Genomic DNA, 72089 nt, shown 5'->3' with positions numbered 1-72089 from the left:
TACAGCGGGTAGGGCATTTGCCTTGCATGCAGCGAATCCAGGTTTGATTCCTCCACCCCTCTCAGGGAGCCCGGCAAGCTACTGAGAGTATCTCGCCCACATGACAGAGCCTGGCAAGCTACCCATGGCATATTCAATATGACAAAAACAGTAACAACAAGTCTCACATGGAGACGTTACTGGTGCCTGCTCTAGCAAATCGATGAGCAACGGGATGACAGTGACAGTGACAGCTATTGTATTGAGTTCAACCATGAATTAATGTGCATATATCCTTTTGTGTTTTTATATCTTAGAGATAGATACCCCAAAGTGGAATTTCTGGTTCATATGGGAATTCAATTCTAAGTTTACTAAGAACTCTCTCACAGGGGAGGTAAGACAACATTCCCATCAGCAGTGGATGGGAGTTCCTTTTTCACCACATCCCCAACAACAAAGATTGTTCCTACTACATTTGGCAGGTGCCTTTCTCATTGGTGTGAGATGATATCTTTTTGTCTTCTTGATTTGGATCTCTATGATGATAAATGATGCTGAGGATTTTTTTCCATGTGCCTACTGGCTATCTGCCTGTCTTCCTTTGTGAAGTGTCTTTTCATTTCCTCTCCCTATTTGTTGGTAGAGTTTTTGAATTTTTTTGGTTATCTTTGTGTCAATATCTCATTATTTCTACAAATCATTACTACTAAAAGGGTAAAGTACATATTTATGCATGATTTATTGGTTTAATAAACATTTTATATATAAATAAATGGGCTGGAGAGATAGCTCAGTGGGTAGGGTGTTTGCCTACATGTGGCCAACCCAGGTTCGATTCCTCTGTCCATCTTGGAGAGCCTGGCAAGCTACCGAGGGTATCTCGACTGCACGGCAAAGCCTGGCAAGCTACCCATGGTGTACTACATATGCCAAAAACAGTAACAAGTCTCACAATGGAGACGTTACTGGTGCCTACTCGAGCAAATCAATGAGCAATGGGATGACAGTGATATAGTGATATAAATAAAATTATTAACTTCACTTAATAATTAATCATGTATTTATTCACAAATACACCAGTGCTTTGAGAGATAATATACCCACCTCATATTTCTTATTAAACAGTTGCATCTATTGCCAATCCTGATTAATATAACATGCTAAATAAATGTATAAAAATTAAGTGCTTTATATTTTTATTACCATTTTGTTCCTACAAACTTACCTAAGAGTACTTTTTGTAAAATTTATTTTGTAATTTGAATTTGCACCTTCTTCACATCTAGTAAGGCAAATAATCACAATAAAAGTCCCCAAATATGAATAATTATTTCTATTGGTGTTTTACATGTTATGGATTTAGACAAAAGTATAATGACACATATCCATCATTATATACCAGAGAGGGTATTTTCACTTGCCTCAAATTCCTCTATTCTTTGTCCATCTCTCTCCTCACCTCCCTACAGCTGACAATTGCCAATAAGCTTTGCCTTTTCCAGAATGTCTTACAATTGGAATCATATGACATGTACCCCATTCATAAAAGTTTCATTTATTTAGCAAAAATCACCTAAGTTTCCCTCAAGTCTTCCATGTTTAGATATCTCTTCCATTTTGAGCTGAATAATATTACATTACTAGGCATACCAGTTTTCCATTTGTTTAATGAGGAAGAGCTTGGTTGCTTTCAAATGTTTGAAGAATAAAACTGATCATTGATTACAATAGCCAGAATCTGGAAACAACCTATGTGCCCGAGAATAGACGACTGGTTAAAGAAACTTTGAAAAGTTTACACAATGGAATACTATGCAGCTGATAGGAACGATGAAGTCATGAAATTTGCCTATAAATGGATGGTCATGGAGAGTATCATGCTAAGTGAAATGAGTCAGAAAGAGACAGACATAGAATGACTGAACTCATTTGTGGAATATAAAATAACATGAGACTGAAACCCAAGGACAGTAGAGACAAGGACCAGGAATATTGCTCAATGGTTGGAAGCCTGATTCATAAGCTGGGGAAGAAGGCAGCTGGAATAGAGAATGGATCACTAAGTCAATGATGGTTGGAGGGATTGTTTGGGACGGGAGATGTGTGCTGAAAGTAGATAAAAGACCAAATGTGATAGCCTCTCATTATCTGTTCATTATCTGTATTGCAAACCGTAATGTCCCAAAGTAGAAAGAGAATGTGGGGGAAATTGTCTGCCATAGAGTCAGGGGAAGGAGTAGGATGGGGATGGATACTGAGGACATTGGTGGTGGAAAATGTGCACTGGTGGAGGGATGGGTGTTCGATCATTGTATGACTGAAAGTAAAACATGAAAGCTTCGTAACTGTATATCAGGTAATTCAATAAAAATGAATAAATAAACTCACAGGCAAAATAAAATGGATAAAGTAGTTATAAATATCCACATATAGGCTCTATATCTACAACACATCTTTCTGCTCCTTGGGGTAACTGCCATTGAAAATAAGTGCTAAATCATATATTAAAAGTAAACAAAATCTTGGGATTGAGGAGACAGCATAGGGGGTCAGGTAAATGATTTGTATGAAGTCAACCCTATTTTGTATGCATGGTTCAATCTCTGAAACCATATAGTCTTCCAGCATTGCCAGATCCAGCCCTGGGGGCCCCTGAAGACTTCCAGGGTACGATCTTGGAGGCACCCAATCACTACCAAGGTGGCCCAGAAGATCTCCAGTGCAGCAGAACTTAGAGTCATCTCAACCTCATGCCCTGGCATTGAACCTCTGACTTAGTTGGCTGAAAATTTCTAGAAGACTCCTGGCCTTTTGAACACTACCAGAGAGGCTCCCTGGAAAATGAGTGAAATACTATTGCGGGGGGTGGGGGAGGCATGTAAAACTGGCTTTGCTCAGGGCTTGCTCCTTGCTCTGTGCCTAGAGGGACTTGGCAGGGCTTGGCAGAAATTGCAGGACCATATGTAGTACAAGGGATCAAATCCAGTGTGGCTCTGTGTAAGTCAAGCACCATGCCTGCTGTACTGTCTGAAATACACTGCACTACTCAAAGCAAAAGCCCCTTAAAGGATGCCCAACTTAAGTCCCAACCTGCAGGCTGAGACCCTCATTGTTAAGATAATCAGCTATTCCCAAGAGTCTCTAGAGGCCCCATTAGTGCTCTATACTGTCCTCACAGTTCCTAGAACTGGCCTTGTCACTGCTGCCTTGCCAATTTTTTCCAGCAAGGCAGACACTCTATGCCTTTGCCACTCAAATTCCTAGAATTGACCACATTGCTATTTTCCTGCGATAGACTCAAATTGTTCTATTATATTTGTATGATTGACTCAGAGCATTCCATAGTTGATCCAAATTAAATTATGTATTGCTTGTCTTTTTATGTGATTGCTTTGAATATTTTATATATGATTAATATTTTTCCCAAATTGGGTCCATATCTCCTGCTCGCCCCTTCCCAGGACTATCTATCTATATCTATAGAAGGCAGAAGTTACCGCCTGAAGCCGTCCAGATAAATTATGTCCCTTAAGAATGCAATTCTTTGTAATGCGCCTGTTAAGATGACAGGTGGGGATGGGGCGGAGGGTGAGGGTACGGAGGGAATATGAGAACACTGGTGGAGGGAAGTTGACACTGGTGCTGGGACTGGTGTTGAAATATAATATGCCTCAAACTCAACTATCAATAACTTTTAAAATCACAATTCTTTAATAAAAATAAAATCAAAAAGAAAATTTGATATCATATTGCTAAATTTCTGTCTAAATTTGTTCATGACTTTTTCAGGGATTCAAGGAGTCCCTTACACTTAGTTAAGATTGTATTAAGTTTCCTTTTTTTTTCCAAAAAAAGCAGTGTACAAAACACATTAAGAATGCATTGTAGCACTGCTGTTCCGTTGTTCACGGATTTGCTCGAGCAGACACCAGTAATGTCTCCATTGTGAGACTTGTTACTGTTTTTGACATACCGAATATGCCACAGATAGCTTTCCAGGCTCTGCCGTTCGGGCAGAATACTCTCGGGAGCTTGCTGAGCTCTCCAAGAGGGACGGAGGATTAAGAATGCAGCAAGTCAAAAATAAACAAAAAGATTTGAATTATTCCCCAAAAGCTGATACCTAAATGGGCAATGTGTAAAAATCCTCAATATTGGGGTCCCAGAGAGATAATAAAGGAGACTAATAGGGCGCTTGACTTACATGCTGCTGATACCACATACCAGAGCACTCCTACGTTAACTCCGCAGCAAAGAGGGAGGGAAAGCCCCTGATCACTCACAGATGTGGCCCCCAATAAAATCTCAACATTATTACTCTTTGGAGAGAAACAAATTAAAACTTCCATAAGAAATCATTAGGCGTCTACCTAAAGTTCACGACAATAGCAACCTGCAAATATTGAAGATATAGAACAACTGAAACTCGAAAACATTGGTGCCAGGAGTTTAAATTGGCACATCACTTCATTAAAAATATCTTTCACTATCTTTTTTTTTAATTTTTGGGTCACACCTGGCGATGCACAGGGGTTACTCCTGGCTCTGCACTCAGGAATTACTCCTGGCGGTGCTCAGGGGACCATATGGGATGCTGGGATTTGAACCCGGGTCGGCCGTGTGCAAGGCAAACGCCCTACCCGCTGTGCTATCGCTCCAGCCCCATATCTTTCACTATCTTTTGAAGCAAAATGCAATGCTTGTCCTCTGACATAGCACTTGCACTCTTAGATTGATACTTAAGAATAACAGGGCATATAAAGTTCCATTACACATCCTGCAACCCAACTACAGATAACTTTGTAACTCATGGTGCTTTAATAAGATACAATTTGAAAACAAAAAAGGAAGAAAAGGAAAAGTGACTGCCATAGAGGCAGGCGGGAAACTGGGGACATTGGTGAAAAAATTGGTGTTAGAACAGTATATACCTGAAACTCGATCATGCATAATGTTGTAACTCATGAAGATTCAATAAAAAATTTTATGTAAAGAATATTAGTGTAAAAGTCAGGTATGAGAATTTTTGTAGCAGCTTTATTCCTAATATCTAATTCAAACAACTCAAACATCTAGCAAGAGTAAAATGAATGAAACATTGTGGTATATTGATTCAACAGAACATTATAGCTAAGTGAATGAATTACTGCTATACTCAACAATATGAACTTCTGTTACAGACATAATGATGGACTAAAAATTTCACATTCATTAGAATAGATTCTAATCATAAGAGTTTCAATTAGCGGCAAACAGCATGTTTATAAAAGTCAGAAGAGTAGTTACTCTGAGAGAATAGTACATATAGTACAAATAGCAAGTTCATTAATGGAACCTTCCAGATAATTGAAAATGTTCTGAGGGGTAGATACTCAGATGTATGTGCTAGTGCACAAAATTTTATGAGTAATAAATGTAAGATTTTTGTGCCTTACTGTATAAACCTTTTAGTTCAATAAAAAACTTAGAAGGCCAAACTTAAAACCAGACATTTAAAGGAAAAAAAGATAATTTCTGACAAGGCAAAAATTATTAACTGAAAACTGAAATTTCTAGCAATATCTTTGAATGACACTAAAACATATCTAAAGCAAAACTAAAAGTGATTAGGCAGTACAGTTGTTAAAAACTCTGCCGTTATGACTTGCGTCTTGAAGTGAATTTCTCCCCTCAAAACTTTCATTTAAATCAGCTTGCCAGTTGATCTGATATCCTTAAAACATTTCCGTTCCCACTCAACGTAATAAAAAAATCTTCATGCATTTTATTAGTGAGTACACTGGTTCTCCATATTTTGCTATGTGAGGGTGAAAGTCAGTATGTAAAATTATCTGACTACAGCGTTGTTTGGAAAAAAAGAGCTGAAAACAAATCTGCAAGGTGGGTAATTCTTTGTACACTGGAGTCCTGAAGCAATCAGAACACTGAGTTCTATAAAATCTAGTGAATACCCAAATGTCCAATGGTGGTTTCATTCTCTCACATTGTTATCATCTTACCACTGTCTCTCCTTACCAACAAGTCTAACTTTAAACCTCCTCCTTCTGTCACAATTTGGGAGATTTTCAACATTCAAGTAGATACCTTATCCAACTTAATGACCTTGCAATTCCTTTAACTATTCAAATATGCATGCCCTGAAATTTTGTCCTAACAGCTTCGCTTGAGTTTATCACTGTCTGTCCTTTGTTTCTTTTTCCCCTTCTTATTCCTGCCAAGGAACTCCTGTTAAAGACCCTTGAAACTTACTTACATACACATTGGGTCTCCACACATCTTGATAGTCTCTACATTTGGTGGGCCTCCCAGCATCCCCTCCTAACCCTTTAACTTGGTCTCGGTCAATTTGCTTTACCACTCCAAACAACTGTTAGAAATCTTTCAAACTTACCACAGTCCTTTCTCTAAACAAGTGCTGATTTCATTCTCAGATGACCTTGCCTTTACATCAGTGGAAAAATTGAGGTCACCAGGAGGTCTCACGCAATTTCTCTCTAAACATATCGGTATTCATTGGTTTTTGCTATCTTTCCTTCCCTGTAGAAACCTGCTATGTCCTTTACCAGTTCAAGGCCAACCCCCAACCTTGGCCCAACTCAATCTCCCTCTGTATCTGCCCTGCCCTTGCTCTGTCATTCATCGCCTGCTCAGCTCTTTATTGGATCCTCCCCTTTCTCTATAAACACCTGAAGACCTTTTCATGCGAAAAGGGCGTCACACCTGCATCCTATTTAACCACATTCCCGCTGCTCTCCTCCACTTGCAGAGCTTTTGAAAATGGAGAGAAACTGGCTTTCTTGGGGGTTTCACCTCTCTTTGACCCCCATCCCCACCTCTTGAGCTCAGAAATTTCCCTTCCTTGTTCTTCCGCTGACACTCTGTGTATAATGACCAGATTTCCACAGCTAATGTACATTTCCCCAGTCTTAAGGAGACTTCGCATCACCTTTGACAATGCTAATTGCTTTTCCTTTCAACACGGACTCTTTCCCCGGGATTAGAATAAGCAGTGCATATCCATTGCTGCTGTTTGTCCACTTGGACTATGCTAACAAAATGCTTATCCAACTTAATGGCCTGGCATTAAGGCCTGGAGAATTTATATACAACAGGAATTATTTCTTATGGTTCTGGAGGTGGGACATCAAGGTGCCTGCAAGGTTGGGTGAATGCTCTTTTCCCAGACGTAGGTTTCTCATTAGATTCACATGTGTTAGGAAGGGCCCGTGAGCTCTCAGATGCCCTGTTTTTCTTTTTTAATTGAATCACCGTGAAATACAGTTGCAAAGCTTTAATGATTGAGTTTCAGTCATATAATGATCAGACACCCACCCCATCCCAGCAGCAATGTCCCCATATCCCTCCCACCACCCCACCCCACCCCATCCACTGCCTTTCTGGAAGGCACTTTATTGTTTACTCTCTCTGCTGGTAGGCGTTATGATTTGCAATACAGATACTGAGAGGCCTACGTTTGGTCCTTTGTCTACTTTCAGCTCCACTCCATCTGGAAGAATAGCACAGTGGGTAGGGCGTTTGCCTTGTACATGGCTGACCTGGGTTCGATTCCTCCGTCCCTCAAGGAGAGCCCGGCAAGCTACTGAGAGTATCCTGCCTGCAAGGCAGAGACTGACAAGCTACCCGTGGTGTATTCGATATGCTAAAAACAGTAACAACAAGTCTCACAATGGAGACATTACTGGTGCCCGCTCGAACAAATCGATGAGCAGCTGGACGACAGTGCTACAGTGCTACAGTCTACTTTCAGCACACATCTCCCTCCAACTGATCTCTCTAACCATCACTGACTTAGTGGTCCTTTCTCTTTCCCAACTGCCTTCTTCTCCAGCACACGAGGAAATCTTCCAACTGTGGAGCATTCCTTCTAGCCCTTGCCGATACTGTCCTTGTGTGTTAGTCTCATACTATGTTATTTTATATTCCACAAATGAGTGCAGTCATCCTATGTCCGTCCCTCTCTTTCTAACTCAACTCACTTAACATTATCCTCTCCATATCCATCCACTTATAGGCAAATTTTATGACTTCATTTTTCTAACAGTTGCATAGTGTTCCATTGTGTAGATATACCAAAGTTTCTTTAAACAGTTGTCTATCCTCGGACACTCAGGTTGTTTCCAGATTCTGGCTATTGTGCACAATGCTGCAGTGAACATACAGGTGTAGATGGCATTTCTACTGTGATTTTTTTTGCACCCCTGGGATATATTCCCAGGAGTGGTATTTCTGGGTCATCTAGAAGCTCAATATCTAGTTTTTTTAAGGAGTTCTCATATTGCTTTCCAAAATCGCTGGACAAGTAGGCATTCCCACCAAAATGAGTGAGAGTCTCTTTCTCCTTGCATCAGTGCCAGTACTGTTTTTTTCTTGTTCATTTTTGTATGCCAGTGTCTGTGGTGCAAGATGATATCTCATTGTTGTTTTGATTTGCATCTCCTTAATGATTAGCAACGTGGAACATATTTTCATGTACCTTTTGGCAATTTGTATTTCTTTTTTGTGGAGGTTACTATTCATTTCTCTCCCCATTTTTGATGGGTTTGAAGATTTTTTTTTGTAAAGTTCTACCAGTGTCTTACATATCCTGTATAAGCCCCTTACCTGATGGATATTGGGAAAATAATTTTTTCCATTCCATGGGCTCTCTCTGTATTTTGGTCACTTTTTCTTTTGAGACACAGAAGCTTCTTAGTTTAATGTAGTGCCATTTATTTATGTTTCCAATTGCTTGGAAAGTGGTGTTTCATCCTTAGAGATGCACTTAGCTTCAATGTCATGGGGGTTCTGCCTATATTTTCTTCCATGTACCTTATGGATTGAGATCTGATATTGAGGTCTTTAATCCATTTTGATCTGACTTTCGTGCCTGGCATTACACAGAGGTCTGAGTTCAGAAGCCTCTTTTGAACAATATTCCCAGTCCTAAGGGTCCCACACCAGGTTAAAGGCTTTTGAAAGGCTACACCTTCAATAACCCTCTGTTCTACCAGCAGAACTATTGTCAAAGGGAGCATGACCACACTTTCTTTCAAAGCCAGCTTAAAGTCTGAATACCAACAGGTGTGACCCCCCGAAACACAGACAATCAGTAAACAGCCATGCATTGAAAGAGATAGCATAATCACAACTTTTGCTGGGAGTTAATTCGAAAAATGCAGAGGGGCTGAAGTGATAGCACGGCGGGTCGGGTGTTTGCCTTGCACGTGGCCGACCCGCGTCTGATTCCCAGCATCCCATATGGTCACCTGAGCACGGCCAGTGGTAATTCCTGAGTGCAGAGCCAGGAGTAACCCCTGTGCATTGCCTGGTGTGACCAAAAAAGCAAAAAAGTAAATAAATAAATAAATAAAAATTAATGAAAGAATGCAGAAAAATACTAATAAATATTTACATCTTTGGGTCCAATCATTATTTTTTAAAAAATTTATTGAATCACTGTGAGATAGTTACAAGCTTTCATGTTTGGGTTACAATTACACAATGATCAAACACCCATCCCTCCACCAGTGCACATTCCCCACCACCAATATCCCCGGTATACCCCCCCTTCTTCATCCTCCCCTGCCTCCATGGCAGACAATATTCCCCAATAATTCTTTTAAAAATAGGAGAGGGGGGAGTTTGGGCCACACAGAGCTGTGCTCAGGGTTTATTCCTGGTTATGTTCTCAGGGATCACTCAGGGCAATGCTCTAGAGAGCATATGGGGTGCTGGGGTTGAGCACCTGTGGGCCATTTGTAGGACAAGTGCCCTACTTGCTATATTTTCTCTCCTGCCCACCTTCTAATGCCAACGTTTTGAGCAAAAGTTAGAGTTTCAAACTATTACTTGGAGAGGGGTAGTTCAAAAATTCAGAATTGCATATTATTTGGATAATGTAGGAGTACAAAGAAAAAAATAATACCACCTGTAATTCTTAATAAGTGATAATTACTGTTAACCTTCTGAAGTATAAACATATCCATACATGGGTATGTCTTTATCTATATACATGTAAGCACAGTTCTATACTATAGCTTTTATTTGCTTTCTATTTAACATTATATTGTAAATATATTCCTATATCTTGAAGCATCATTTGAAGATGTCAAAAAATGTTACATGATATTCTATAAAATAAATTTTCTTCCACTTTGAATTACTTGCTATTTGTCAAAGATTAAGTGGCCATATATTTGGGTGTCTGTGACAGGATATTCAACTCTGTTCCATTGGTCTGCAGGTCTGTTTTTATTCCAAATACCATGCTGTTTTAGCCTCTTCGACACGTGGTGCTGGGAAAACTGGGTAGCTAAGTGCAAAAAAATGAACTCTGACCTCTGTCTAATGCCAGGCACAAAAGTCAGATCAAAGTAGATTAAAGACCTCAATATCAGACATGAATCTATAAGGTTCATAGAAGAAAATGTAGGCAGAACTCTTCATAACATTGAAGCTAAAAGCATCTTTAAGGATGAAACAGCACTGACCATGAAAGTGGAAGCAAACATAAACAAATTGGACTACATCAAACTAAGAAGCTTCTGCACTTCAAAAGAAACCGTGACCAAAATACAGAAAGAGCCCACAGAATGGGAAAGAATATTTACCCAATACCCATCTGATAAGGGATTAATATCAAAGATATACAAGACATTAATAGAATTGTATAAGATAAATACCTCCAACCCCATCAAAAATGTGGAGAAGAAATTAACAGAAGTTTCCTCAAAAAAATACAAATGGCCAAAAGGCACATGAAAAAATGCTCCCCATTGCTAATCATCAGGGAGATGCAAATCAAAACAATGAGATATCATTTCACACCACAGAGACTGGCACACATTCAACAGAACAAAAGCAACCAGTGCTGGCATGGATGTGGGGGGGAAATGGACGTTACTTCACTGTTGGTGGGAATGCCGACTGGTCCAGCCTTTCTGGAAAACAATATGGACAGTCCTTCAAAAACTAGAAATTGAGCTTCCATATGACCCCACAATACCACTTCTGGGAATATATCCCTAGGATGCAAAAAAGCACAGTAGAAATGACATCTGTACCTATATATTCATTGCAGCACTGTTCACAATAGCCAAAATATGGAAACAACCCGAGTGCCCTAAAACAGATGACTGGTTAAAGAAACTTTGGCTCATCCACACAATGGAATATTATGCAGCTGTTAGGAGAGATGAAGTCATGAAATTTGCTTATAAATTGATAAAAATGGAGAGTATTATGCTAAGTGAAATGAGTCAGAAAGAGAGAGATAGACATAGAGAGACTGCACTCATTTGTGGAGTATAGAATAACATCACATGAGGCTGACACCCAAGGACAGTAGATACAAGGGCCAGGGGGATTGCCCCATAGCTGGAAGACTGCTTCATGAGCGAAGGGGAGAAGGCAGATGGAATAGAGAAAGGATCACTAAGAAAATGGTGTCTGGAGGAACCAGCTGGGATGGGAGATGCATGCCAAAAGTAGATAATGGACCAAACATGATGACCTATCAGTGTCTGTGTTGCAAGCCATGATGCCCAAAAGTAGAGAGAGAGAGTATGGGGAATATTGTCTGCCATAGAGGCAGGGGGAGGGTGAGAAAGGGGGGGTATACCGGAGATATTGGTGGTGGTGAATGTGCACTGGTGGAAGGATGGGTGTTTGATCATTGTGAGATTGTAACCCAAACATGAAAGCTTGTAACTATCTCACAGTGATTCAATAACATAAATAAATAAATAAATAAATTGTCACACCCCCTCACTTACTTTTGGATAAACAGCCTATATTTTACCTCTGTCTATGATAAATAAATATGCTATAGACATTCTTGTATATAAATCTTTGATAATTTTCCTTGGGATTATTTCTTTATATAGAATAAATTATTTTAAAGGGACCAGAGAGACAGTACAGTAGATAGAGCTCTTGCTTTGCATGCGTCCAACCCAGGTTCAATTCCTAGCACCCTTTATGGTCCTCTAGGTCCACCGGGAATGATGCCTGAGTACAGATCCAGGAGTAAGCCCTGTGTACTGCCAGGTATGACCCCCCAAACACAAAGCAAAACAAAAAAGAGTCAATTATTTGTGAAATAATGATTGGACCAAAGGGTATAAAATGCTTATTAGCTTTTGGTGCATACTTTGTAATAACTTCCAGCAAAAGTTGTGATTATGCTATCTTTTGCAAAGCATAACTGTTTTCTGTTTGTGTGTACGTGTGTGACTAAGCTGTCTTTGATCAGGGCAAATGATTTAACCCTTTTACAACCACTCCTTATTTGAGTGATATTTTTGGCCTAAAATGTTCTACTCTTTCCATTTATAATATTTTCTCTTCTATTTCCATGATGATACCCACTTCTAGCTTTTATTAGCAATTCTCTGACCTTTTTATTTTGCCTTCTTTGGGGAGTTTTTCTTCCAATAGCTACCCCCTTAGAGTCACTAGTCCCTTTATTGGGGGGTTGGACTTGGGGACTTGAGGGTTCTCCCCAGTGCTGCGGTGCCCAGGGCCTACTCCAAACTCAGTGCTTGGGAGTTGCTCTCAGCAGTGCTCAGGGAACCAGGCACTTCGAGGATTGAACTGAGGCCTCTTGCTTGCAAAACGTGTGCTCTAGTCCATTGAGCTATCTTTCTGGTCCCAGTAGTTCCTATATTTACATGCTAAATCCCACTAGACATCTCACTCTATTCTTCCCCATTATGTTTTAAACCAATAGTTTGAACTCTTTTCACTAGGCTGGAGATACCCAAATATAAAAAAGCAGACACTTTCCCTCTCCTTAATTTTAGACTTCTGTATAAAACACACATAAAGCTTCTCCTTTTTGTTATCCTACAAAAGCCCCAGCCTCAATCTGTCAAAAAGATGAGTACAGTCAACTAAGAAATTACATAATCTTAAAACCTGTTATATGTACTTACTTTTCCTCTCTTGGTCAATCCACCAAAAATAGCTTCCTATCATGAATATAACAAATTATAGTTTGTCATTATTCAAGTAAAGAATGTATTAAAGACTGGAATATCATCTCATATTTCATGTTTTTAAAGGAAGAGCATTTTATGGATTTTTGTTATTAGTAGAAGTTAGTTAAATCTAAAACTGGAGCTAAAATTTTCTGAGTTTTAGTTCACAGTACTATTATTTCCTTTGGAATTTTTGTTCTAACATATGTCCATAAACTTGAAAAAATCAGTACACCATATAAATACCATCAGGATATGAAGTAATATTGCCTGTAATATGAGAGGCATAGTAGAAATCCATTCTTTTATTTCTTAACAGTTTAGGAGACAGGCAAAGATGTTGCATGATCTGCTCAAAGATGTATAGTTAGTGGAAGAGATCACTAATATCCTATTCTTATCTTTGCTATTTCAACATATATTATACATCGTGGATGCTTCACCATGTTCTTAACCTTGTCTTACAAAAAACACTACAAAAAGGTAGTCATGCATTATAAAAATTCCTGAATATTATACTTTTTAGAGAATCGTAACCAGGACTACATTAAGATATTTGTGGATTCCATCATAAGAAACTCCTTACCCATTCTCCATAAGTACCACACCACATTTGATGAGGTTAAATAGTAGACAACAAATCATAGAGGGAAATATATGTCTATATATCTGCGTATATACATAGTTTCAGCCCGCAAGCTACTGAGTATCCCACCCCCACGGCAGAGAATGGCAAACTACCCGTGGCACATCCCATATGCCAAAACAGTAACAACAAGTCTCACAATGGAGACATTACTGGTGTTCACTGGAACAAATCAATGAACAATGGGACGACAGTGCTACAGTGCTACATAGTTTCAGATATATATAGGAAAGAAAGCTCAAACCCTTTAACAACATGTTAGTCATATTCTAAAGAATGTCTTAATGGCTCCTGCCGAAAAGAATAATCTTCACACTGTTTCCTCTATGGATACTTTTGTGTAGCATTTTCAGCAGTTTTCAATAACAGACAATACAAGATATATTATTTCAGTTGTGCTTTGGGACAGGGATTGGGGTTTGGGATGGAAACATCCCAAATTTGGTGGTGGGATGGTGTTAATGGTGGTGGGATTGGTACTTGAATATTAAATGTAATCAAATATTGTGAACCACCTTATAAAATAAACAAAATTAAAAAATGGTATTTGTGGATTCTAGACGTTTCTGTCTTTGTTGACCACTTTCCCACTTTCCCCATATAAAACTATTAAAGTATACGACATATCTTCATTTGTATAAAATCACTATAATCCAGGCTGTATTCATTATTTTATATTTTTTTTCTTTTTGGGTCACACCCGGCAATGCACAGAGGTCACTCCTGGCTTTGCACTCAGGAATTATTCCTGGCGGTGTTCAGGGGACCATATGGGATGCTGGGATTTGAACCCGGGTCGGCCGCGTGCAAGGCAAATGCCCTACCCGCTGTGCTATTAATTGTTATGTTTCCTGTTTTTCTTATTTTAAAAGAAAATATTAAGACCATTTTGGTTCTCAAAATTATTGTGAGCTCTGGACCCTGGGACTATTATACTGTGCCTAATCAGTCCTATTCACAATACATGACAAAGAGTTGAAGAAGTCTTATAAAAAGGAAAGCTATTTACTTTTGTTTTATCTAGTTCTTCTAAATTATTTGCTCACAGGACCCTATTCACATCTCAAAGCTCACATTAAACATAGTTTAGAGAAAAATGTTCTTTACTCCCAAACAGCAGTGGCTATCACTTTGTAAAAAGGTATGCAGTAATGTAAAATCAAATTACTTCAACTTGGACATCCTGAGATCTCCAAATTAGCTGTAAAATACCCATAAAAACCTCTTCAAGATGTTTTATAGAGCAGGCAAGCATATCAAATTCTCACATATAGTTCATATTAATGTATAGAATAGTTGATAATTATAACCCATTAACATATATTTCTAGTACATGGAAATGGTAATACACCATTAATTTGTACATTTTCTTCTTAACTGAATCAAATAAAATTAGTATGTCTATAAAACTCTATTCAAATCTCATTTTCAAGGGCCAGAATGATAGTCCAGCAGGTAGGGCACTTGTCTTGCATGAAGCTGACCCAGGTTTGTTTCCCATTTTGGTTCTCAAAATTATTGTGAGCACCGCATATAGTCCCCTGAGCCTGCCAGGAATAGTCACTGAGCACAGAGCTAGGAGTAATCCATGATAATTGCCACATGGGGCTCAATAATTCATTTCAATAAGATGAATATTAGAAATCTCATAAATTAAAGATCAGCCAGTAATCAATCAGAAGAATGTAAGTACTAGATACAAGGCAAAAATGAGATACAGAACTGTGGATAAAAAGCCCAAGTCTAATATGTAAACACTAAATTTTATTATCAAGTGGTGAGAGATAGGAACAGGATGTTATGTAAGTAAATAGGAGTATCCAAGATAGATTTTCGGTGGGCAATTCATGAAATCTTTGTTTTAAAAGAAAGTGAAAATGACCTGAATTTGCAAAAGCAATCTTTGGGGAAAATAGAGGTACCACACTCCCAGATTTCAAACTATACTATGGAGCAACAGTAATTAAAACAGCCTGGTATTGAAACACAGAAAATACACTAGTCAATGGAACAGAATTGAGAGGCTAGAAATTAACCTACATGTATATGACTGACAAATCTATGACAGGAACCAAGACCACGTTATGAAGGAAGACACTCTCTTCAGTAAAAGGTGATGAGAGAACTGGATAGCTACTGTGAAAGAAATGAAGCTGGACCATTGTCTTGTTCCACATACAAAAATTATTCAAAATAAATTTTAATGTTTAGAAATTTATTTTAATATAGAAAAATCCTCAATGGTTGATCCAATTCTAGAATTAAAATTAATTAGATAACAAATTCACAATATTAAAATCAATGGCTATGGAAAATCAATTTATGTGAACATTGTTATATCTGATTGCAGGGTTGTAAATCCTTGTCTAAGAATTTATCACACAGTTTGTTGCTTTAGGAGGTGTCACACAGATGTGGATTGTGGCTATGCAGTCCAGAGACTTCAAGAAATTTATAGACTCTTTGGTCTGGGCCAATGAGTCGGCATAGCAGTGAATGTGGGAAGTGCACATGGCTACTGGGGCTTCTGGAAGTACAGGGGTTGGACAGAGGCTACCTACTTGACTCCGCGAAAAAAAAAAAAACAGAGTTCTCAGTCTGGGCACCAGTTATTTGAAATTAATTCACACATTGATATCTTTGCAGAGAATATTCCTGATGATGTGGGGTTGAGCCCTTGGCCTAGCTGTAGTGGTGGGGTGAGGGTGCTTGAAGCTGTGTAACATTTTTAAATAATGGGACGACCATTTCAATATGTTGAATAAAGCCTAGAGATCATAGTTTAAAGCTTACAAGAATCAAATATCTTCTAGATCTAAACTTTTGCTGAGATCCTGTGATATATTGACAAGTGATGAGTAAGGAAAGAATAGGCATATTTCATGACAACAAACACGTAAAAATTTCAGTGTTTTAACACACTTTGGTTTTATTCACACTTTCTGTGGGTCCAGAGACTCTTCAATACAATATAAGCTTCTTTCGTCTTTCGTCTCTATCAGTTCAAAATTGCTGAGGAAAGGAAGGAAATACTGAAAGGCCAAAGATTGTCTATGAAATACTTTGGTTTGGAAGTGACACTTCATGTTTTCACTTACAGTTACAGGCCTGAGTAAATCAACCTCTCCTTTCAAGATCTGTATCCGGGAGGAGATGAGAACTAGATATGGGCAAACATAAGTGAATCAGCCACATGAATCTTGAGATATAAGTGCTTTTAGTGTGCTTCAATTTTTAAATTTTTACTTTTCCAGAAATATTTAAAAACTGTAGTCAGGGCCTGAGAGATAAAACAGCAAGTAGAGCACAGTGCCTTGCAGGCTGCTGACCCCAGCATTCCATTTGGTCCCCTGAGTACCACCAGGAGTAAGTCCTGAATACAGATTTTGGCGTAACTCCTGCTCATTTCCATGTGTGGCCCTCCAAAAAATTGTAGTGTATAATTGCTTTATTTTTATATGAATTTTCAAGCAATTCATTAACTGGCTATGTATAACTTTAAGCCTACCTTTGACAGTTTTTTGAACTACATTAAGACAATACCATTATGAATAAACTTATATTTCTATAGTGATATAATATGAGGAATTTGTATGGTGACCTAAATGTGTATTTCTTGGTTTAGGTCTCTCAAAGTGGACCACCCTCATCAAGATCAATTTGGGTTTTTGCTAAGAGTATTCTAGGCCACTTGAAGAACGAGAATCCATGGGTTGCTTACCAGGGTTTCCAGGAAAACACTATAGACAATGATTCTTGAGAACCTTTGACACTCCCCTTAAAAGCACATGGTCATTGCTAGCAGGAAAAAATTGGTTTTACTGAAACCAAATTGTAGAGAAGACTTTCCTTTGAGGTCTGTCTGGCTAAAGGCAAAAGGAAAATCTAATTTGACTGATGTGGCCAGATCAGAAAACCTCTTAACAGAATCTTTCTAAGAGCCCCCCAATTGTGTAATGCAGCAAGAAGGGTCTATCAGGTTTCTAATCACTGGACCCAAGTTGATCCCAGGATGGATTAAAGAAAGGTGTATTTCAGAGACGTGTCTAGTGTGAGCCCAAACCGGCTTCAATTTCCTGCACCAAAATCCCCCTGAGAATTATCAGGTGCAGCTCTGGAACCCACGCGCACCATTGTGTGAGGCTCTGGAGGCCTCCTCATCTGTAAGGGTGGCCCAGATATCCCTAGCATTGTAGGCCCCAAGCAGCATGACATCCTTTGCATTGACTCTATGGTTTGCTTGGCAGAGGGTGGGTCCCTGGGCAGAACATTATAGAGGTAAAAGGAAGAGCAAATGCAAAGTTGGGAATAATAATAGTGTATTTTGATGATAGGTGTTGAATCATACTATGTGTTTGGACTTTTAAGGTAGTAGCAGGCCTTTAGAGAGTTTAAACAGGGAGCTGAACTCTATTTGAAGTGTTTAGATGATAATTCTAGCATCTTTATTAAAAATATTGTAGTGAATAGATTAGAGAGAACTGAACAGGAGATAAGAGGTTAGTCTGCTCACCCGGGCTTAATTATATAACCTAGTTACTTCTATTTGCAATGGAATCCTGATTCACTAAGTTTTTGCAAGAAGGGAGACTATGAGCTCCTGGCAGATTTACAAGTGTGTCTTAATTCCCTGTCAGTATAATCTGAATGATTGGCAAATTGGTCTTGCATGGGGTGATGTTAGGGGAATACAAAGAAGCCACATTTCCTGTCAACTCATTTGTTCTTGGGATAGTGTCAAGTTTAGTTCTTCTATTAATCAAAGAAACATTGGAGTTTACCAAGTGGGATGGGGGATGGGAAGGGACCTCAGGGACATCGGTAGAGGGAACCAGACACTCTGGTGAGGGTGTGTGATGTTGGAATAGTGTATGCAGAAACTTGTATGATCAACAGTATTATAAATCACAGTGCCTCAATAAAACTGAAGAAAATAAAAAGTAAAGATATATTTGATTTTGTGGTTTCTGAAAGAAAAGAGCTCTTCATTGCATAAGAAATGCAATGCTGATGATTTTAGAACAGCTGTTGGCATTTTCTTTTTGTGTTTATGAGTAAGATTTTTATGACCTTGAAGACTAACTTCACAGTACTACAAACCAATTAAATGAATGTTAAGCATAGTGTCTCTTAACCTTGGTAATAAGTATTCCACATAGAAATGACTTTTCAACTCCCTTTATGCTAATTAGAATTCTAAGTAAAAAACAAATTACAAGAATAGATAGACTGTGTTTATTGACTTTATCAACTGTAATGAAAAAGAAAGAAAATAATGAAATGTGTCATAGGATGAGAAAGCTGAAACTCTTACAGCTGTTACTTTCACAAACTGCTAGTTTGATACTGTTTGTAAAGGAAAATTGGGGTGGAAAGTGGCAAACTACAAAGTGGGCATATAGAAAGTGATTTCTAAAACAAAAAAATACAACAATAAAAATTATTTGAAAGTTTAGTACTCAACTGGGGTGCAGTAAGAATAAAATAGATCATTACTACAAGCGCACCTTGTAATATGTATATAAGGATGGATAGTGTCAGGACTATATCATTTTCCTGAGGTTGCTGCAATAAATTAGCAAAAAACTTCATGAATTAAAGCAGCAAAAATTATTTTACTTTTAGTGCTAGAGGCCAGAAGTTTGCAATCAAAGTGTCAAAAGGATTGGTTTCTTCCTGAAAGCTCTGAAGAATTTCTTCTATGCTTTTACTCATAGCTTCTTGTGCCAATCTTTGGTATTCTTGACCCTGTAGAAAAAAATTCCCTCAGTCTCTGTCTGACTCTGTCTTCGCATGCTCCAGCCCACACCAATGTATCTTCAAATCTCAGCTTTCTCTCTATTTCTCTCCCATCCCCCTTTTAATAAATTCAAGAACCCATTGGAGGTAGTGGTCGTTATAAATTCAGTGTGATCTCATCTGGAAATCCTTTACTGAATTACACGTACAAATATCCTATTTTCAGATAAGCTCACATTCACAGTTACTAAGGTTAGGACTTGGTTAGGACTTATCTTTTGGGCAATATAATTCAACTTATCACAAATGCATATAAAAACTATTTGAGAGGTATGATGTAACTCCTATTTTGAGGTGAAAGCAAATTCACAAAATACATTTCCATGAACAAAAAATAAATTATTTTTATTTCATAAAAGTAAAAAACATAAGCACATAAAAATATTTTAGCCTACTAAAAAATGGCTGTTTTTATTTGAATCCTAAAAGAAGTGTTTTTTTTTTTTTTTTGCTTTTTGGGTCACACCCGGCAATGATCAGGGATTAATCCTGGCTCTGCACTCAGGAATTACTCCTGGTGGTGCTCGGGGGACCATATGGGATGCAGGGGATCGAACCCAGGTCGGCTGCGTGCAAGGCAAATGCCCTACTCACTGTGCTATCACTCCAACCCCTATAAGAACTTTTTCTTAAAAAGATTACATGTCACATTTCAAGTTTTAAACTGAAATATAACAGACATAACAAAAGTATATAACTTGTCACTACACTTCTTTATTTTCCCCGTATTTCTCTTTATTGACATGGAACGAAAGAAGATTTTAGTGGAATTTGCACAATCTCTGTGATGATGCTGTGACATGTCACCATAGATTTAATAATTTGGTGTGTAAATAAAATGCCATTTAAAACATGCACATGTAGCTATTATTCAAATTACATGAAGAATAATTATACATATTTTAACAAAGTGAATAGCATGAGGTGTTTATATAACTCTTGTGAAAATTCACTTTCGATGTTTTGTTATATTTACTATTATATTTGAGAAAATAGGTGGATGTGACCAGTGAACTTGATGCAAGTCATGTAACAGAGTTATGATTTTGGATGGCTCTTGACTCTCCAGTCTATCATTCATGTTTCATTTGAAGTAATAAATGGTTTCAAAACACCATTTACAAAACTACTTTTTAGCGAGCAAAGAGATTTACTCTGGGTAACTAGTAAAAGCTTTAGAAAAATATGAGCCAACTTTTCTGCAGTGAATTGCTTGACCATACGGACAAATTCTTTCATTAATTAGTGTCTAAAAGAATACATCATCTAAATATCACTTTACATTTTTAAATTATTTTTTATTAATGAATCACAGTGAGAGCACAGATACAGATTTACATATTTTCATGCTTGTGTTTCAGTCATACAATGCTTGAATACCCATCCCTCCACCAGTGCCCACTCTCCATTGATGACCCCAGCCTCTCTCCCACCCACCCCCATCCCACCCCTCCCCTGACCCACCTCTGTGGCTGGTCACTCCCTTTTGTTCTCACTCTCCTTTTGGGTGTTGTGGTTTGCAATGGAGGTATTGGGTGGCCATTGTGTTCAATCTATAGTCTGCTTTCAGCACGCCGCTCCCATCCTGAGCGGGTCCTCCCACCACACTTTACTTGGTGTTCCCTTCTCTATCTGAGCTGCCTTTTCCCCCAGCATGTGAGGCCGGCTTCCAAACCATGGAGCAAACCTGGTACTTATTTCTACTATTCTTGGGTGTTAGTCTCCCATTCTGTTGTTTTATATTCCACAGACGAAAGAGCTTTCTAGCTGGCCCTCCGCCCATCTGGGGCTTCTGAAGCCCCCCAAACCCTGTGTTTCTGCTGTCTGCCTCCTCCATGTAGCCCTAACTCTTGCCTCCCCTCCAGGTATCTGAACTGCTCTGCCCTGGTTTCTGCCCTGCTTCTCCACTAGGTTGTGGGGGTGTGTCCTTACGACAGGGGGCATGGCCTCAAAGGGGGCGTGGCCTCCTGTTGGTCGGGCAGCAATTGTTTTTCCCCTTCCCTGTACTGTGCACTTAGGTCACAATCTGTATAACCTATTTCTTTGAAGAGCACACTGGCCATCTCAATCACTATATGCCAATAGTCCATTAGCCTATCCTAATTTCACAAAAATTGTCAGTGAACACAAGAAGCTGCCCAAAGCCCTTTATGAAGAGATCATAGCCTCAAGTCTTCACTAGAGGCCCTACATAAGCTAGGAAGAGCTCCTGAGACTAAGGAACTATTCTAGAAGGGGGAAAAGGCTACTATAATCGATTTAGCACATCCAGAATCCCCTCTTGCAGCAAGAGGGACTAGGGATAGAGAACTGGAAGATTCCACTTCTATAGGCCCATAAAATCATGAAGAAATAGCAGAAATCCCCACCACCAGGAGAGAATGAAGAAAAGATCTCAGAAGTCTCAACAGGGGCTACCCACAAATACGACCTCCTCTTAGATAAAGAATTCAGAGAGGAAATCTTGAAGATGGTTGACAAAGTCAAAGCAACCATGGAACAGACATTCAATAAATTAAGGGAGGATATGAATGCAGCATTGGAATGGACCACCAAGAAAATACAGGAAGAAATGAGAGCAGAAATTTCAAAGCTATGAACATAAGTCACACAAATAAATGAATCAGTAGATGAAATAATAAAAGTTAGTAGGAGCCCTCAACAGTAGAATGGTTACAACCAAAGACAGAATCAGTGAGCTTGAAGATGAGCTGCAGAAAGCTTACAGGCAACAGCAAATAATGCAAAAGACTCCAAACTATACTTCTTAATAACTTTTCACAAAGTAAATACATCCAATATAAATCATATCCATGTCCAGAAATTGAGTACTATTTGCATTGCATTTTATATTCTTCTGTGATTTAAGTCACTACATGCAACAATGAGTATGTAAACCACAACCGCAATTACTAATATTCTATAGAAAACATCTTTCTGCATTTTACTTCCATATAAATTAATTATATAGTATGTTTTTCTAATGGGGAACCTGAGGCCATAGCCTGTGGTCCTCAAAGCACTCCTGGTAGTTCTTGGGGGGATCATGTGTGGTACCAGGGATCGAACCAGGGTCTGCTAGTTGCAGGGAATTACCTTAGACCTTATATCATCGCTTCAGTCCCCTTTTCTTTGGTATTTTCCTTCTTTTATTCAATATTGTACTAAAAATACACACAGAAAACTGGTATAGTTGCTTGTTTGTATATTCCTATATGAAAATTCCATGATGTATTAGTCCATTCTACTATTAATAGCTACTTGAATGCCCCTGTATATGGATACAACAGTGCTGTTACAGATATTCTTGTGTCTGTGAAAAGTATGTGCTAATATTTACTTCGAGTATATAATGAACTAGATCATAGGGTATTCAGATGTTCAGCTTTAGGAGTTACTGCTAAAGTGTTTTTCTAAAGTGATTGTCCTAATTAACCTTATAACTAGCAATGTTTGAAAATTTTAGTTGTTCCACATCCTTAACAACCCATAGAATAATTAGTAAATATTAAAGCAAAGTAAGGGAAAATTATATGCCTTATAGCAATTTATATGTTGTAAGAAATGTGACTGTAAGCTAAAATCTCTGATAGGAACATTCCTTTCTAAGGGGTTCAAGTGTGATGACATTCAGCCATAGAAAAGTAAATATTTTAACAATCATTATAATATCCCGTATTTATCTTTTATAATCTTTAAATAAACCATTAATAATATTTAAGATATAGAAATCACTTACAAAGCTTGACAATAAGAAAAAACAATAATACATCCAAAAATGAGGAGAGGAGATGAACAGATACTTCCTGAAGAGGACATATAGATGGATAGTAGGCATATGAAAAAGTGTCCATCATCACTTATTATCTTGGAAATTCAAATTAAAATATGAACGAAACTCATCTCACACCAGTGAGAATAGGATATTTGAAAAAGACTGAAAATAACCAATTTTGGTGGGAACATGGTAAAATAGAGCCTCTAGTTCACTGTTACTGGGAATATCAGCTGATTTAGCCTCTATTAAGAACAGTATGGAGGGGGCTGGAGCGATAGCACAGCAGGTAGGGCATTTGCCTTGCACGTGGCCGACCCGGGTTCGGTTCCCAGCATCCCATATGGTACCCTGAGCACCGCCAGGAGTAATTCCTGAGTGCAGAGCTAGGAGTAACCCCTGTGCATCGCCGTGTGTGAACCAAAAGAAAAAACAAACAAACAAAACAGTATGGAGATTTCTCTAAACGTTAAAAGAAAATCTTCCACATAATTTCATGATTCCACTTATTGGAATATACATTCAAAAACACAAAGAAATGAATTTTAAAATATATATGCACAAAATACATATGCACAAAATATGTCTATTGTGCTGCTGAGTACAATAGGGAGGGTATGGAAACAACCCAAATATCCAATAACATATGAATAAAGGAACTCTCACTTGCATACATATCCAAATATTATGCAGCTACGAACAATGGTAGCTTGCAATTTACTGCAACTTGAATGGAACTAGATGATATCATGTTAAATATGTCAGAGGACAAATGCAAGAAAATCTCCATTTCTGTTACACAGAAAAACAAGTGAATAGATGGAAATAAATGATAATAAACCATTGACCTTAGGTTACAATACAAATTACCAAGAAGTGTGGGGAGGAATGGGGGTGGATAAAAAGGTGAGCTATAAGTAATAAGGACAATGGTGGAGATTCTTGGACACTTTAGTGGTGCAGTACATTTGTACATCCAGACCATAAATGTTGACACTATTGTAAATATGTTACCTTAACTGTAGCAACAATAATAAATAAAGCATGACATATTTATATGTACCATCATATAAAATGTAAATTTTACCAGCCTCATTAATGCAAACTAAATGAATACTGATAAAAGTTTAGAGGTTATAAGAAGAGATGGAGGAAACAAGATGTTTTATATACACAAGTAAGTGTTAAAAGTTGAAGTGCTGAGGATTTGGAACAAGTGTTAAAATGGCTGCCTGTTATGCATGAGATCTGGGTTCAATCCATGGCACAACAGAAATAAAACCAAAATAAAATAAAACTGAATGGTACTGTTGGTAAACTTATAAATTGCTTCGGCATTTTTAGATGGACATCTCAAGAATTAAAACAACTACCATATGATACAGGAATCCCACTCTCAAGTTTCTATCCTAAAACAAAAACACTTCAAGGATGTATACACAATTATGTTCATTGCACCACTATTTACAGTAGCAAATATAAGAAGATAATTGAAGTATGTAACAAAGATGCATGGATAAAAAATGATACATGTTTAGTTGACACTGGTGATGGGATTGGTATTGAAATATTATATGCCCAAAACATAACTATCAATAACTTTGTAAAGCACAGTTTTTTTAAATTTATTCTTTTATTGAATCACCATGTGGAAAGAAAGTTACAAAGCTTTCAGGTTTAAGTCTCAGTTATACAATGCTTGAACACCCATCCCTTCACCAGTGTACATATTCCACCACCAAGAATCACAGTATACCTCCCCCTCTGTCCCCCACCCCGCATGTGTAACTGGTAAATTTCACTTTACTTTCACTTTACTTTGACTACATTCAATATTTCAACAAAAAACTCACTATTATTGATTTGGAGTTTCTCCCCCCTAAAGTCGACCTGCTGAAAAGAAAGCATTTGATAATTTGTTTTCCATTGCTGAGAATGAAGAGATATGAGGTTGAGAGGCCACACTCGCAGCCGCATGGGTTTGGATTTCAAGCACAGTTTTTTAAATAAAAAATTATTTAAAAAGAAGAAATTGTGCATATTTACACGCAAGTTATACATATATGCATATATAATGGAATACGACACAGCTAGAAGAAAAGGTGAAATATTGCCATTTGTTACAGCCTTGATAGAGCTAGAGGGTTTCATGCTAAACAAATTAGTGGGAGGGCAAAGGCTAGATGATCTCACCTGTATTGTAATATATAAAGAAACAAATCAAAGGAATAGACTAAGTCCAGGGGAAATGAACCTTTAGACTCTGGTGACAGTACTGGGGGTGGGAGGGAGGTGAATGGTGGAGAGGTGGGGGTGGGAGAGAGGTGAGTAGTGGAAAGGAGGAAGTGGATAAGACAGACCTAGAGACAGTGGGAGAGAGATGTTGGTGGGGGCATGGTACAGTAACATTGTATGCCTGAAACATAAACACTAATATTGTATGTTATACAATATTATGTGTAACATAGGTAATAATGATAATAGGTAATAATGATGTTACCTCAACAATAAAAAATAGAGTTTAATGTATATCATTTAAATAAATTATAATAATTTAGATAAATTATATGAAATACGTAAGGATGTTTGAAATTGTATGTATTATTTAAAGTAGAAGAGCAATACATGAGAATTTCTAAAGCTAATAGATCAATTACATAGATAGTGTGTTGGATTCCCTCAACTTTTTAGGACAACTCTTGGTTTGTACAGTTCCAAATAAATCTTACTATGATCATTATTCCTGATAAACTTCAATCTGATTTTATCACCCCCTAGTAAAAATCTCAATTATCTACTTGGATCCTTATTGCTTACACAATAAACCACTGATTGGATTCTCACTATGTCATTTTAGGCACAGAACAATATTCCTCAACCTACAAGTTGCCTGTGTTTATATTACTGTATAATATATACATTATACAGTGTTAAGACAGTCTGTGTTGGGATAGTAATCTAAACTGAAGGATTGTTGCCTTTAATGTCTGAAGACTGAGCATTTGTACAGCAGGTAGGGCACTTGCCTTGGATGTGGCCAACTGGAGTTTGACCCCCAGTATCCCATGTGGTCCCCTGTACCCTTACAGGAGTGATACCTGAGTGCAGAGCCAGGAGTTAGTCCTGAAGCACTGCCAGGCGTGGCCTGAAAAACAAACAAACAAAAAGCTTTAAAAATTTCAGTACTCTTTCCTCCTACACCATAATTCTCTTCTGAAACTCAAATGTGCAAAAAAAATATACATAAGAAAAGCAACATTGCTTGTAAAAGTAAATATGAGAAGCAATATAGAACTTCATCAATAGAAGACATGTTTATCAAATTTAGTGGGACCACAAAATAAAGTATTAGAAATAGTTTATATCTTTATATTCAAATAAGAAGGACTAGAGCAATAGCACAGTGGGTAGGACATTCTCCTTACATGTGGCTGACCCGGGTTTGATTCCTTCGTCCCTCTTGGAGAGCCTGACAAGCTACCAAGAGTATTCTGCCCACATAGCAGAGCCTGGCAAGCTATCCATGTGTATTTGATATACCAAAAACTGTAACAACAAGTATCACAATAGACATTACTGGTGTCCGCTTAGCAAGTAGATGAACAACTGGATGACAGTGATATGGTGTTATGTGCTATATTAAAATATGTATAAATTATCAAAGCAAAATGAAAATTGAGAATTGTACCTTTACCCTGCTTATATAGTGTTCGATAAATGCATCTACTTTTTAAGAGAATAAAAAGCATATAAGAACTTATGACTAAAATCAGAATGTTAGTCATCTGTGGAAACAATTCAATTAAAAAAGGTTAAAAAGAAGACATCAAGTTTTGTTACATTCTGCATTTTCAAAAGATCCAGAAAACAATAAAACAAGTATTACGGTATATGCGTATTATATTCACCGTCTTCCTTGTATGTTTAAAATTTACACAAAACAATATATTGGCAGGAAATAATAGAAAGTATGTATAAGATATTCTAACTTTGATGTTAAAGATGTATACGATACTCTAACTTTTTGTGTCAAAGAGATTTTGAGTTAATTTATACTTGTTTATTTATTTTTACTTTTCACAAATAAACACTCTATTTATGGTTTTCAGAACAAAATATAAAGAGTGTAAAGTCCCTATTTTCATACTCCTCACAAGAAAAAAATGCTCACAAACAAAAGGAAACTCTATAAATCTTCTTATATTCATTAGCTAATCGAGATAACAGAGTATACTGCAACCCCAGAAAATGAAAGCACACATGATATTGATCACTATTCACCAGGATCGTAGTTTTTTCCTAGTGGATCTTAAGTGTTTTAATTGAAGGGGTAATTATAAAGTAGATTGAGAGATAAAACTCCTGGGGCCTGAAATCCAGAAAGTAGTTTAGTAATAGAGTACCTGCTTTGCATGTGTAAAGACCTGGATTTGACCCCTGTCACTGCCACAAAAGAAAAGCTCTTTCCCCATTGGGGATGTGGCTTGGTGGTAGAACACATGCCTTCTTCCATTTGTGAGTCTTGGGTTCAGTTGTACACACAAAGAAAGTAAGAAAGGAAAGAAAGGAATGGAAGGAAGGAGAAGGAAGGAAGGAAGGAAGGAAGGAAGGAAGGAAGGAAGGAAGGAAGGAAGGAAGGAAGGAAGGAAGGAAGGAAGGAAGGAAGGAAGGAAGGAAGGAAGGAAGGAAGGAAGGAAGGAAGGAGGGAGGGAGGGAGGGAGGGAGGGAGGGAGGGAGGGAGGGAGGGAGGGAGGAAGGAAGGAAGGAAGGAAGGAAGGAAGGAAGGAAGGAAGGAAGGAAGGAAGGAAGAAAGCAAGGAAGGAAGGAAGGAAGGAAGGAAGGAAGGAAGGAAGGAAGGAAGGAAGGAAGGAAGGAAGGAAGGAAGGAGGAAAGAAAGGATGGAAGGAGGAAAGAAAGGATGGAAGGAGGGAGGGAGGAAGGTAGGAACGAGGTAGGAAGGAGGGAAGAAGGAAGGAGGGAAGGAAGGAAGGAGGGAGGGAAGAAAGGAAAGAAGGAAGGAGGGAGGGAGGAAGGTAGGAAGGAAGGAAGGAGGTAGGAAGGAAGGAAAATATTCCTTTATCTCAAGCTAGGCTAGATTCAATTTTGGGTCAGTGATAGCTTAGGGAGTTGGAACATATGCTTTGCATGCAGTAGACTCAAGGTCAACCCCAGCGCATGTTCTCCCATATACTGCTTAAGTAACACTAGTAATGCGCTCCAAGCACCAAGCCATGGGTAGTTAGTCCCTGACACTTCCAGGCGTGGTCCCCAAACAACCAAAACAACAAAGGGGAAAATTCTACTGGTAGACTGTCTTAGAGGGATCCCTATATTTCATAAGTATTATATATTATATATGTACATATATATACTTTCATTACCACTATAAGTAGGTGTCTGACTAGATCCTCAGAATGAAGATCTGAGAAAATTCCCCATGTACTACATATGTGTGGTGGTGTAGGAGTAATGAGCTTGAAATCAGAGAAGGGAATTTTGTTCAACTTATGGACTGCTTTCAAGGGACACTCTTTTACCACAACCTAACTTCATCTAGATTTTACCACAGCCTAAGAAATTAGTGATGCTGTGAGCAGGGAAAGAGGAACATCCAACTACAGTTCTCTCTTAAATTTCCTGTCACCCTAGGGGGAAAAGAAGGTTGAAAAGCACTTCTGAGGACTCACTAAAGATTAACAAATAATCATAATAGTTGCGGAAGTAGAGTAATTTGGTTTTTTCTTTTTCTTTTTGCCACACTGAGCGGTGCTCGGGGCTTACTCCTTACTCTGTGTTCAGAGATCACTCCTGGTGGACTTGGGGGACACAATGGGGTGCCAGGGATCAAACCCAGTTGGCCGTGTTCAAGCAAATTCTCTACTATCTTTCCAGCCCCAAATCATAGTTTATAAATGTTTGCTCTCCCTCAATTTCCCTACACAGATTTACTTTCACAGCAATATGGTCTCTATAATATCAGGGGCTAGCAGCCAAGTGAGCTATAAATCTCAGACCCGATTTAATCATTAGACTCTCGGGACAGATCGTTAGGTGTATAGTCAGGTAATTTTCAACAAAGTACCAGAGTACCAAGTAAAAAAAGGAAAGTTTCTTCTAGAAAATGGTGCTTGAAAAAATTGTCAGTCACATATTCATAAATGAAATCCAGACCCCTATCTTACACGAAAAATCAGGTCCAAATGGATTCTTTTCCTCAATGTCAGACCTGAATCTATCAATTATATTGAGGTAAACATTTTTGTTTTTCTTTGTTTGGGGGTCACACCCAGCTATGCTCAGGTGTTATTTCTGGCTCAGAATTACTACTGGTGGCATGGGGAAACTATATGTGATGCTGATGATCAAACCTAGGTAGACCATGTGGGAGTCAAGCACCCTAGCCGCTGTATTATCTCTCCAGCCCCTATTGAGGAAAACTTAGGCAGAACCCTTCATGACATTGAATAGAGAAATATTATATGCTCCTATGCCATTGCCCAAGCTAACTGAAGCAAATATAAACAACTGAGTTACACCAAACTTAACTCTCCAAAGCAAAAGAAACAATGACTAGAATCAAAATACACTCCACAAACTAGGAGGAAATATTTTCCCAGGACTCCTCTGACAAAGGAAAATATCTGAAATATATAAAGTACTTTTAAAATTTAAGAAGATAAAAATTGATTAATCCCATCAAAAATGGGAAGATAAGATAAAGAGAAATTCCTCAAAGAATATATACAAGTAGCCAACAGATATCACTCTGTCACTGTATCGCTGTCATCCCATTGTCCATCGATTTGCTTGAGCGGGCACCAGTAACCAGGACGAATGGAGATTCGTCCCTGTCGCATGCAAGTGTAGCCCAATAGCATACTGGAGGCTCTTTCAGGATCAAGGGAATGATGACTGCCGTTGTTACTGTTTTCGGCATATTGATTACGCCACGGGTAGCTTACCAGGCTCTGCCGTGCAGGTGGGATACCCCTGGAAGCTTGGCCAGCTCTCAAGAGGGACGGAGGCATTTCGGGCAGCCTCTAATCACCTTTTCAGGTGTTCCTAGTCTACCGAATGTAAGCTTTTGGTCAACTGGCATGTTGTAATGGTCTGCACACTGACAAACACACACCTGTCTGCATCTCTGGGAAGCACCTGGATCAGGTTGATCTCCTTGAGGTTGATGGAGTGCGCCCGGAGGTTGTTGAGCATCTGGCAGAGCAGGACCATATCGTGGAGGGTCTGTGCCAGGTGGAACACCTGCGCCAAGTCCCAACCAATTGGTGGTTAGCTGACAGCACCCCACAGTGGATGAGCCACTGCTGCCATTGCTGCCACTGTTCTATGCTCTATCCCATGGCACTGTGACTTGGCCTGGTCGAGGTGGGCAGCAACGCTGTGGCCGCCGCCATGGTTTCTCCATGCCCCTCGATGCCATTCTGTCTGAATCTTGCAAAACAGCCAGCGATGTCCATCAGGAATCACCCATAGAGTTACAACACAGATCACATGTAGAGTTCCATGCCAGTTTTAGGTATGTGAAAAAAAATCTCTGCAGCTCTGATCATTCAGGAATTGCAAATCAAAGCAATGACATATCACCTCACAGAGTGAGACTGGCACACATCAAAAAGAACAGGAGGGCCTTGAGCGATAGCCCAGTTTGTAGATCGTTTGCCTTGCATGCAACCGACCCGGGTTCAATTCCCAGCATGCCATATGGTTCCTCAAGCACTGCCAGGAGTAATTCCTGAGTGCATGAGTCAAGAGTGACCCCTGTTCATCACCGGGTGTGACCCAAAAAGCAAAAAAAAAGGAACAAGCAGTGTTGTGTGTTGTTATGGATGTGGGGATAGAGGAACCCTCACTCAATTCTGGTGGAAAATATTTACTAAATCTTTTAGTGAACAATATAGACACATCTCAAAAAACTAAGAATTGAGCTCCATATTACCAAACAATTCATCTTCTTTGCATCTACCCCAAGGGCCCAAGTACTCTATTTTAAAAAGAAATTTGTACTCATATGTTCATTGCAACATTATTCACAATAGTCAAAAATCTGAAAACAAGTGTTCAAGAACAGATGACTGGAAATAAAACTATGGAATGATACTCAGCCGTAAAAAGGACAATATCATGCAATTTTCTGCTATATGATGAATCTGGAAAGTATCAATCTGAGTGAAGTTAGTCACTGAGAGACACAGAAGGATGTCTCTCATATATGAAATATAAAGTAAGGGAATAACAAATGGCAAAGGCAACAGAACCTGAGAACCCACCAACAGAACTGACTTAGCACTCACTGAGAAGCAGACCCTCTGGTGGAGGCTGTGGGTTTAGAATGTTGCATGTAGAAAAATTTTTCATTTACAGTTTTATAAATTATGGTGCCTAAAATTAAGAAGTAATAAGTCTCGGGCTAGAGCTATAGCACAGCAGGTAGGACACTTGCCTTGCACTCGGCTGACCCAGGTTCGATTCCCACCATCCCATCTGGTCCCCTGAGACCGCCAGGAGTAATTCCTGAGCACAGAGCCAGGAGTAACCCCTGTGCATTGTCGGGTGTAACGCAAAACCAAAGAAAAAAAGTAATAAGTCTCTTGAAAAAAACAAATATAAAAGTGGATACAAAAACAAGAATATTAAACGGCATTTTGCCTCTGACATTAATTAACTTCAAGCCAGGTACACAAAATCCTTTGTTGCATCTATATATCGTACCCAATACTTCATGTCTACATTTTAACAAAAAATTACAATACATGCTAAAGGTTAAAGACAAGAACTGATGAGACAAAGCAAGCACCACAAACCAGCTCATATATGACAGAGATTTTAGAATGATCTGACTGGTAATTAAAAATAATTATGTTATAGGCTGAATGGTGTATCATAAAGTTAATATGTCAAAACTCTAACCTCTAGTACTTCACACCATTTCTGGAGATGTGGTCTTCATTTTTATATATGTATTTACTTTTGGGTTTTTGGCCACACCCGGCAATACTCAGGAGATAGTCCTGACTGCACTCAGGAATTGCTCCTGGAGGTCCTCAGGGGACCCTATGAGATGCCATGGATTGAAACTATGCTCTCCCGAGTACAAGGCAAACCCCCTATTCTTTACTCAAGCACCTGGAGATAGGGTCTTTACCGAGGCTATCAAGTTGAAATAAAATCACAAGAAAGGAAGCAAAAACTGATTAAGCGAGAGAGGGTAATCAACAAATCTGTAGTTGAAATTCAACATATGATACAATTTTGTAATAATATAATAAAGCAACTTTTAAATCTTTATTTCCTATCTCACCTATAAAGTGACATAATTTTATAAAGTGACATAATTCATAAAGGACGTGAATTCTGGAGTTAACCTTTAGTCATTGTTTCCACACGTCCCAAATCTAATCATATCAAAATCTGCTTGGCCAAATCAGTTGATACCATCAATTATTGTCTACTTCCTTTGTTTAGAAGGAACACCAAGTCAAAAATAGTGCTGGTAGGGCCGGAACAATAATAGAGCAGGTAGGTCGTTTGGCAAGCAGCTGACCTGAGTTCGATCCCTGGCACCCCATATGGTCCTCTAAGTCTGTCATGAGTGATCTCTGGGTGCAGAGTCAGGAGTAAATGCTGGACACTAGCAGGTGTGGTGCCCAAATAAAAAAAAAGTATTTCTGGGTCGGTGCAAAATTGGGGACAAGTTGGATAGGATAGGTCCAATTTCTATAAGAATCAAATCCAAATTGCAAAGTCTAAAGTTAATTTAGGGACACTTAAATCCTATAACTTCTAAATTTTAAGGCCTATAGTTAAAAGTTTTTGGATCTGGATACAGAGTGTAAGGAGCTTGCTTTGAACATGGCTGACCCAGGTTTGATCCTTGACACCCAATGTCCAAACCCCTCCAGGGGTGATCTCTGAAACCCCTCCAGGGAGAATCACTTAACACAGAGCCAGGACTAAGCACTGAGCAGTGCCGGGTGTAGTCTAACTCCCCCCACTCTGTAAAATACCAACTAAGTTCTTATCAACGTAAACTTTTAACAGTTCTTTTCAGTTAATCAATTGCTCTGTATCACTTTCTTCTTAACTAGTGACTCTAGGATCAAAGTATCTTATTTCTCTTATGTCAATTTTGTAATCTACTGGATGTAATCTCTAGGAAACAAGAGAGTCAAAAGACCACTTATATTTCACAGGAGTTTAGTCTTCAAACAAGAGAATATAACCTTATATATAAAATCTACTCTACAGAACTTGTCATGTGTATTCATTGAAGATGCAGGAGTGATGGCAAAATGCAGTCTTTTGTGTGCTCAAAAATAAAAAAAAAACTTGAACACAAATGATTATTTCTGCCAAGGAGAAGAGATACACATTATGATTTACTTTGTTTCTATTTTACTTAATTTTACATAGTTATTATTTCATTGTTTCCATTTTACAGAATTCCAAACTAGAGTCTGCCATGTTTCCGTTCTTTAGGACTTCATAAAAGCTCGAGGAGGAAAATCAAGAGAGACCAAAAGCAGGGCTGCTGTCACTAACAACCAAGTGATAAATATGTAATGAAAAAGAGTCTCTACACCATTCACTCTATATTTATTACAGTGAAAGATTAAGGAAAAAAGACGATTTGGAAGACGAAAACAAATTGCATACAGATATATTGGAAGGTACTAAAAGTGTCAGGCTTCTGGTCTTCTAGTAATAAATAACTAAGTTTTCACAGATTTAAATTTCCATACAAATGTCAGTAAACAATGTTATTAGTTGCTTCCTAGTATATATCTGACAAAACCCCAATTTAAATCACTATACTCCAAGTGCTCCTATAATATCAAGCACCTCAGATTTTTAATGATTAATCATTTATCTGTTCCATAGAGTCCAAATACCATGAGATACCAGGGATAGAACTTGAACTTTTTCGCACACAAGGCAAAGCACGTACTCAGATTCTTGAGCTATCTTGCTGCCCCGTTTCTTAATCCATATTTTTCCCTTTTTGCTCTTGTTTCCAGTAGCTACAGGAAAGTTTAGTGACATTCTACATGATTTAGTACAACACTTTTAAAAAATCACAGATTTTTATGTGATCAGTGGCATTTTGCATTCGATGATATTTAGGGGAGTAAAATGTGCCTCCCATCCCATAACAATTCAGCTGTTTGAATCCTGGCAACTAGAGTGATCAATGGTACTGGTTTAACTAGGCCTAAGGTTTTTCCACAGCTTAGGACTTTGTTACAGCCAGAAAACTCCCACGGATCAGAATAAATTGTCTACTCTCTGTAGGTCGCTGGGAAAGATGCTATTTTCAGGATTTTCCAAAACCCTGGGAAAGCATGAACTCTTCTTGCTACTATCTTAAAGATGACAAGAAAACACAGCAGGCGTGAAGTAGAGTGTTATAATTCTTGAGAACATGATATCGTTTCATTGACTCTATTAAACAACATGAGGGTGCTAGTGAGATAGTACAGGAGTTAAGATACATGCCTTGCACGCAGCCAACACTGGTTTGATTTTCTGCGCCACCTGAGCCCGAAGTATTGTTAGATGCAGTCCTGGAGGCTCTCAAGCACCACTGGGTGTGGCCCTGGAAACCGCTGAGCACTGAAAGAGCGGCCCATATAAACCTGAGTGTCCAACCATAGGACCTAAACAGCAAAGCATCCTCGTGCCCTTGCATTGAAGTGATGGCCTGGTTGACTGAAAATCTCTGGTGGGGGATCCCTTCCAAAAACTTCTTTAAAAAGGCTATTATTTATTTTTGTTTTATTGAATTACCCAAACGTGAAAGCTTGTAACTATCTCATAGTGATTTAATAAAAATTTTAAAAAATAGGTCCCTTTTGGCGCCGCTGCCGATCGATCGAGCATGATAGAAGAGCCAAAAGAGCGCCCTTGGACTCCAAGCAGCCCACTGAACTAATTCCAGCATGGGAAAGGAGACCTTACGCCGGGCTGCGACAGTGGAAACCGGGCATTTCTCAATTTTTTTAACCTCTCTCTCTCAACCCCTTCCTCCTGAGCACAGCACAGGTTCCGGGGCTTTCTGAGCGCAAAATGGAGACGCTGAGCCTCTCTCTAGGTTTCTCCATCTTATGAGCACCATAAAAGGGTAAAAGTTTGTAGTGATGTTATTTCTGGTTGTACTTTCCCTGGACTTTATACAGAAACCTAAAACCGCGCGACCTAATGTCATCTAAGCATCAGCAATATGTAATGGTTCCTTTTTAATGGGTCGGACTTTGGGGGGAGATCCTAACAAGAATAGTAAGTCTTTCGCTGAAATATTGAAGGCAATCAAAGTGGTAGCCATCTCTCTAGACTGAACTAAGCCATATCCCCACGCCGGCTGAGAAGAAATATCCTTCTTTCTCGGGAAGAAACGTGGGGTGGCATTAACCATAGTATGATGTCCATTAAGCAAACACAGACCTGGTGGCGTGGGAATGGGATATAAGGGGAAAATTATGTACATGGATCAGCGGGACGCTGGTGGAATCTCGAGCCGGAGCTGATACCAGCGCACTACTTTTGGTTCCAGAAACTGCTTGCAGACATTCTACTAGACTATCAACTAAGCCAGAGCCCCATGCCGGGTGATGATGGGAAATAACCATCTTTTTTGTTTTTTTTCCCTTTGTCAGGCAGCTTGGCGATTACTAAACAGGCGTGAACTCAGTGGCGCGGGGCAAGGGGGGAAAAAAGAAAAGTTATGTAACAAACAGTGGGACTTAATATCTCTACATTCTCAGCAATGGAGAACTATCAAATGCTTCCTTGGCAATAGGACTGTCTTTTTCTTTTTGGGGGAAACCCCAACAACAATAGTGAGTTATGTGGTGAAACATGGAATGTAATCAAGATAAAGCGTAACCGAGGTGAAACTTATCACTTACAAGGGCGGGGACTTGGGGGGTGGGAGGGGGTGGTAGGTATACTGGGGTGGTTGGTGATGGAATATGGGCACTGGTGAAGGGAAGGGTGTTTGAGTATTGTATAACTGACATAATCCTGAGAACTATGTAACCCTCCACATGGTGATTCAATAAAACTTAAAAAAAAATTAAAATAAAAAAGATATTATTCTAAAACTTCTTTTGTATTCTTTAATAACTTTAATAACTTTTTAATGGCAGAATTTAAAAGGTTTGTCTCAAGATGCCAGACTAGGGTTAGCATGTGGGGGTAGGAGAAAGGGTCTGGGAATACTGGTGAAGGGGATTTCACACTGGTGGTGGGATTGGTGATGCAAAATCACATATTAAAAACCCAACTATGAATTACTTTTTAATTCATGGTTCTTTAACAAGACACAATTTTGGAAAGAAAAAAATACCCTTCTGGCCTCAAGGTGTAACCAACAAGTCCATGCCTCTGACCTCCTCATGGACCACGTTGAAACAGTTACCCAACTGAGACTACTCCCTTCCTTAGACTACTTCACCTGCCCCTGTATTGCTTCCTGCACTCCTTCCTTCTGAATATATTTTCTCAATATGCCACTTGATAGGATGACTAAATCTTTATGATTTGCACAGGACTTTCTCAGTTTTAAAATGAAAATCCCAAGAAAGTATAGTCGAAATGACATCTGCACTTATATGTTCATCGCAGCACTGTTTACAATAGCCAGAATCTGGAACACACCCGAGTGCCCAAGAAGAGATGACTGGTTAAAGAAACTTTGGTACATCTATACAATGGAATGATATGCAGCTGTTAGAAGAAATTAAGTCATGAACTTGGCATATAAGTGGATCAACATGGAAAGTATCATGCTAATGAAATGAGTCAGAAAGAGAGGGACAGACATAGAAAGATTGCATTCATCTGTGTAATATAAAGTAACAGAGTAGGAGACTAACACCCAAGAATAGAAGTATATAATACCAGGAGGTTGGCTCCATGGCTTGCAAGCTGGCCTCACATGCTGGGGGAAAGGCAGCCCAGATAGAGAAGGGAACACCAAGTAGAATATGGTTGGAGGTCCCGCGCAGGAAGGGAGAGGCTTGGTGAAAGTAGACTAGAGACTGAACACGATGGCCACTCAATACTCCTATTGCAAACCACAACACCCAAAAAGAGAGAGAGAATAAAATGGAATACCCTGCCAACAAAGGCGGGGTGGGGTGGGGAGGGGAAACGGAATTGGAGGGTGGGAAGGATACTGGGTTCATTGGTGGTGGAGAATGGACACTGCAGAGGGATGGGTTCTCAAACATTGCATAAGGGAAACACAAGCACGAAGATGGGTAAATTTGTAACTGTAACCTCACTTTGACTCACTAATTAAAAATTAATTAATTTAAAAAATGAAAATCCCACATTTCTTGGCATTAAATAAACACATAGAGCTACTAACATGTTTAGACAATGTATGGTTAGCAAGGATCAGTAGAGAGTATTTTAAACTACAATTTCCAAGTACTCAAATAACCCTAACTTAAATCGGTCTATAGATCACTCTTATAGTATAATCAAGTTTAAGAACCATCTCAATGTAACACAGCAACTTATTTCAGTAACTCTCTCCTTTATCTATAGATTTCTAGGACAAGGCTCCAAGTTACGAGGAAAAGCAATTTTTTAATCTAATCAAGCTTTTATTATTCTACCTGTAGCAATTTAACAATGACAGCATCAAGAGTTATCTGTCAAATCTACAACAAGGTAATGATTAGGGATGGCAAGGCCAACGTATAAATGAACTTTGCTTTACTTACAGTTGAACTTACAGGAGCATTTGCCAAATGTCTTTTAAAAGCTTTGCGTTTAAACTATGTCCAGTAAACTAACTGGATCATTATCCACACACTTCTAGTTCAGCATTTCAAAAGGGACTGATAGAATCTCATGGATGGTTAAAGTAAGAACTCCTCCCAAGGTATAACCAAAACCCATACTATCTGACAGGAGTTATTGAGTTTGTGGAAGTGGTAAGAGGAGAACTGACATAAGGAATACTTAAATAAATTAGTAAATTTAGGTATTTAAGTGTTTCACTGAAGCATGTCCAGTTTTTCAAGGGACAGTGGAAAAAACAGAGTTAATAGAAAAATGTACAGAAAATACAAGGGATGGTACTAGAGAGATATTACAGTGGCAAGGGAGCTTGCCTCGCAAGTGTCTGACACAGGTTTAATCCCTGGCACCCCATATGGTCTCCTGAGACCCTCTAGGATTGATTTCTGAGTGAAGAGATAGGAGTCACCCCTGAGGACCCGCAGGTGTGATCCCCCAAGAAATACAAAGGGAGAGTATACTTGTCTCTACATTTGATGAATAGAGCATGGGAAGTCATAGAAAATGCAGAGATGCACCCAGGTGACTACCAGACAAAACTTTGGACTTGATATCTACAAAATTTAATGTTCTGAATTTTTATTTGTTTTGTTTTGGGACTATACTCAGAGTGCTTATGAGATATTCCTGGCTCATTGATCGGGGGTCACTTCTAGTGGTCCTTGGAGCACATGTAGTGGTAAGAAAAGATTTCATCCAAACTTTCTATATGCAAAATGCATGTCCTTTGAACTATCTCCCCAGCCCCAAATATTCCAGAAACACTTCCATTAAAATACACTTCAAGGAAAAACTAACAGCAAAACAGATCTGTAGTCATTTTTGATTTCTTACTCCACATGAATAGTTATGTACCCTCTCTCCTTTTCTAGACTAGAACTCTGTACCTTCATAGAGCCTTCTAGATAGACGTTTTCCAATGTTATTTTCCTGATGTCATTTCCTTGAGGAGAATTAAAAAGCAAAGGCTAACTCTCACCTACAATGCCATTCAGTGCAGAAAAAAGACCTTCCTTTGACTTCACCCATCTGCTGCTTCATGCTGGGCGTCCCACTTCCCAAAAGGCCACTCATTATGTTTCACAAAACAAGATCTACCCTGTTATTCAGGCATTGGCTACACAGCCAAAATATTATAAGCCAGGACTCCAATATTCAGGATGCTTTATCTGTTTCTAGTAATGAGAAATCTGCATTTGGTGTTTCATAGAACAGAGCCCCAAATCACAAAATGGCTCTGCTGATATATTGTAGGATTCTGGTTATTTTTTTCTTTAAAATTCTGAAGTTCTTTAAGAGACAGTCTACAGTTATAATATCTTGGGGTCTTTGAAGTTGAAGTATCTAGATATAAATTCTGGCTCTGACACTTTTTAAATGTCCTTGTGCTTCAACTTCTTCAGATGTAAAATGTAATAGTCCCTGTAAAATTCTTACCATGATTCCTGCTTTACAACATGTGCTACTGGCATATTTTCCAATAAGATTTAAATTACTATCCTTTATTGGAATTTTTATTGATCCTTTCTTAAGTAGCTCAAATATGTTCTCAGGAGAGGCATCTTTGATGCTTCTAGAGTGGTTAGTTTTGTTCTGATATGTACATGCTGTACCATGTGTTTAATCAGTTAATCACATATTAATTGAGCATCTTTCCTCTGTCAGAGCCTCTTCTAGGCACTTGGAATGTAGCTATGATTGATTCCCATGGAGCATATGGCCTAATGGGAAGCCACATGTAAATAAAAATATTAAATTGTATTTTAATTGAAATTATAAGTTATTATGTAAAAGCATTAAAGAAACCTTACATGTAGCAGAATAACAGGGGAGGGTACCCCTGGGTATATTGTCTTTGTTGAGACAGAAAACTGGGAAAGCATTCCAAGTGAGAGAACAGTCCTAAAAGTCCAAACTGAAGAGAAGTTGGCACCGGTGGTGGGATTGGTGTTGAAATATTATATGTCTAAAACTCAAATATTTATAACTTTGCAAATCACAGTTCATTTATTAAAAAGCAAAAACAAGAAAAAGATTTTAGTTATCCCTATGGAAATGGGATGTCATTGAAAGTATTCCATTAAAAGGCTACATAATTATATTTCTAAAAGGTAATTCTAAATGCAGAGTATATGATAAAATGTTATATTGGAATACATATGTAGTATATATATACACATATACACATACATAGTCTGGTTAGTAGCATTTAATAGATTTTTAAGAAAGAGAACCATCAGTTTTATTAAAACACAATAGTGTGAAAAAAGGATACAGAGAAAATGAGAAGGTATATAAAACTTCTTTAAGGAAACAAAAATAAATTAATCCCCAATTGTACCCATAGCTCCTATCACACCCTGGCTCATCAAGTGCCATCCAGGGGGTTGGTATCACCCACTCTGAACACAAGCTAAACCATGGGCAAGACGAGGAATAAATATATATACAAACACACCAAAATGGCATAAGAGGTGAACAGACACTTGTCCAAAGAAAACAGAGATGACCAATAGTTATATGAAAAATAAATGCTATCAATTATAATACTATTGTAAGGGAGGTAAAAATCAGAAAACCAATGAGGTACTAATGTATGCCAGTGACATTGGAACACATCAAAAAAAGAACCATGTCAATCAATTCTGGTATGGATGTGGAGTAAAAGGAACCCTTGCCCATTGTTGGTAGGCATATCAATTTGTACTAACTCTTTTAAAAAATATTTTTTAAATAAGGTTCTGATTCATTTCACTTAACATGATACTTTCCATGCTGATCCTCATTTGTGGAATATAAAGCTACAGAATGGGAGACTAACCCCCAAGAATAGTAGAGATAAGTACCAGGAGGCTTACTCCACAACTTAGAAGCCGGCCTCACATGCTATGGGGAAAGGCAGCTCAGATAGAGAAGGGACTACCAAGTAAAGGGTGCTAGGAGGCCCCGCTTGGTATGGGAGATGCGGGCTGAAAATGGACTATAGACTGAACATGATGGCCACTCAATACCTCTATTGCACACCACAACACTCAAAAGGAGAGAGAGAGAGCAAAAGGGAATGCCTTGCCACAGAGGCGGGATGGGGTGGAGGGGATGGGTTGGGGGTGGTGGGAGGGATGCTGGGACCATTGGTGGTGGAGGTTGGGCACTGGTGGAGGAATGGGTACTTGAGCATTGTATGACTGAAATGAAAGCACGAAAGTTTGTAAGTTTGTAACTATACCTCATGGTGATTCAATAATGAAAAAGTAAAATAAAATAAATAAGGTTCTGAGTGAAGAACTAAGTGGAGGCTACATTGGAGAGGAGTGAAGAAATACTGGAAAGAATTAGAAAAATAGTGAGCAGGTAAAATTGACTGGACTCGGTTTTTCCTATCATGGTTACGAACAAGGAATGAGGAAAAGGAAGATGTCAAGATGATTCACAAACTTGGGTCATCGGTCTCTAGGTAAAACTGAGTATACGGGGTGTTGGTATAATTTTTGGTGTTTTGGAGAACACTATGAGACAACCAGGTTTGGTGAATATCAATTCTGAGTTCAGTTTTAGACATGCTGTCTTTGAGATGTTTGTGAATCATCCAACTGAGACATCAGGTAGACAGTTGAGTTTCTCTCTGTGAATCTCAGAGGAAGTCTCTGTGAAGGGGCATGTGCATTGATAAGTGACAACATGCAGATAATGAGGAAATCCAGAGAGAGACAAATTGCCTAGGAGGGAGTATTGAGAAAGGAAAGATTACTTGAAGTACATAATCAGAGTGAATTCCACTTAGAGTTTTTTTAATAATAAATTCTGGTTTCTCATCAACAACACTACCAAAGTATCCAAGACCCTCCACCATGGTCTTTCTGCTACTTACAGTCCAGTTCTTTCTTTTCCCCACTCCTCTTCCCACTGCTTGGTAATCGCAGTTTCACAATCCAGGGTCAGGGGTTGCCATTATTCATTACTGTCTATACCCTTGTTTTGTTTACCTACATGCCATAAATGAGTGAGATCACCTAGTGTTTGGCCTCCATCCTCTGATTTGTTCCACTGAGCATGGTAGGTACCGTCCAGTTCCATTCAAGTTGCAGCAAATTGCAAGCTATCATCTTTTCGTACAGTTACATAGTATTATTTTGTCTATATATGCCACAACTTCTTTATACATTTGTCTGTCATTGGACACTTAGGTTATTTAAATATCCTAATTATTGTTCTTAATATTGAAGTTTACAGAGGTGTGCATACACATTTCCATTTTTTGGGACTGTACATGCCAAGAAGTGGAATTGTTGGATCCACGAAAGCTCTAGTAGTCTTAATTTTTTGAGGAATTTTGCTATTGTTTTCCATAGGGACTGAACCAGGCAATGTTACCACCAATAGTAAAAGAGTGTTCTATTTTTATTTATTTATTATAAGATCACCATGAGATAGAGCATTACAAAATTGTTCATGATTGCATTTCATGAACATTCATAGCATTTTCCAACACCCATTTCTCCACCAGTGTAATTTCCCAGCAAAGTGTGCCAGTTTCCATTCCACTCCTTCAAGCCACCCCAGCCTGCCTCTATGGCTGGCACCTCTCTTCTCTATCTCTTTCTCATTTTAAACATTATGGTTTGCGATACAGATGCTGAAAGGTTATCATGTACATCCCTTTACCTGCTTTCAACACTCAGTTATTATACAGGGTGATCATTTCCAAGTAGTATTCTCATAATGGACCCTCCTCTATCCTAACTACCCTCTATCTCCCACACCATTGACGAACCATTGACCAGTATTCCTGGCCCGTTTTCCCTGACATTGGGTATTAGTGTCATACTGTTTTTTATATCCCACAAATAAATGTAGCAATTCTATATATATCTCTCTCCTTCTGACTCATTTCACTCAACATAATACTCTCCAAGTCTATCCATTTATAGGCAAATTTCATGACCTCATTTTTCCTAACAGCTGTGTAGTATTCCATTGTGTAGACGTACCATAGTTTCTTTATCCATACATCTGTTCTCAGGCACTCCAGTTGTTTCCAGATTCTGGTTATGGTGAATAGTGCTGCAATGAACACACAAGTGCAGATGGTGTTTCTGCTGTGTATTTTTGGACCTCAGGGAATTATTCCCAGACATATTATTGTTTGGTCAAATGGGAGCTCAATTTCCAGTGTATTGAGGAATGTCCATATTGTTGTTTTCCCAAAAAGCTGAAACAGCCAACATTCCCACTGACAAGGAATGAATGAATGAGAGTCCCTTTCTTCCTGTATCCACACCAGCACTGGCTGTTATTGTTCATTTGGAAGCGTGCCAGTCTCTGTGGTGTGAGATGATATATCATAGTTGTTTTGATTTGCATCTCCCTGATGAATAGTGATGTAGAGCATTTTTCATGTACCATTTGAATTTCTTCTTTGAGGAAGTTTTTGTTCATTTCTTCTCCCCATTTTTTGATGGAGTTCGATGCTTTTTTCTTATAAAGTTCTATCCAGGACTTGTATACCTTTGATATTACCTCCTTATCAGATGGATGTTGGGTGAATAGATTTTCCCATTCTATGGGCTGTCTTTGTATCTTGGTCACTGTATCTTCTGAGGCACAAAAGTTTTTTTTTATTGCTTTTTGGGTCACACCCGGCGATGCGCAGGGGTTACTCCTGGCTCTGCACTCAGGAATTACTCCTGGCGGTGCTCAAGGGACCATATGGGATGCTGGGAATCAACACAGGTCAGCCGCGTGCAAGGTAAATGCCCCACCCGCTGTGCTCCAGCCCCCAAGGCACAGAAGTTTCTTGATTTTATATAGTCCCATTTGTTAATCTTTGCTTCCACTTGCTTTGTCAGTGGTGTTTCATCTTTGAAGATACATTGAGCCTCAATTTTATGGATGGTTTTGCCTATATTTTATTCCATGTACCTTATGGATTCGGGTCTGATGTTGAGTACTAATCCATTTTGATCTGACTTTTTTTGCATGGAGTTAGGTAGAGATCAGAGTTCATTATTTTTACATGTAGCTGTCCAGTTTTCTAGGGCCACTTGTTAAAGAGGCTTTCCTTGCCCCACTTCATATGTCTTGTTCCCTTCTCAAATATTAGGTGATTGTATATTTTAGGGTCTGTGTCAGGATATTCCACTGTATTCTATTGGTCTGCAGTTCTGTCTTTATTCCAATACCAGGCTGTTTTATAGTAGACTCTACCACTTTATAGTAGAGTTTGAAGTTGGGGAAGATGATGCCTCCCATCTTTTTTCCCCAAGGATTGCTTTAGCTATTAGTAGGCATGTATTGTTCTACATGAATTTCAGGAGTGTTTGATCTATTTCTTTAAAAAATTCCATGGGTATCCTAATAGGGACAGCATTAAACCTGTATAATGCATTGGGGAGTATTGCCATTTTGATGATGTTAATTTTCCCAATCCGCGAGGAAGGGATGCATTTCCATTTCCTCATACACTCTATTATTTCTTGAAATAGCATTTTATAGTTTTCATTGTGCATGTCCTTTACTTCGTTATTTAGGTGGTGGTTCCGAGGTCCTTGATTTTCTGTACAGGGGGTTAGTTTTGGATATCACTTTCTTCTCGTTCACTATATGCATATAGGAAAGACATGAACTTTTGGGTATTAATTTTATGACCTGACACTCTACTATAAAAAATCTATTTCTAGGAACATTTTGGTGCACAGACTCAAAAAACTATTAATTCTCCTATTTGGATTAAAGTTGACAAAGAATGGGTAGCAGGAAAACTCCTCATTCAAGGAAAAGGCTATGCTTTTGTTTCAACAGATGATAACCCTACTGAGAAACTTTGGATCCCGTTATGTCTCATCAGAAGTAGAATTCAACCACCTGATTTGGATCTCAGACCGCCAGAGACTCACAACCCTTCAAATTCCAGCCCCAAGCCATTGCCAGACAGATCTCAGCTGGAAATCATAAGGGAAAAAAGAGGAACCAGCATCAGAGGACCTGAAGCAAAGGCCTCTTGCTCGAGCACTTTAACATATCATGAGGTCACATTAAGAGCATTCCTTATACCCCTCTTTTACAGGTTGTGGATTGGCCAGGCCTTCATATTTTGAATTAACAGTATTTTACTTTTACCCTTTCCTTGGAATTCACAGGTTCTGAAGGAGAAATGAATGACTTTTAACAGGAACACATTTTCATTTCTTTCTAGGTTATCCATTTGTATTAGAGATTCCCTCTATCTCTTTCTACTCACAGGCATGGAGACCAAACCTCAACTGTCAAAGCCTCTGATAACTTTTAAAAAGTGTTTTTTCTCAAACATAAGCTAGGTGGCACATCTATGACTGCCGAGGAACCTGACCAGAAAATGGCTGCATACCTCTGCTGAAGTTATCCTGCCATAAATTGTGATGCTCCTGTTCCAGTGCTCCCTGAATAAACCAGTGCTTCCTGAAATTTATCAGACTCCTAATAGCTGCTCCCCTGGGACTCATTGCTGCAACCACTACTGATGCTGTTACAGGAACAACTCTTCAGTTTTGATCCAGACACTTCAATTCTTCAGAACAGGACTAAATGATTTTTATCATTGGTGACTCTAATCATCCCTGGACAGTGCAGGACAATTGGACGCTTTACTACAAGCACTGCTCTGGGTCCCGGGTTGGACTGAAATCTTAGTACAACTAATAAGACTGCATTGTGATTTGGAATTGTGTTGTGATTTGGAATTGTTCATTTTCAAATTTTGTGTTTTTGTAAAAAGAAAAAGGGGGAGATGTAGGATAACATAGCCTCAGGTAGTTTAGGTTTATTGGGTTACTCCAATTACAGTGCTCCCATTCCTCTGTGTTTATTTGAAATTTCTTTCTTTGTGTTCTGTTGACTTGTAAATATTGTAAATATTGTCTTTCTCTTCTCCTTGAGCCGTTTGCATAGTTTATTCAGAGCCATGTCTTTTTGTATGGGCACAGGAAGACTGTAGCAAATGCTATGCTTTTATAACCTGGGAGTCATTTGACTCTACATGATATTTTCCTCCTGGGCATTTGTTCTCTCGACTTAAGCCTCAGCTGCCCTTCCTAGCACTCCCAAAAGCAGGGTCCCGACGAGGGACGGGATGGACCCAGGGCTACCCTGGCATCGAGATGGGCCTAGCCAAAGTGCCTAATGCTTAATTATAAGTTAAGAGCTTGGTCATGGACAAATGCTGTCATGATCCAAAAAGTAATAACTAGATTTGGACCCTGCTAGTGTTAGGAATGATTAATCTGGCCTGAGTGCTGTATTCTGAGTCTGTGTCAAGATGTTGCCAGGAGAGCTGCCCTATAAAGCCTCAATGTATCTCTTACTGTGTCCATAAAAAACTACTAGTATTAAGATGTTGATGGACTTATTGGACTGAGGAAAGGAGAGAAACACCTTAAGAAGTATTTTGCCTGTAGACAGTCAGGAAGGGCTTTGGAAAACCTCTAGGTGGTATTTCCTTTGAACCTGGTGGGCCCTTAGGAAGGGCTTTTTTATGTTGATTTTTCTACCAGACTGTGTGTAGCCTAGAGAACAAGGTGGAGAGAGACAAGTAGGGGGAGAATAGTGGAGAAAGGGGAATCCAGAGAGCAGGGATGGAGGAGTAAGGAGCTAGGGAGGAAGAGTGCTGGGGGAGAGAGAAGAGAGAGGAGAAATGGGGAGTTCAGAGAGACTGGAACAGGCACGTGGAAAGAATGGAATAAATGGCAACTGATCAATCAATCATCTTAGCCCTAGTTTCCTCCTCCGTCTGCCCCATGGCCCAGGCTGCTCCGGCTGGACGAGCAGCCTGGGACCGACCCCCTGAAACCTGGGGGCAACTGACAGGGAGGGCTGCCAGGGCTCTACCCCCAGTCGCGCCCTGGCAGATGTTTTTTACAGCATCATGTCATCTGCCGTGAGAGCTTGTCTTCTTCATTTCATATCTGGATGCCCTTAATATCTTTTTCTTCCCTAATTGCTATGGCGAGTTCTTTCAGTACTATATTGAATAGAAGTGGCGAGAGTGGGCAAACTTGTCTTGTCCTCAATGTTAGAAGGAAGGCTTTTCGTTTTTCCCCATTGATTTTAATGCTTGCTATGTACTTGTGGTAGATGGCTATGACAATATTGAGGAAAGTTCCTTCGACTCCCATTTTGTTGAGTTTTTATCATAAACAGGTGTTGGATCCTGTAAAATAAAACCTTTTTCTGCATCTATTGATATGATCATATGGTTTTTATCTTTTATTGATATGGTTTATTATGTTGATTGACTTGCAAATATTAAACCATCCTTATATCCCCGAAATGAATCCTACTTGGTCATGGTGTATGAGCTTCTTGATGGGCGATGGAAACTATTTGCTAGTATTCTACTGAGAATATTTAGCTCTGTGTTCATCAGGGATATCAGTCTGAGATTATTTTTTGTGAAGTCTCTGTCTGCTTTGGGTATCAGGGTGATATTTGCCTTATAAAAATGGTTTGGGAGTGTTTCTGTTTATTCATTTTCCTGGAAAAGTTTGAAAGTATTCGCAATAGGTCCTCTTTAAAGGTTTAAAAGAATTCATCTGGACCTGGGATTTTGTTTTTCGAAAGAGTTTTGATTAGATGTTCTATTTTTAAACCACATCCCCATGAAGAGTTGATGTTTCTAGTCATACTATATGCGATTCTCACTTGTGTGAGATAATGTATTAGTCATTTTTATTTGCATTTTCCTGATAATAAGTAACATTTAAAAAATATATGTACTGGATATACACATGTCCTCTGCAGAGAACTGTCTGTTCATATACTTTCTCCATTTTTAAACATTTTTGTTTAGTTTTTTACCACTCCTGGAAGTATTTATCAGTTACTCCTGTCTCTGCACTCAGGCATAACTCCGTCTGATGCTCTGGAGAACTTATGGGGTACTCGGCATCAAAACTAGGTCAGCTATTTGCAGTGCAAGTGCTCTGCCTGCATACTGTCTCTCCAGCCCGATTCTCTGTCCACTTTTAATGGGATTATTGTCTTTCATGTTACTGAGATTTTATCTTGCTTTGTGTTCTTGGGGGGCACACTCAGCTGTGCTCATAGCTTACTCTTTACTCTGTGCTCAGGGTTAACGCATAGCAAGCTTGGGGGTACCATATGGGGTGCCGGGGATTGAACTTAATAGGCATGCAAGCAAGCACCCTACTCACTGTACTATCACTCTGGATTGACTATTGAGATTGTTGAGGGTTTAATTTACTTTGGGTACCAGTTTTTTTATCTCCAGTTTGGGGTGAAACTACTATCTCCCATTCAGTAGGGTTTTAATTTTAGCCTGATTTTCTTTTCCTACATAAAAGCTTTTTAATTTTATGCAATGCCATTTATTTATTTTTGTTAACCTTGTCAATTGAATAAAATCATTGAAGACACCTCTGAGAATCCATATCCTGGAGAGCTCTACCTATGTCTTCCAAAAGTACTTTATGGGTTATGGTACAATCTTTTGTTCTAATCTAATCTAATTTTATTTAATTTTTATGTATGATGTAATATATGAATCCAGTTTCTTTCTTTTCGTATGTGGCTAAGCAGCATGCCTAACACCTCTTCTTGAAGAAGGCTTCCTTGCTCCTCTTCGTATACACAGCTTCACTTTCATAGATTAACTGCCCATAACTCTGAGGATTTATTTCTGGATTTTCAATTATATTCTATTGGTATGACAGTCTATCTTTGTTCCTGTCCTATACTGGGTCACACTTATTTTTCTTCTTATCCATTAGAAACAAGTTCCCTAAGGGATTGAATTTTTTCTCGTACATTTCTTATCCTTGGAAAACTGGCCTATCTTCACATGTGGAGGTAAAAGATTTTTAAACTTACATTACAACACTCCCAAGTTGTTATTCTGAGATATGGAGAGAGAACACAAGGAATAAGGCGCTTGCTTTGCACATGGCAAATCCATTTGTTCCCCAGCACTGCGTATGCCACATATGGTGCCCCCTGAGCACAGCTGTTGTGGCCCCTCAAAGGAACAAAAAACAAAACAAAACAAAGTTGTTACTCTAGAGAACATATTATTCAATTGTCAAAACAATATCTTTTGTAATTTTCAACTACCCAGTGATTCCCAAAAAAGCTCTTCAAGTAGGAAAGATAATTCCAAAGCTCAACTGAAAACCCCTGGATGATAGGCATGTTCATTAATTCTTATTTGCATTTTTTCCCTTGAATTAGTAAGAGGTGAATGGATCGAGTTTATGTGACATAAACCTAGAAATTTGTGGTTTGTATTAAAATAAAAAATAGTTTTGTCTCACTTTCCACTTCAATGAGGACTAACCAAATGGAGTGGTGGTTATGTTACTTTCAGAGACTTAAACTTACCCCATACTTTTTGTTTTATTTGAGTTTTCAGGAGGGCACATTCTGTGGTGCACAAGGTTATCCCTGAGTTTGTCCTATGGGAACTATCCTTGGTGGTGCTTTGAAGACTATATACAATGTCAGGGATCAAACTGGTATTACATGGACTCCTGTATTATCACTCTGGTCCAGACTTTCCTTATTATTGTTCTTCTCTCCTTGATGTCCTTGGAATCCTCCACATTTAGCCTATGGATGGGAAAAGAGAGCATTACCTCTCCAGTTGGCTTCCTCCTTTCTATTGTTCATTACTCAGGCACATATTTACATCTAATTGCATTGAAGGTTAGAAAACTGAGTCTAGCTATGTAATATGAAGATATGGTGAGCTATACCTCCATCCCTCCCGAGTATGTGACAAATATTTTATTAGGTTTATATTGCTATATATTAAACACAGTGGATGTACTTTCTACTCTTATGGTGTCTATAAGGAAGGAGAAATATTAATAAACTAAAATACAATGTGGGTAAATCTGACGGTTACAGGAGTGGTAAAAGATTCATTGAATTTAAGTTATATAAGACACTGGCAGAACCTTACAAGAAAAAAACTTCTGACACCATCATCAATGGGAAGAGGAAATTAGCAGAAACTTCCTCAAAGAAGACATTCAAATGGACAAAAGCATATAAAAATTTTTCTACATCACTTATTATCAGAGAGATATAAATAAAAACTACAGTGATATATCATCTCACACCACAGAGACTTTTACACATCAAAAAGTATAAGTGCAACCAGTGCTGGTTTGGATGCAGGGAGAAAGGGATTTTCCTTCATTGTTGGTGGGAAAGCAGACTGGTCCAGCCTTTTTGGAAGACAATATGGACATTCCTTAAGAACTAGAAGATGAGCTCCCATTTGACCCACCAATACAACTTCTGGGAATATACCCTGGGCGCCCAAAAAATGTAGAGTAGAGATGTCTTCTGTACTTCTATGTTCATTGCAGCACTAGTCACCATAGCCAGAATCTTGAAACAACCTGAGAACAGACATATAGATAAAGAAACTATAACACATACACACAATTAACTACAATGCAGCTAATAGGAAAAAATGAAGTAATAAAATTTGCTTATAAATTGATGGACACAGAGAGTATCAGAGTATTATGCTTATTGAAATGAGTCAGAGGAAAGGGACAAACTATAGAATAATTGAATTCATTTGTGGGTTAATATATACATATATACATACATAATAAGACTAATATCCAAGGCCAGAAAAACAGGGGCCAGGAGACTGGTCAATGGTTGGAATCTTGCCACAACTGTGTGGAGGGTGAAGGGCAGTTAGAATAGAGAAGGGACTGGTATGACAATAATAGTTCGAAATGATAATTTTTGACAGGAACTGAGTGTTGAAAGCAGGTAAAGGGATATACCTGATAACCTTTCAGTATCTGTATTACAAACCATAAGGCCCAAAATAAAAGAGAGAGATAGGTAAAGAGGGAAGGGGAAAGAAAACTACCTGTTAATAGAGGCAGACAGGGGAGGGGGGTGGGGGCATACTGAGGACATTGGTGGTGGGAATGTGCACTGGTGAAGTGAAGGATTTTGGAACATTGCATGACTGAAATCCAAAAGAAATTTTAAAAAAATAAATAAAAATGAAATTATAGTAGAGTTGATAGAGTTTTATTAAAGGGCCTAATATGTGGCCTAGTATCTGACCTATCTGATCTAGTATGTTAGAGTTGAACATGGTACTTTATGTAGAATGAGTGGACACTCAACAGCTGCTTGAGGAATAAATGAGAAAAGTACATTTTAAGACTTTCATATATAAACGTCTCTCAGTTTTCTCTTAAGTCACTTAATCTCAACCATATATATTGAAATTAATGCAAGAAAAAACTGCTTTTTAAAATCTATTGTAAATTTTCAGCATAATACAGATCCTTTTAATTAAAAATCACGGGGAGCTAAAAATGAAATGGAATAATCAAAACTGCATTACAGTTCTCAATTCTATCAAATATGAAAGATTGTGCTGATTTCTAAAACATTAGGGAAGGAAATAAAGAGTTATTTTCAATTAAGTTATCACTTATTATAATGCTTTTTTGCCATTTGGTCCTTGATTACTTGTAGTGTATGGGATACTCCTGAGAGGTACTTCCATATAACCATATTATACAGATTTTTAAACTATATTGGAGGCATAACCAGCTATATCTGCAGGACAAGGATGACTCAGAGGATAATGATTTTGGTTGTTCATTACTAGTAACTATGAGAGCAGGAGTTCATGAAGGTCAGTGCCCAAATATCTGGATTTCAGAATCCAATAGCTTAATCTTGATTCTTGAAACTATGTTTACTTTGTTTTTGATTCTAAAAGCACTAAAGGGGATAATGTGATAGTTCTTTGTCTAGCATGTAATAAACGTATGTTAATGTTGAAATCCATCATTGTTCTTAGCCATGTGGATCCTGAGAAAGAAAATGGGGCAACTTGAATACTCGGTGACTTCAACTATTACAAGAATCAAATCTTCAAGCTTGATCCTGATTTCCAAGTGTGTTAAAATTCTTCAAGTAACCAGAGATGGCACAGTAAACTAACACACTCTCTATAAAGGAAGCCCAGATAATATATAATCCGAACAATAACTACTCACCACCTGTCTTTTTATTTTCATTTCCAGCTAAGTGCTGTTTTCTCTCTATGCTAGTATATGAATAAACACTTAAATTAAAATAAATGAAAGGGAATTTCTCAGGGCAGCAAGCATGCCCATGATTAATGCAGTATTGTGTTCACCATTTTACATAGGTGGAGACATCTTTGAAAGCCAGGATTGATGACTGCAAGGAACAGAAGATGCACTTCAACTGTACACATTTCCCAAATGATCAGCTTTGCATGACCTTCATATAAAAACCAAAGGTGTTTATTGGCCTTGTGCGGGAGCACATCTCGAATGAAGGCAGCTGCCTTTACCTCACAGTACAAGTGAAAGGTTTTAGATTAGGAAGCAGATGAGGTTAAATTACTTCATTATTTACTCATCGGGGGGAAAATCAATTTCTGGAATATAATCCTATTGACCTGACTGGCACCGACCAGGAGCATAAGTAATCACTACCCTAAAATAAATATCCGTTCATACCTTGAAAAGACATCTACACTAACCATTCTCCTTTAGGCATTAAGGGTATCAAATAACCATGCAAACCAACTCAAGGCTAATGGTCCTCTTTTTAAAACGCATCACTAAAATTGGATGGTGAAAACTATGCTTTTGTTCTGTTTTGTTCTGACCTTGTTACATTCACACATTATATGATCAAGGCTACGTATTTCCTATCTCCAGTTAATAGTAAGATTATTATGTTGCCAGACAATAGTGAAACAAACAAAGATAATTCAAACAAAAAAGTAACCCAGCTGCACCAAGGAATTAGCATATTCACATCCAATCAGGAATAAATTATAGAGCAATGTAATACATATAAGAAATATTAGCCCTAATAACAGACCCAAGAACTATAATGACCAATCCTACTTTCTCTTAGAAATTTAAAGATACTTTTCCTTCCAGGTTTGTCCTTTAGCAAGGATGTCCTAAGCTTCCATCATGTTGAATTTAGCCTTGCAAGGATTTTTAATTAACAGCGATGATCCACAAGCCATGATTTATATGCAAGAAAGATGCCCTATTTTATCTTCTTTCTCCAGGCTATGATATATGGATGCTTCTAATAAGCCAAAGATAAAAGTGGTTTAGACCAAAAAGCACCTATTTTCTCAAAGATGCACATTAAGACCGCAGCTGTCAGCAAAGGAATAAAGTAAAGCGCAGGCTACAGAAAATATAAAGGAAATAGAAAATAATCAAGGTTTTAATTTACCTATTTATGATGCAATCCTTATTTTTTTTCTAGGAACGCTTAATTTTTACTCCAAGAAAAGCACAATCTTTAAAATTATAGTTTGGTGAGCGGTTATATGTGACACTTCTAAAATTATATGATTTTATTTTTTAAAAATATTCTTAAATAAATTCACTCATGTCTGAGCTGCTCATGATGATATATACTCTTATTGCAGTAATACTGCAATAGCTGAAAAAAGTTAGTATCTCTTTTTTCTGGCATAGTTCTCAGAGAAATTGGCATATTCTCTAGAATACACCTAGTGCAGTAAAATCATATTTTGTAAATGGATCGAGACTCTCTAGTCCTAAACGTCTGCTGTAAATTAGCTGGTTGACGTTGTGCTGTCACATAATCTCCCTGGATCATGGTTTACCTATATACATAAAGGCATGATTGTGCTACCATGCTGCCAAAGGCCTTTACAGCTATAAAAATTATATAATCTTGAGACTTGATATTTGGAAATAGCCAAAAGTCTATGTTGAACTGGAATAATATAATTTTATAGGGCTGGAGAGACAGCACAGCGGGTAGGGCGTTTGCCTTGCACGCGGCCGACCCGGGTTCAAATCCCAGCATCCCATATGGTCCCCTGAGCATGGCCAGGGGTAATTCCTGAGCGCAGAGCCAGGAGTAACCCCTGTGCATCACCAGGTGTGACCCAAAAAGCAAAAACTATATATAATATAATTTTATATGTTTAGAAAAATAATTTATATGAAGTCATTCATTCAATAAATAATTTTATGTGCCTACTACACGCCACTTCCTTAGTGTGGGATATATTATTGAACATAATATAGTTATTTTGTGAAACTAAAAATCTAGATGGGTGAGACAGAATATCTCAATGGATGAAAGAAAGAAATGAGGACTAGAGAGCTAGTGCAGCAAGTAGGGCAATTGCCTTGCATGCAGCTGACTGGCATTCAATCCCCAATACACCATCTAGACTCCGAAGCTCCACCAGGAGTGAGTCTGAGCCCAGAGGCAGAGCAAACTCTGAACACAGGCAGGTATGTCCAAAAACAAGAAAGAAGAAAGAGAGAAAGAAAGAGAGAACGAAAAAGAGAACGAAAGAGGGAACGAGAGAAAGAAAGAAAGAAAGAAAGAAAGAAAGAAAGAAAGAAAGAAAGAAAGGAAGGAAGGAAGGAAGGAAGGAAGGAAGGAAGGAAGGAAGGAAGGAAGGAAGGAAGGAAGGAAGGAAGGAAGGAAGGAAGGAAGGAAGGAAGGAGGGAGGGAGGGAGGGAGAGAGGAAGGGAGGGAGGAAGGAAGGAAAAAAAGGAAGGGAGGAAGGGAGGGAGGGAGGAGGAAGGAAGGAAGTGAGTGAGGGAGGGAGGGAGGAAGGAAGGAAGAAAGAAAGGGAGGGAGGGAGGGAGGGAGGGAGGGAGGGAGAAGGGAGGGAGGAAGGGAGGGAGGGAGGGAAGAAGGAAGGAAGGAAGGGCGGGAGGAAGGGAGGAAAGAAGGAAGGAAAAAAGGAAGGGAGGAAGGGAGGGAGGTAGGAAGGAAGGAAGGAAGGAAGGAAGGAAGGAAGGAAGGAAGGAAGGAAGGAAGGAAGGGGAGGGAGGGAAGGAGGGAAGAAGGGAGGGAGGAAGGGAGGGATGGAGGGAGGGAGGAAGGAGGAAGGAAGGAAGGAAGGAAGGAAGGAAGGAAGGAAGGAAGGAAGGAAGGAAGGAAGGAAGGAAGGGAGGGAGGGAGGGAGGGAAGGAGGGAGGGAGGGGAAGGAGGGAAGAAGGGAGGGAGGGAGGGAGGGAGGGAGGGAAGGAGGGAAGAAGGGAGGGAGGGAGGGATGGAGGGAGGGAAGGAGGGAGGGACGGAGGAAGGAAGGAAGGAAGGAAGGAAGGAAGGAAGGGAGGAAGGAAGGGAGGGAGGGAGGGAGGGAGGGAGGGAGGGAGGGAAGGAAGGAAGGAAGGAAGGAAGGAAGGAAGGAAGGAAGGAAGGAAGGAAGGAAGGAAGGAAGGAAGGAAGGAAGGAAGGAAGGGAGGGAGGGAGTGAGGGAGGGAGGGAGGGAAGGAGGGAGGGAGGAAGGGAGGGATGGAGGGAGGAAGGGAGGGAGGGAGGGAGGGAGGGAGGAAGGAAGGAAGGAAGGAAGGAAGGAAGGAAGGAAGGAAGGAAGGAAGGAAGGAAGGAAGGAAGGAAGGAAGGAAGCGAGGGAGGGAGGGAGGGAAGGAAATTATTACCATAGTATAATGTAATTGAAGTGAAAAATAAAGGTTGGGTGAGGTATGGGGGTGAGGAATGCAGTAATGAGAGACTGGGAAGTTGTGGGCAGGTGGCATTTTTTTTTTTTTTTTTTCTTTTTGGGTCACACCCAGCGATGCTCAGGGGTTACTCCTGGCTTTGCACTCAGGAATTACTCCTGGCGGTGCTCGGGGGACCATATGGGATGCCGGGGATCGAACCCGGGTCGGCCGCATGCAAGGCAAACGCCCTACCCGCTGTGCTATCACTCCGGCCCGCAGGTGGCATTTTTAAATAGAGAGGTCACATCAAGAAAATGAGTCTTACACACAGTCTTGAAAGAGATATGAGAGTTAACCAAAAGACGTGTTGTGCAAGAATGATTTAAAGTCAACAACTAAAGGAAAAACCCAGAGGTAGTAGTATTATGATTGTCTTATTTGAGACTCAACAGAGAATTGGAAAAGCTGGCATTGTCTGAACCTAGAGCAAGTGATAAGAGAGAAGGTGGAGGTGAAAGAGGTGTCTTGGAGGACCGAGAAAGAGATTGGAAGGACTTAGACTCTTATTCCAAATGATATGGGCTCTATTGTAAAGTTCTGAAGGACTGTTATTTCTGAACTTAGGTTCATAGCGGGTCACCCTGATTGCTATAGAGCAAAGTATGTATAGGGGAACACAGGTAGAGTCTGTGAGACCATGACATTTTTGCTTATGTATTTTGGAAAATTCTTACAAAAATTGATGAGAAGTGTTTTGCAGATAACATGCTGGAAGAAGTGAGTACTTTCAATATTATGTCATCTTACAAATTCTAATAAGCTTATAAAATCATTTGCAATCAGTCTTCTCTACATTTTAAAGATAATCTACATAGACGTGTGGTAAAACATGCAAAGTGAAGACAATGAGCACCATTTCTAAGTATAATTTAGTTGTGCAGCTGAATCTTTAAGCGCATACTATTTCAAGGGTCGAGAGGCCACTTATTCAGAATAAAAGAATAATTGTACTTTGTCTTTAAACTATTATGAAGTATCCTCCCCAACTCTTTAGTCTTTCTTACAATATCACCTGTTTCTTTTCTTATAACAATAAACTGACATCCTCTAGTCCTGTTCAATAGACATTAGGCTAAGTACCACTCATTCCTGTTCTGGGAGAAAATTAGCAAAGCCTCTGCATTGCCTTTTAGAGTTCTCACTATGGCTTTAACAGACAATGTAAAAATGTTGCGCTACTGGTGTTATCGGGGTATAACCTTGAACACAGAACTGTTCAGTGACTCTCAAAAGTTCAGCTGATATAACTCTATCTGAAAAACATTCTGTACATTCTGTTTTGGAACTCTCGTTTGGCACCATCAAATGACAATGTCTGCAAAGATGAAAATATTCTTTATTTTTGTTATCTGCCATAGGCAAGTTAAAAAAACAGCCATTGTGACTTGAAATGTGTCTAGTGTGATTGAGGATTTGAGTTTTACATTGCACTTAATTTTAATTGATTTATACTTAAATATAAGTAACCTCATGTTACTAGATACTAATGTATTGGGCAGTTTACATCTACAGCCTTACCATTATGTCAGATGAACTATGAAAAAATCCGTGCTCCCTATCCTTTCATTACCTACTATAAAGGTTCCTCTTGAAAGCTCTTTTATTTAGGTCCTAGTCATTCATTAAGGAAATTTTAAGGAAGCAGACATATGAAATACATTTTGATATACACTGAAAGAATGTTGCTGAGGGCATTTATATCGTGTAAGATCCTATTATGTTGAACTATATACTAGGATAATGTGTGGTTATTTTCAAAGCTTCTCTATGTGGTGTGAAGTTTTTGGACTTAAGAGGGGAACAGATTCAAACAGGTGGCCTGTTTTTACCAAACATATTTATGTTTTCTCTGTGTGCACATTTGAGTTTTAATATTTCTGTCCTGTTTTTCTATCCTTATCCCCCCTTGTAATTTTCTTGATTATTATAAATATTGCTTCATGGCATTGTGTTAATTTTTGTTTCCCCAAAATATGTAGAATAAAAGTAAGTTAAATCTTGTCATCTTTGGGAAAAACAATATATTTCTTCAAAGTGTTAACTTCCAAATCTTCTTTTAATTATTATTTTTGCCTTTCTCTACAATTACCTCCGAATCCTACATGCTTTATATTAATCATTGGCTCTAAACGTACCTATCCTATGTTGTTCAAAATATCCTAGAGATAAAAATGAGAATTAGAAGAAATAACCTTATATACAATTCGAGTAAGTTTAAACTTTACTTCTTTGAAAATTGTGCTTGCTGGTGCCAGGAAGATAGTACAGTATTTAGGGTACATACCTTGTACGCATTCAATCTGGGTTCAATCCTCTATACCACATAGCTACTGGGCACTTCTCTGTGGCTCTGGTGGTCCCTGGAATCTCAGGGACTGAGATGTCCCTACCCTCAGCCCTAAAATTGACCCACCAGTCTGGTATCCAAGTACTGCCAGGAGAGACACCAGAGACCCCGTGGGCACTAGTTTGGAAGCCCCCAAATATGATTCTTTGTATGTTAGGAAGAATTTTTTAATTTTAAATTATGATGATGGGGGGTACCAGTTAGGGAATCTAGGATAGAGATGAAGATGACTTTGGCTAAGATAAGTGGTAATTGTGGTATTTAATGGAAGCAATGAGATTTAAGATATTTTCTGAATAAGGGCTTACATATTTACTAAAAGACTGAATAAGGAATTTAAGAGAAAGAAATGTTTTTTGTATACTAGGCACTTTAAGTTCTGTTTGTTCAGCGTCATAAAAACCCTATCTTAATACAGACAAAAGAAGCAATGACAAATGGTTAGATTTAGGTTGTATTTTGGAAAAAACAACAGAGTTTGATAACAGACTAGAAGAGGACTTGAAGGAGAAGAGAAAAATTAAGTATGGTCTCTAGTTTTAAATCTAAAAAATGATAAAGTTACTGTGAAATTAGCAGTGGGCTTGGAAAGGAACTTAATAACTATGCTCTTCAATCGAAGCAGAAAAGTTAATCAGGTGCTTTTATACATCTTGTATTCAGTAAAGTGATTGGAATAAAAGATACATTTTTTGGGTCATCACCATCTAGATAACATTTAAATTTCACAAAACTGGATTACATCACCTAGGAATAGAGTGTGGATTTTAAAGAGAAGTGTGAGGCTGGACAGATAGTGTAGTGTATAGGGTTCTTGCCTTGCACATGGATGTTGGGGGTTCGATCCTCAGCATTTCATATAGCCCTCTTAGCACCACCAGAAGGTATTCCTGAGTTCAAGGACTGGAGTAAGCCCTGAACATTGACAGGTGTAGCCCTCAAACTAAAACATATATTTAAAAATTAAATTAAAAAAGGGGGAAATAGTGGCAAAGACTGTGTTCAAAGTTACTTGTTTTTGGCTTTTTTGGGTCACATCCGGAGATGCACATGGATTACTCCTGGTTTTGTACTCAAGAATTACTCCTGGCAGTGCTCAGGAAACCATATGAGATGCTGGGAATTGAACCCTGGTAGGCCATGTGCAAGGCAAACACCCTACCTGCTGTACTATCACTCCAGCCCCCAAAGTCACATTTAATTAGATGTCAAGAAGATGAGAATGGTTTAGTAAATGAAATTGAGAAGGTGCTAGTGAACGTGTAGGGATAAAATCTAGATCCACAAGTGAGTAAAGTATTTCAATGAGGGCAGTTGCATCAACTGTGCTAAACGTTAAGAGGGCAAGAAACATGGTGACTGATACTGGTCATAGGGTGTGGTAGTAAGCCCTTGATAACTGGTGACCTTGAGAAGAGCATTTGCAGAGTAGAGGGAAAAAAGTATGAGAGCGAGAGATGATAATATGGAGAGTAACTCGGGCTCGTCTCTTATAAGGGGTGGAATAGAGGGGCATGTCTTTAAGTGGATGATTTTTACTTGGGTCCAAATGTAATATAGTTCATGGTTGATAAGAGTGTCTGGATAATTACCATGTTCCAAGGACACATTGTTAGGGAGCGCTATTGTAATTAGAGTTTTAAAATCAATAAAAGTTATTTTCTATCTTGAAATATAAATGCCGTGCATTAAATGATGAAGCAGAACCAAGTTAATATTTAATTCAATATGAGGATAATCTTTGAGGTCAATTCCATACATTTAAATGAAGCAAAAGACTACCTCTGAAGATAGCTTAATAACTTTACATCTTTGAGAGGTATCTCTAAAATCACAATAGCTGATATAGCTATCTTCAGAGCTAGTCATTTAATACACGGCATTGACCTACTTTCCTCTTTAATTATTAAAAAGTTAGCTGTTCAGTTGAATTTTTGTCCTTGCAATGTAAAGAAAGGACTATAATTTTATTATACATTTTCCAGTAAAATTATAAAGCTTACATAACAAAGGCATCCATTGCAAATAAGTGTAAATCAAAGGATTCTAAACTCTCTAACATTTGTTTTCCAACGTGAGTAATTTAGATTACTACTTGAGTACTACATTTTTGCCGGTTTGTTCAAAGTTATACAAACTGACAAGTTATTTATTTCGTCATTTATACCTAATAATCTACATCTAACACATGCATGGACAATCGTGAAGAGTGGGAACCTTCTTATTTTACTTTCCTTAAGTAAGTATATAAAGTGGATCTGGTTAGGAAAAGAACTTTCACCTTTTCCATCAATAACAACGTGGTGATACCTGTCCAAATATGGTAACTCTTCTACATAAAACTAAATATTATGAGTTTTGTATTTATTTTTTTTCTTTTTGGGTTACACCTGGTGATGTACAGAGGTTACTCCTGGCTCATGCACTCAGGAATCACTCCTGGCAATGCTCGGGGGACCATACGGGATGCTGGGAATCGAACCTGGGTTGGCCGCGTGCAAGGCAAATGCCCTCCCTGCTGTGCTATCTCTCCAACCCCCGAGTTTTGTATTTAACATACTATATTTTCTACTTCCATTCCAGATAGTCTGCCTCTTGATTCTGTTAGGGTGCAAAATATTCACTAAACTACACAACTGTGATGAGAAGAAGCATTTCGCTAGAATAGCAAACGCTCTACCTTCCTTTCCCCAACATTGACTCAATCTCACATGTTAGCATATCAAATGAGATATTTTTTCCAATTAAAAAAACCAGAAATTTCACAAAACACAGTAATAAATCACACAACTTATTTACACTTCTGTTAACTGTCAGGAACTCTGATGCCAAAAAAACCCATAAAATTAGCTTAATAGTTAATTTTAGTTTTAGTTTGGCTCAAAAGATTAAGCCTATGTGTATGTGTGTGTTTAAATATTATCAGGACAATTATTTTTTGATTTTTCTTTTTAATTAAGGCACAATGATTTTAACAGTTATCCACAGTTGAGTTTGAGACATACAATATTGCAGCACCCATCCCACCACCAGCGTCAACTTCCCTCCTCCCATGTTCCGGGTTCCTTCATATATCCTACCCATCTCCCTCTATCATGCCAGATCAACAGGCACCTTTCTAAGTTCAGTCATTAAAGTTTGTGTCTCTTGACTTCAGTACTGACTCTGTGATATAGAAATTTGGCTCGAATATTCCTTGACGTCACCTTTTTACCGTAATCCCCTCACCTGGTTCTCGTTGCTTCTCATCTGTCTCTTCTGCTCCTCCTCTTCATTCTTTCTTTCCTTCTCCTCCCTATTCTTTGGGGCAAAGGTTGATTTGGACATCCCCCTTTAAAACATTGCATCCTCTCATCCAGTTTTTCTAAATAACAGATATGAATTATATCATCCTGTGTTTATCCTTATTCTTTTGGCTTACATTCTTCAACATCATGTCTTCCAATTCCGTCCATGTTGCATAAAATTGCATGATTTCATCAGTCCTTACAGTAGTACATTGCTGATAGTAGTACATATGTTTTTATTTCAATGACTTTCATCTTTTATTTGAGGGCTTAGCTCTTAGTAAAGCTTTCTTTTTAATTTTTTTTAAAATTTTATTGAATCACTGTGAGATAGTTACAAGCTTTCATGTTTGGGTTGCAATCTCACAATGATCAAACACCCATACCTCCACCAGTGCACATTCCCCACCAACAATATCCCAGGTATAACTCCACTTTCCCACCCTCCCCCTGCCTCTATGGCAGACAATATTCCCCATACTCTCTCTCTACGTTTGGACATTATGGCTTGCAACACGAATACTGAGAGGTCATCATGTTTGGTCCATTATCAACTTTCGGCATGTATCTCCCATCCCAACTGGTTCCTCCAGCCATCATTTTCTTAGAGATCCCTTCTCTATTCCATCTGCCTTCACTCCTCTCATTAAGTAGTCTTCCAGCTATGGGACAATCCCCCTGGCCCTTGTATCTACTGTCCTTGGGTGTGAACCCCATGTGATGTTTTATATTCCACAAATGAGTGCAGTTCTTCTATGTCTGTTCCTCTCTTTCTGACTCATTTCACTTAGCATGATACTCTTCAGGTATATCCATTTATAAGCAAATTTCATGACTTCATCTCTCCTAACAGCTGCATAGTATTCCGTTGTGTAGATGTACCAAAGTTTCTGTAACCAGTCATCTGTTTTAGGACACTCAGGTTGTTTCCAGATTTTGGGTTATTGTGAACAGTGCTGCAATGAATATGTAGGTACAGATGTCATTTCTACTGTGCTTTTTTGTATCCTCGGGATATATTCCCAGAAGTGGTATTGTGGGGTCATATGGAAGCTCAATTTCTAGTTTGTGAGGGACTGTCCATATTGACATATATGTTTTTAAGGGATCACAAAATAAACTCAACATAGCACCAGTAAATAATAGTCCATTTTAAGTACTGATGCCTATATTCTAGATTCAATGTTGCAAGTATTTATTTTAATTTTTATCATATTTTTGCAGTGCCAGAGATCAAACCATACATGTAAGACATGCATTCTAATTCTCAGCTACATCCAATAAATAATTTGTACATCCTACAAATAATTTGCACATTCTACAAATTATTATTTTTTTTCCTTTGGGAACCAAAGTAGTGCTAGAGGGGTCACTCTTGATGATTCTTGGGAGATCATATGATTCTAGGAATCAAACCCAGTTTTGAATGAAACCATGCTCTCTCTCTCTCTCTCTCTCTCTCTCTCTCTCTGACTCACAAATATTTATTTAACCACTATTGTACATTTTCTTAAATGGTTCCTTTCTGTTTCTTAAAAATAATATTGAGTCTCATTAATTATTTTAATTTTCACCTTTTTCACCTTAACATTGCTATTTTTGTTGCAATTATCAGGATTCACCTTTGTTTGTGATATTTACATACTTAGTCATGGTGCTAGCTAGAAATACATACTTTATAGTTACGATGCTCACATGCACTTGGTTGATTGCTCCAGAAAATATAGACCTTATTGTGACTCAGAGGATCCCTAAAAACTGTGCTTTCGGAGATGCACTCAGCACTCGAGGAAGTGCTAGGCATCTAACTCATGTTTTCACACCTACGAGGCAGATATGCCATCTAAGATATACTTGGGCTCAGAAATAATCATTTTCTAAAATAAAGAATCAGAATACCAACTTTGGGGGAATATACTAACTTCTTAGTATAAATCAATGTTTTTATAAGTATAAATTATGTGAAACAACTAATTAGGTAAAGTAGCTTAATATTTTTGAAAAACAAGAATTAAGTGGAAGGGATCATTCTAATGGTGTTAAAAATTACTATACAGTTACAGGAGTCAATGAAAGAGAGACACATATAACGAAGACATACTAGAATTATAAAAAACAAAAAATAAGACTGCTTAATTTTGACAAAGGTGTAAAAGGAATCTAATGGAAAAAAGATATTATTTCCAACCAACGATTCCGAGAACCTCTGATCTTCAGCCTGCATCACATTTTATATAAGAAATATTTTAAATGTACCTGAGATTTAAGATCATAAAACTTTTAAAACAATATATTTGTGATATGAATTTAAGTGAAAGATCCTTTGGCATGAAATAAAAAATACAACCCATGAAAAGAAAAAATATTGATGGAATCTAATTTTTCAGCTACATTCTATAAATAGTTTTACAATATTTTGTACATTCTATACTTCTCCAAATTGAACTCCTATCTCTCTGAATCAGCCCCTTAAGAAAAAGTGCAAGTTACATATTTTAAAGCTTCTCTTTGACAATGAATACAATCCTACAACATATGAAAAATCTTCTGAAATTAAGCAACAAAAATTGACAATCTAATGTAAAAAAAAAGACAATTTGTTTTTTTAGCTTTGGGGCCATATCTTGCTGTAATTAGGGCTTACTCCGCGCACTGCACTCAGGGATCACTCTTGGAAGAACTCAGGGGATCTTATGAGGTTCTGTGGATACAATGTAGAAAGGCCACATGCAAGGCAAGCATCTTATCTGCTGATGTGACAGTTTTCTTGCCTCTATATGGGCAAAGATTTGAGCAGACACTTTATCTAAGAGGATGAATGGATGGATGAAAAATATACACATGAAAAAATCTTTTGATGTCTGTCATTTGGGAATAAATGACAAACACCATGGATTGTCAGTATATAACTATTAGAATGACTGAAATAAAGTGCACTAACACTTATTAGGCCTAAATGAAAATAAAAAAGTTACCAATAAAAAGTTATTTTTCAATAAAAAATGTGCATCAAAATGTAAGAAACTTCAAGTGCCACATTCAGGCAAAATCAGTTGTATGGTTTTCATAGAACAGCAGAAAGGTCGGTCAGCGTGACTCAAGAAGAAACAGTGAAATGGAAAGCACTAAATTAAATGCTCAGAAAAACAGACACTGCCCAGAGCTTGCAGAATTTTCAGGTCATGGTCGGGACTTTGGATTTTAATTTAGATGTACAAGAAAATAAATTAAGAGCTCTAAGTGGAAACTGATTCATCTAATTTATGTTTTCAAAATGTCACTCCGAACTCTGGGGAAACAATCATGAAATCAGAGGGGCTAGGGAAACATAACTTCTTTCTCTGTAAATTATGGGAGGGGTACTATATGTAGTTATCCATTCATTTGTTTATTATAGAAGAAGGGATGTGTTTATTACAACAGTGTTGACATTCATGGTCTTGGTGTACAACTACCTAACCTCACCACCATCTGAGTCTCTAAGACCCTCCACAAATGCCCCAGTATCAATCCAATCCACCTCATCATTCTACCTTCCTACTCACCCTCTCTCCATAACCGAAATTCCCAGTTTTATTCTCCAGTACCCAACTTATATGGTCTGTACCCTTGTTTTGTTTCCCCATACACCACAGATGAATGAGATCAGCCAGTGCTTGTCCTTCTCCCTCTGGCATATTTCTCTCCATATGATACCCTGCAGTTCCATGCTACATGAACTATATGGTGTGTGTGTGTGTTCTGTGTAAATATTGAGCTAAGTTTGCCTGTATTCATATAATATACTACAAGGAGAGATTTCTTTTGGTATTATTTCATAACTAGTGTGCATTTTGTAGGGAGATAACATCCCTAGTATGTTGAATGTTCTAATTCAAGAACACAGTGTGTCTTTCCACGTATTTATGTCTTCTTTAGTTTCTGTGATTTGTAACATGTAGTTTATGTGAATGGTTTTCTAGTCTTAATAGCTAGACTAATATTCAGATTATATAGTTTTTGTTAGATTAAATTTGGAGGCTTAAGGACTTGGCCCATTTCATTTATGATACTCAATTAATATTCTCAGAGTTGTTAATATTTTTGTATCATTTTCATATCTGTGGAACCTAATGACAGCCTTGCTTTGATTTCTGACATAAATAACTTTTGTAACCTCTTTTTTTAAACTGAATTACAGTGAGATACAGTCACAAAGCTTTCATGTTTGAGTTTCAGTCATATAATGATCAAACACCTATCCCTCCACCAGTGCACATTCTCCACCACCAACATCCCCAGTATTCTAGCTCCCATCCCAACAACTTGCTAGGGATTTATTTTGCTGATCTTTTCAAAAGTCAGTTTTCGGTTTCATCGGGTTTGCCTATACTTTTCCATTTTATTTTATTTTATTTTATTTTACTTCTACTCATAGTTATTATTGTGTTCCTTTTTCTTGGTCTGGTTTTTCTTTTCCTTTTGTAATGTAAGATGGAAACCTACATTACTCATATGAAACTTTTCTTCTTTTCCAATATAAGCATTTAAAGCATTTTTCATCTAATCACTGCTAAATGTCACAAATTTTTATATGTATTGTTTCTATTTGGTTTGTTTCAAAATAATTTCTAATTTGCATTCAAGTTGGCTTTTATGAGCCATCGTAAGATATATGGCTTATTTTCCGGATTTTTAGAGGTTTTTCTCTTATTTTTCTATTTTTTTAGATTTCTGGTTTCAAAATTCTGACTGATGTTTAAAATTCCATTATGATCAGAAAAATACTTTGGATGATTTTCATTTGCTTAAACTTTGCAAGATTTTATTTTTGATGTAGGATATTCAATCTATCAGATTGAATGTTTCATGTACACTATAAAAAAAGCACACTTTTGTGAAACTGAGTGGAGCATTTGAATAAATGTCAACTAGATCTAGTAGGTCAAGAGTTTTGTTAGTTCTTCTAAATTTTTGCTTATTTTCTCTCTAGTATTTCTTTCCGTTATCGAGTGATGAATGTTAATCCCCCTCATGTTCAAGCTGTGAATTTATCTATTTAACATTTTTTATGGTTGATTTGTGCTTTGTTTGATACTGGATGTTATATTCATACACATTTAGAATTACTATGTTCTATTAGTAATTTACTCATCCCCCATTCAATATGGCATGTCCCTTTGAAACTCTGGGAAGTTCTTTTGCTCTGAATTATACATGCCGAGGATAATGGGAAAATTATTTTACTGTTGGTTCTTATTCAGAGTGAAAATGTCACCACGACAACCATTAAACTTTATTCTCAAACACAGATAAGACAGATCAATCATATACAATACACTTGTCTTACATTTATAGACATATATCAAACATTTGTTTATAACTACACTTGCATTTAATTCTTGGAATTTTGAAAATCTGTGACCTATTAGTAGCACCAGAGGTATATATATATGTATATACATACATATGTATACAATTTATGATTATGAAATTTCAAAAATGGTCAACAATTAGAATGATTCGGTGATGAAAATTTGAAGACAAGACTAAAAGTTGAGTCTAACCACAAAGATAAGAAACAATGAATTCTGATAGCATAAAATATGTTCGTGAAGCTGAATAATGGTTATTCTTTTCAGGGTTAGAGAGCTTACAATTTTCTTCCTTCTCATGAAATCTCATTATTGGAACACTGCAGACTAGACTAACATGTTTGTTAAACAACAGGAAATATCTGTTTTAGAAATTATGACTTAGATTCTGTTAAGATTATACTCAGTGTCGTTTCTTTATATAATTTGGGGGAAATGACTAATTATCAGTTTTGAATTAGTGCGTCCAGTTCCCAACAACATTACTGCTTTGTGAGATCAACAAGAGAATAAATAAAAGCAAACATGACAATATGGCTCAACTGTGTTAAGCGATGTCCTAGCTAATTTAAAACACTTAAGCCCCAACTATCTCAGTGGTGGAAGTAATAAGATCATCAGTGCTACAACCCGATTTCAACCAGAGTGATGTTTTCTACACATTTTATATAGTGTGGCTTTTGTAAGATTTCATTAAAACAAGGTGTCTTATGTATTAACATAATTAAATGCCATAAATCTAAAATTAATTCTGAACAATTTATTCATTTGTAACTCAGAACTATGATTAATGTTCCAAAATAAAAATAATTAATTTTTGTAACAGCAGAAGCATCATTATTTAATTTGGATATACGTGTTGTTTTTAAAAAAGTGAAAATTGATATACGTATTGTTTTTAAACAATATATGTATTGTTTTTAAACAATATACGTAATTTTTTTTTGGGTTTTGGGTCACACCCGGCGATGCACAGGGGTTACTCCTGGCTTTTTTCACTCAGGAATCACCCCTGGCGGTGCTCAGGGGACCATATGGGACGCTGGGATTAGAACCCGGGTTGGCCGCGTGCAAGGCAAACGCCCTACCCACTGTGCTATCGCTCCAGCCCCAACAATATATGTACTGTTTTAAAACAAAGTGAGAATGAATCTTTTGTATAATCTTTCAGATAGTTTATATTGATTTGAGGGGCTATATGTTAATACAGAAAACACTTTTGGTTGCAGAATTCTTTTGGTTATTTTGTTGTTTTTTTAATAATACCCTGTTCTGGTGTTCAGGGCTTATTTCTGACTCTGTGCTCAGGGATCACTCTTGTTGGTGCTCTGGGGACCATATGCATTGCCAGGGATTGAAGCTAGGTCAGCCAGGTGCAAGGCAAACACCCTACCCATTGTACTATTTCTCTGTCCCTGTTGCAGAAGCTTTAATTTGGCTGAAATGAACATATATAAATAATTTGTAATGAAGTTAAAATGAGTATGTATTTGATAATAAAATGTACAAGAGGGATTGGAGTAATAGTACTGTTGTTAAGGTCCATGCTTTGCATGAGGCTGGCCACACGGTCCCCTGAGTATCAAGCCTATCATATTGGAGGCCCCTGAGCACCCCAGGGTGGTACATGTAATCCTAACAGAAGAGGGCACTAGCGACACTGCATCCTATGGCCTTTCCATTGAACAACCAGCTGTCTGGCTAGAATAGCTGGGAGGACCACCCCCAGACCTCCTTAGCATCACTGGGAGCCCCTTCAAAATGGTAGCAAGAAATGTGAAAATTGCAACATAATATATGTGGGTATATAGTTAAGTTGTGAATCTCTACTTTTGACTATATGTCTACATGCTTAGATAGACCAAATTATAATAAATTTTATTCATCTATTTTCTTACCCAACCTTTATTTATTATTCCCCCATGTCTCATATTTAGCTGGGTTCCAGGTATATAAAACTAAAGAAGCCAGAGATAGGCTCTGCTCTTTGGAATTTATGAAATTTCAGAAAAATATATTTTTGAAATTAATTGAAGAAAATAATTTTTTCCATTTCTTCACAAGGTGCAATGAACTGAATTGAACCATCTCTCTCATGACCCTCACATTTCAGTCCACACTCCTCAATCAACCTTGAAATTTGGAATCAGAAAGAATTTCTCTAAGGCTCGTACTATTCATCCAGGAATAATGTGATGAGTCATTCACAGCTATGGGTGGGTCCTGTTATATAAATCAAGTTCTAGAAGGATCAAATGCTGTTCGCACTATAATATCACTATTATTGTGTTTAGAAGCAAGGTCACAATGTTACTGTGGAAGTGGAGGGGAGGAGCACCAAGTAATATAGCTAATTTAATTGGTACTTTTAAATATATCCCACGGAAGAGGTAGCCTGTCAGATAATGGAAATAGCTAAGGGGTGGGAATAGTAATACTTAAAAGGGCAACACAGGGCAGGCAGCCCTTTTTGACCCTACGCTCTCCCGCTTAGACAGTAGGCACCCTCTCTTTGACTGTGCACCTGTGCCATGGCAGAGAGTAGGGAAGCAGCAGTTCTCACCCACAACCACATGGCCAGAGAAGAAAGACAAAGGAATACAGAGTTACTGGGGTGAAGGCCTTCAGATATAGCCCATGTAGCTTTAGCAATTAACTATAGAGAAGCACCCCCAAGGAAACAAAGGTTCTAGTCACAGACCTCAGATTTCGGAGCCATGTACTGATTGAGTGCAGGATGTGCGAGGTCCTGGTCTTCATACATTGGAGGTGAGATGACAGTCAAGGGATGGGACTTGGTCATTGGTCACTGAAGAGGACAGTGAAGGGACAGAAAAGAAGGCATCACCCCTTGGTGAGGGGAGACCTTAACTTTGGTGAGGGACTTAGAACTACCTACTTAAACTGTACAATAAACTATAACTGTATGAACACCTGGGGATTTGTATACAAATCTTTTGTGTATTATTCAAGGATCAACATAATCAGGAGTTCAATCAGATTCATACTGGTCATTTAAGTAACAGGAAGACAGGTTTCTTCCCAAGATACTCGCCTTTGTTGCAAGAAGAGCAAAGCATTGGTGATTTCTTTGTGAGAAAAGAAGTTTTGAAAGGAGGTTAGAACAATCATAAAGAGATAACTGGACATTCCTTAAAACCATAGGAATTGAACTTCCAAATGACCCAGCAATTTCCACTCCTGGGATTATACTCAAGGGCCCAAAAGCACAAATCAGAAAAAAAATCAACACTACTATGTTCATTGCAACACAATATGCATTAGCTGAAAGGGGAACAACCCAAATGCACAAGCAGATAATTGAATAAAGAAATTATGGTACATATACACAGTGGAATACTATGCAGTCTTGAGAAAAGATAAAGTCAAGAAATTTGCTGCAATGTGGATGGAACTGGAGAGTATTATGTTGAGTTAAATCACTCAGAGCAAGAGGAATAGTCTCAGAGTGATCTCTCTCTTCTGTACGTTGGATATAAAGAAACCTCATAGGGGAATATCAAATGACCAATGGCAATCAAAATGAAGAGCAGAAGAACTGGTCTTCAGTAGGAAGGTTGGCACTGGGGCAGTAATGATGGGAACATCTTAGGGAAGGGGACACAAGAACAATGGGTAAAGAAAAAAGTGCCTGCCACAGAATCATGTTGGGGACTGGGAGAAACCTGAGGGTATTAGTGGGATGTAGTGGGCACTGGTGAAGGCCTTGAAGCTGGAATAATACACATCTGAAAGTCAATCATAAATATTTTTGTAGCTGTTATTCATGATGATTCACTATATATTTATATATGTAAATATCATAGTCCTTAAAAAAGGAAATGACGGGTTTTAGGGAATAGTCATCATAATTCCATGGGCCGGGGTGATGGTGTATATGTCTAGGGGGCAAAGGGGCTCCTAGGGAAAGTTAGTCATAAAAGGCAAAGATTCTTTTTTTTTCCCCAGAACAGCCGTCTTCTGAGATAGCTGGTCTGTTCTTAGTAAAATTTCCATTTTTGTCTCTATTATAAACCAGAGTGAGAAACAGAAAGAAGGCTGCTCTTTGGGGAACAGATAAGGTGAATGTTCTTGCATAAGAGACACTTAAGGGATAACAGGTCCTTGGGACTGTTAGGAAGGAAATAATGGGTCTTGTCATTTACAGAAGAACAAAGGACGTACATCCTTTGTCATTCTGCCTTGAAAAATATATGACTCAAATGTCGTAATGAAATTTTCTTATGTCTATTATCTTCCTGTGACTAAATGCCAACATCATATAATCAATTTTAATTTTTATTCTGCATATAGGTGTTCTGTTGAAGCACTGGCAATGTTTGCATGAGTAATAAAATAAATATAAACACCTTATGTCGTTAACATTTAACCAAAAATTGTCTTGTTTGGACACTCAAGGACAGTAGACACAAGAGCCAGGAATATTGTTCCATACTTGGAAGCCTGTCTTATGAGCTGGGGGAGAAGGCAGCGGGAATAAAGAAGGGACTACTAAGTCAATGATGGTTAGAAGAATCATTCGGGATGGAAGATGTGTGCTGAAAGTATATAAAGGACCAAACGTGATATCGACTCAGACCATAATGCCCAAAAGTAGAGAGAGACCATGGGGGGAAATGTCTGCCATGGAGGCAGGGGGAGGGTTGGAAAGGGGGGAAGTATAATGAGGACATTGGTGGTGGAGAATATGCACTGGTGGGGGGATGAGTGTTTGATCATTGTATGATTGAAACTCAAATATGAAAGCTTATAATTGTATCTCATGGTAGTTCAATAAAAAAATCTTCTTTGGTTAAACTTCAGTAAAATCACTATATTCTTATAATCAATATTTACGCATGAAACAGAACTATTGACATATACGACTGAGTCAGCATTATCCAATACAAATATGAACGATATTTGAGATTTTAATATTCTAGTGTCAATTAAAAGGACAAAAAAGAACAGCTGAGTGATAGCTCAAAATGTTGAAGCATATGCCTGGCATACAAGGACCCTGAGTTTGATCTCTGGCATCACACACTGAGCATTGCCAGGTGTGAGCCTGGTGACCTCCAAGTACAGATTGGCCCAAACAGGGTCACATCATCAGACCCGTGTGGCAGGTCCAAGTATTGCTGAGAAAAAACCCTCCAGCCTCTGGGCACAACCCCAAATGTAGATCAAAACACGTAAAATTAATTTGAATGTTTTATTTAAAATCAGCAAAAAGTACAGATTTAGTTATAAAATGAATAAGGTCTAAAGTTTTAATGTATAGCACAGAAACTGTATAGTAAATAATATATTGAATGCTTAAAATTTGCTGAGAAACTTTTTATTGATTCCAACACTTTTTTACTTTTCAGTTTTATTTATCATTGGTTTCCAATATTATAAAATTTTCTGAACTTGAGTTTTGCCTGTGCATTATTATTATCCATAAACAAAATTCCCATGCCATCCCAGTCCCCCAAAGGGCCACCTATTTATTTATCTTAACCTTGCTCCCTTTTCCCTCAGATAATGGTCATAGTTTTTAACAAA

Source organism: Sorex araneus, chromosome X (genome assembly GCF_027595985.1).
Source record: "Sorex araneus isolate mSorAra2 chromosome X, mSorAra2.pri, whole genome shotgun sequence".
NCBI classification, from domain to species: domain Eukaryota; kingdom Metazoa; phylum Chordata; class Mammalia; order Eulipotyphla; family Soricidae; genus Sorex; species Sorex araneus.
The sequence above is the reverse complement of the archived record's forward strand: the minus strand, read 5'-3'. Positions refer to the sequence as shown.